At 40.6% G+C, this 72,089-nt stretch overlaps 1 protein-coding gene across 1 annotated transcript; it reads left to right on the top strand.

The window, feature by feature from the left end:
* Nucleotides 1-49,289: 49,289 nt before the first annotated feature.
* On the top strand, nt 49,290-56,532 carry YAE1 (YAE1 maturation factor of ABCE1). Its single transcript, XM_082473631.1, has 3 exons — nt 49,290-49,482; nt 51,681-51,802; nt 53,408-56,532. The coding sequence occupies exons 1-3, from the start codon at nt 49,354-49,356 to the stop codon at nt 53,835-53,837; spliced, it is 681 nt and encodes a 226-aa protein (XP_082329757.1). The 5' UTR covers nt 49,290-49,353; the 3' UTR covers nt 53,838-56,532.
* Nucleotides 56,533-72,089: the final 15,557 nt, after the last annotated feature.

Here is a 72,089-nt window from a genome sequence, read left to right as displayed (position 1 = left end):
GTTTGTTTTCTGTATCCGTGACTCTACTTCTGTTTTATTTTATTTATTTTTTAAAATTAATTAATTAATTTATTTTTGGCTGTGTTGGGTCTTCATTTCTGTGCCAGCGCTTTCTCTAGTTGCTGCAGGCGGGGGCCACTCTTCATCACGGTGCGCGGGCCTCTCACTGTCGCGGCCTCTCTTGTTGCGGAGCACAGGCTCCACACGCGCAGGCTCAGTAGTTGTGGCTCACAGGCTTAGTTGCTCCGCGGCATGTGGGATCTTCCCGGACCAGGGATCGAACCTGTGTCCCCTGCATTGGCAGGCAGATTCTTAACCACTGCGCTACCAGGGAAGCCCCAATCTACTTCTGTTTTATAAATAAGTTCATTTGTACCCTTTTGTTTTTAAACATTCCATATATAAGCAATATCATATGATATTTTTCTTTCTGTGTCTGACTTCACTCAGTATGACAATCTCTAGGTCCATCTATGTTGCTGCCATATTCTTTGTTTATATTCAGATAAGCTAACCAAACCAGCCTTGAAACCATGTTGAAAGAGAAAGAAGATAGTCAAGATATATCTGCAGCTAATTCAGAAGAGTCTCCTTAAAATTTTAAAAGGAAAGAATTCTTGTTTATTCTCCCTAAACTATGTAGTGAGAATGTGGAAGGTTTAGGGCCAGCAAGATGAAAAGATGTTTCTTGAGAAAGCCCCTGCCCACTCTTAAGTAATGTCCACATATACGTCCTCTGAAAAAGCCACTGATTACTTGAATCACATTTTCTGGTCTGAAATGTTTCATCGTAAGCATTGTTTTATGGGGGGTTACAGAGATGTAACCCCTAAAAGGTAAGCACAGGCAGAGAAACAGAGGGCCCAGAACTCCAGAGGATACCCCATCTACCTGCCCACATTTCCTTTGTCTTGACCACACTCAGATGGCTGGGGTCAGAAAACCCTCCAGAGCGCAATTCCAGGCTGTCCCACCACTGCCACAATCACTCCCACCTTTACTTTGGCTCATACAGTTCTACCTTTCCTAACTAACTCAGCTCCCAGCGTCCTTTCCCTTCTTTCCATCTCAGTAGTGTTTATCAGGCACACTGACATACGTTGTTCCTGAACAGTATTTTTTGGAGGTCTTTGCTCTAAGTAGAAGCATGAAGCACTAGGAGGGCATAAGATGTGGAATCAAACTGAAGTGAGATCAAAATCTGACTGGGAAGGGGGTACAAATGAACTTATTTACAAAGCAGAAGTAGAGTCACGGGTATAGAAGACAAACTTATGGTTACCAGGGGGTAAGAGGGGGAGGGATAAATTGGGAGATTGGGACTGATATATACACACTACTACATATAAAATAGATAACTAATAAGAACCTATTGTATAGCACAGGGAACTCTACTCAGTGCTCTGTAATGGCCTACATGGGAAAAGAATCTTAAAAAAAAAGAGTGGATATATGTATATATATAACTGATTCGCTCTGCTGTATACCTGAAACTAACACAACATTGTAAGTCAACTGTACCCCAATAAAAATTTTAAAATGAATAAATAAATAAAATAAAGATCTGATTGGGAGACCCTTAGGGAAATTAGTTAAGCTTGCTTAGCCTAACTTCCCAGGCCATTAGCCATCTGAGAGGTCTTGAGTCAAAAGAATGGACTTGAGCACTGGTTCGTGGTAGATGCTCAAAACATCTTTACCCCTCCCCTGCTCTTTGAGTTCTTCTGCACCTGCATATTCCTTGTCTTTCCAATTATACTGTGAGCTCCTCGAATGGAATGACCGCTTCTCTTTCTAGGCACTTCTAAGGTAGCATGCTGTGATTTGAAGTTAAAGACAATGGGTTCAAATCCAAGCTCCCCCCACCCACCATTCCCCTCCCTAATTGTGAAAGTTTGAACAAGTTATTGGGTCTCTTGAAATCCTAACTACCTCATCAGGTGGGGAGGAAATAATAATCACCTCATAGGGTTGATGTGAGAACCAATGACATAAGTACCTAGCACATCATGGGCACTTGGTAAGTGTTCCATTAAAGGATCATCTCTTTCCTAATTAATGTTCTTTCATCTTGACAGGCTGTATCTAGATAATTCATCTGCCTGGCACTCAACACCAAGAGGGATGGGATTCAGTCTTCCAGTTTTTGGTCAAAAATTCTCCCATAGCATCATGTCTCCTCATTCACTGAACACTGAAGGTCCCTGACCCGGAGGAGAGCAACTTGGCAAGGTGTGCAGTAGCCCCAGCCAAACTGCTAGAGCAACTCATTGAGTTAAAAGACAGTTAATTTCAGGATTTAGCATTAACCCAAGTTTCTCTCTTTCTCTTCTCCCCACACTCATCCTTCTTAGAGGATGCAGCAAGAAAGTCAACCTTAAGAAAAACTTCCCAAAAAGATCATTCATTCATTCCCTGTCCTAGGTATTGAGAGGGATATAGGGATAAATTGACAAAGGCAAAAAAAGATTGGCTGGATTATGAAATCCCATAAAGAAGAACTTGAGAGAGACCTTACCTCCAAACTAAATTTCTCTGCAGAAGTTTCAGTTTTGAAGTTCATTTACACATTTCTTAAAAGAATTTATTTGTGGGCTTTTCTACTTTGATAAAGGACAATGAACTTTACGTGTGACTTTCCATCAGAGTTTGCAGATGTAGTTCACGGGAGTTAATGACTTTTTTTCTCTTCTGTTTCACGTAGCAAGATAAAACCGAGCTGCGCTAGTGTTTTCGTATAGCAGGGTGACTAGTCAATACTTTGCTACTTGCTCTGTCAATGCCATCAGAATATTGTTTCATAATTTAGGAACAACCATGTAATTTTCTTCCCTAGCAAGAGCAAATTAGGCACTTACTAAATAATTGACAAAAATACTTAATTCTAGGGATGTCTTGAGGATGTGCTATTATTGTAAAATAATTTAAAGTAAATTTTCCTCCAAGTCTTCAACATGTTACTTTTATTTTCATGTTATTTTCTTGCCTAGTCATGAAAACTATCAGAGTTTGTCCCCTCCAATCCAGTTTCCCTTACTCACAAGTGGTCTACATGTGTCTGTACAGGCTGTGCATGTGCTGCCCCTGGCCAAAATCATTCGGAAAGGTGGGCTGGGGCTTGAGTGGGTTGGACAAAGCCCCTCTGGGTTAGGCCTGTCCCAACCAGGGACGCAGATGGGGGCACCAGAAAGGTTTGGTTTTTAGAGTTTTAATCTCAAATAATGAGATGCTGTGATCAAGGACACTCAGCCCTGGAACCCTTTCCACCTGGTCTTCTGCCTAAGCAAGTACTCCCTCATGGGCTGAGATCTATCTACTCTGTCAGGCCCTCTCTTAAATATCCCATGTGCAGGCCATCGAGGCATTTTCCTTAACACTTAACTTCTGAAATGCCCTGGGTAGACTCACAATTCGTGGGTCAGCATATTAACCCATGACTTTATGAGTTAAAAAGGTAAGGGGGGGGGGCGGTGGGCTTCCCTGGTGGCGCAGTGCTTGAGAATCTGCCTGCTAATGCAGGGGACACGGGTTCGAGCCCTGGTCTGGGAAGATCCCACATGCCGCGGAGCAACTAGGCCCGTGAGCCACAATTACTGAGCCTGCGCGTCTGGAGCCTGTGCTCCGCAACAAGAGAGGCCGCGACAGTGAGAGGCCCGCGCACCGCGATGAAGAGTGGCCCCCGCTTGCCGCAACTAGAGAAAGCCCTCGCACAGAGACGAAGACCCAACACAGCCATAAATAAATAAATTAATTAATTAATTAAAAAAAAAAAAAAGAAGTTAGTTTGTGAACTAGGTTCCCACTTCTCCATTCTTTGATCATTGAATAAAGCTTGTGCTGTTCCAGTCTCAGCATTGCTTTTAAAAAAAAAAAAAAAAAAAAGTAAGGGGGGTGGGGGGAGAGGGACTTCCCTGGTGGTGCAGTGGTTAAGAATCTGCCTGCCAATGCAGGGGACACGGGTTCGAGCCCTGGTCCGGGAAGATCCCACATGCCACGGAGCAACTAAGCCCGTGCGTCACAACCACTGAGCCTGCGCTCTAGAGCCCATGAGCCACAACTATTGAGCCCACGTGCCACAACTACGGAAGCCCACACGCCTAGAGCCGTGCTCTGCAACAAAGAGAAGCCACCTCAATGAGAAGCCTGCGCACCAACCAAGAGTAGCCCCCGCTCGCCGCAACTAGAGAAAGCCAGCACGCAGCAGCAAAGCCCCAACGCAGCCAAAAATAAATAAATAGAATAAATAAATTTATTAAAAAAAATAATTGATGACTGATTCCAATGTCCTCTACAACTGATAACAGGCATTTATATAAATAACTGAATATCATTTTTTTTTCTTCAGGCCAGAAAGGGAAACTATCTTTCTGGCTATTGGCTTGTTGGCTTGAAGAAAATCAATAGATGCAGATTTTGTTGACAAAATCCAACATCCATTCTCAATTTTAAAAAAAGAAGAAGAAAAAAAACCCTCAGCAAACCAGGACTGGAAAGGAACTTTCTCATCCTGGTAAAGGACATTTATGAAAATCCTACAGCTAGCACCATTCTTAATGTTGAAAGACTGAATGCTTTCCCCCAGCTCAGAAACAAGACAAGAATGTCTACTCTCACCACTTCTATTCAACATTGTACTGGAAGTTGTAGCCAGCCAAGGGAGAAAAAGGCATACAGTTTGGAAAAGAATAAGTAAAAGTTTTTTTTTATTTACAGATAGCATGATCATGTATGTAGAATAACCTATGAAATTACAAAAAAAAAAAGGTACTAGAATAAATAAATAAAATAGCAAGGTGGCAGGATACTATATCAATAAACAAAACTCAACTGTATTTCTACATATTAATCACAAATAATCAGAAATTGAAATTCAAAAAATTATAACATTTATAATAACATCAATAGACATGAAATAGGGGTAAATCTGACAAAAGTGAAAGACTAATACATTGAGAACTACAAAAGACTACTGAGAGAAATTAAAGAAGACCTAAATAAATGGAGAGTCATGATATGTTCATGGATCAGGAGACTAAATATTATTAAGATGTCAATTCCCCCAACTAGATCTATAATTCTATGCATTTCCAATGAAAATCTCAACAGTCTTTTTTTGTAGAAACAAACTAATTCTGACATCCATATAGAAGTGCAAAGTATTATCTAGAATTGCCAAAATAACTATGAAAGAGATGAACAATTTGGAAGACTAATACTAGCTGATTTCAAGACTTATTATAAAGCTATAAGTAATAAAGACAACGTGGCACTGGTATTAAGATCAATAAATAGATCAATGGTACAGAATAAAGAGTGAAGAAATAGACCCTCACATCCAGGGACAATTGAGTTTTTTACAAATGTGCAAAGGTAATTGGTGGAGAAACAATAGCTTTTCAAGAAATGGTCCTGAAACAACTGGATATCCATATGCCAAAAAGAAAAAGAAAAAATGAATCTGAATCCACACCTCACATTATATTTAAAAACTAACTCAAAATAGATCACAGACTTAAATGTATGTTTTAAAACAATAAAAGCTCTGGAAAGAAAATACAGGAGAAAGGCTTTGTGACATTGGGTTAAGGCAGAGCTTTTTTAGTAACAACACCAAAAGCACAAGACATAAAAAACAAATAACTAAAAAGGATCTCATCAAGATCTAAAACTTCTGCTCTTTGGAAGACACTGTTGAGAGAATGAAAAGACAAGCCACAAACTGAGAGAAAATATTTGCAAATCGTATATCTCATAAAGGACTTGTATCCAGAAAATACACCAACAGATAACAATAATACTTTTACACATAATACTTATTAAAACATTTTAGGGACATTGTGCTAAATCCTCTCTGGCATTTAATCCTCACCACCCTGTGAGTTAGGAAATATTTGCCACATTTTATAGAGGGGAAAATAAGTCTTGGAAAAGTTCACCTGGATTATCTCACTTAGTTTCACAATAACTCAGGATAGGCAGTAACAGAAACCCACAAAACTCATTGGTTTCACACAGCGGAAGTGTGTTTCCCATTCACACAGAGTCAGCTGTAGATCCAGGTGACTCTCCAAGGCTACTGTCATCCACACGGAGCCTATGTTCCAGGCATAGTCTGGGACATAAAGCCTCAAAAGACATCGCAGAAAAGAAAGAGAGCTGGAAGTTTTCACACCAGCAATTAAAACCTTTGGCTGGGAAATTACACGTCACTTCTACTGACAATGCATTAGCCAGAATTAGTCACATAGACCCACCTAACTGCAAGGAGAGAAATATCCACAGGAGTGCCCTGAAAGAAGATAACTGGATCTGGGTGAGTGTGAAGATCCCTGTTACAGACAGGTAACATTTAGATTGTATTTTATGTAATAGTTTAGAGAAATTGCTTTCTTCCCCAACTAAAATACTCCTCCTTGATGTATACAGTGGTCTTTATAATCTCTTCCCAATGCTCTTGTTTAGCATTTGCTAGTAAAGATCAGGTTTCCAGGATTTGGAATATTCTATTCATCTTCTTAATTCATCTTCTTACTTGGTCTTGGCAACGTGTTTACATCTTGGGAAATCCTAATACTTGGCAAAACACAGTTCAGGAAATGGTGCCCTGTAGAGATTAAAATGAGAAATTAGTTCTCCCACACAGTCTTCTCCCCACACTCTAATCAGCACCATTAGCACCACTGTGGACTAAGAGCTGAAACCCCAAGCTGGTTTCGTGAAGTTTAATCTCCCTCCCTGCAGCAGTCTTCTTCCTGGGTACCAGCATCTCTCTCCTCTTAGTTCCAGCTGACTGGCCCAGGCTGGACCATATCCATCTCCACCTAGGAACAACCGAGCTGCCGTGTTCCCCTCCACATCATCGAATACTCATTCCAAAAGAGCTCACACATTCTAGATAGTGCATGCCTCCGGGATGAACCCCAGCCAAGCTGATGGCAGTCTCCTCACAAGGAAACTCTTAAAGCTATTGGATAAATGTTCCAAGATCACTTAACACCAAATTTAAGGTTAAAAACAGGGTGTGCCTATAGATAAATGAACCATTTATAAGACTAATTAACAAATAGATTCAAACACTCCAAACTTGAGATCCACGCTCCAAAGCCAACTCACACTTTAAATATCCTATTAGCCTTCGTAGCCAGCTGATAATATATTTATTTCCAATGGCAACAGTTTGACAAGCCTGGAGCAAGGCTGACAAGGAGCCATTGTCAGAGAAGTTACTACAGAGACTACGTCTGCTAGATGAGTTGGATTTACAAGAACCCAAAACTTCTCAATATAGTTTATAATCTCTATTAACCACAGCTGATGGCTCTATAACTACTTGCCTTCAAATCACCACTGTTAAACAAATAAATTGTTAGGACACAATAAATACCTTTAAATTTGAATATAGATTTTCTAGACAAATTTCACTGTCAAAGAGAGTGATTATTAAGGACCCATAATTGCTTCAGAATGGAAATAGAATTCAGCTTCCCATGTCTGAGATTTCTTAAACCATAAATATCAGGCTAAGTGTTTCACCCCATATGTTTATTTGGGTGATAACCTGGTCTAAAGTGGCTGCATGTCTGCAGGCTGGCAGTGTGGACCAGAGTCCCCATCACTAACTTGAGAAGCTAAGTCCTCTGCACCGCCATTTCCTAATCTACAAAACAGAGAGCATCACAAGAATGCCAGTCACATTTCAGGGTCTACACATAAGGATCATATTCAATTTAGACCACTGTTTTACCTAAAGAAGGGCGAAGGGATCCTGGATGGTAAAAAATAGTAGATGTCCTCTACTTTGAACTAAAAAAAAAAAATCATACACATGTTTGACCAGTTTGTGTATGATTCCCCAGTCCCCAGGAGATGTCCCAAACACATTTTTATTTGTTTTTTTTTTGTTTTTTGGGTTTATTTATTTATTTATTTATTTATTTATTTATTTGGTTGTGTTGGGTCTTCGTTTCCGTGCGAGGGCTTTCTCTAGTTGTGGCAAGCGGGGGCCACTCCTCATCGCAGTGCGCGGGCCTCTTACTATCGCGGCCTCTTGTTGCGGAGCACAGGCTCCAGACGCGCAGGCTCAGTAGTTGTGGCTCACGGGCCTAGTTGCTCCGCGGCATGTGGGATCTTCCCAGACCAGGGCTCGAACCCGTGTCCCCTGCATTGGCAGGCAGATTCTCAACCACTGCACCACCAGGGAAGCCCTTTTATTTGTTTTTAAAGCTTTAGTAATGGGAGGAGGACAGTGAAAGGTAAAATGGAAAGAAGACACATAAGGTTTCTTTCTTCCCTACCTCCTATCTTATCCAGAAAAAAAAAAAAATTCAATTACTAGCCTAACACAGAGAATAAGACACGTGGCTCTGAAAAGGCAGCTGGGTCATGTAGAGTCTCATGTCTTAATGAAACAGAATCCAGCACAGGGGGCCACAGTGGGGTTGAAGTCTTGGAGACTCTTACCTTCTGGCTGGTGTCTGAGCTGCAGAAAAAAAAATCTGATCTGTGTATCTCCGAAAAGCCAAAAAAATTATAAAAATAAAGTTACCATTTCAAGAGGGCTGAACAAAAGATCCTAGCTAGGTAGGCTGCCTTTGGCTCTGAATAAAAGGATGCAATGTGTCTCCCAGAGGTATAAATGACTCCATGGTGCTACTCAGGCCCTCTGTCCCATCACACAAGATTATTACGACCCTCCACCTGGCCTGCCACACATGCACACTCATACACACACACCCTCACACACACGTGTATATTTCGTATTCCAATAGACCTGGGCAGGGCAGCCATTACACCAAGCAACATTCAAAATAACTTCAAAATCAACTTTCATATTTGTTTTCCTTGGAATCCCTTGGCATGGCGATGAAACTTCTTATGATATAGAAATGCCTGGAGAGAGCAGAGCCTTCGCATTTGGGCGATAGGTACAGTATTAAGTAAAACAACAACAACGAGATCCAGATGGTTCAGCTAATAGAGTCACAGCAGTAAGCCTATATTATACCAGGGGGGACTGAGATTACTAAGAGAGAAGTAAAATGCCTCAGGATTAAGCAAGGCTCTAGCTGTTTTCTACTAGAAAAGCCTTAATGGAGCTGAATATTCTTAACTTCAAAAATTACTCAACAAAAACAAGTGAAGATGAGGAGAGAGACAGGGAGCGGGGAGAATTTGGTCAAGAAAGAGTTGGAAAGCAATTGAAGATAGTTGACACAGACTTAGAGACACTGACTCCATCTTTCTACCCATTAAGGAGGCACTCTTGTTACCACACATATTGTGCAATGCAGCGGAATTTGCCGATATTTTGGATAAATCAAAAAGGGTGTTCCATCTTTCATACTCTCTATCATGGTGAAAATTGCAAAGCTTATGAGATGTTATAAATCTCCACTTAATTTTTAACTGAGGCATAGTCATAACACAAAGTTTATTCATAAGCTATATAGATGGGGTTTGATTCTCAGAAAGAGAAACAGGAAGTAATAGTCAAGTCTCTCTTGCCACATAGGTGTGAACTAATAGTGATGTATGCAGTTTGCATACCAACCTCACACCTCACTTTTCATGGTTTCTCCCACTCTCATTTCCTAAGCCCTGATCCTAATTGTTTTTCTGATATTGTATTTCATATCTATTATTGTTGACCATATTTAAATTATTTTTAAAGGCTTAAACCATACTGCTCATATTTATTTGTCTCTTAGAACAGTTAGGGACTTCCCTGGTGGTCCAGTGGTTAAGACTCCGTGCTTCCACTACAGGGGGTATAGGTTCGATCCCTGGTCAGGGAACTAAGATCCCTCATGCCGTGCAGCATGGCCAAAAAAACAAAGCAAAACACTGTTAAATCCCTTCTGGCTATCTCTGTTACAGTCCATTAGTGTACACATGAGCATCCACTCATGACATAATTAATCAATCAACTGCCAGGGGAAGCTGAATGATAACAGTGGTTCTCAAAGAGTGTCTCCTGGGGCCACTGGGCCATCACCTGACAATTGATGTAATCACCTGACATCACCTGACAATTGATGTAATCACCTGACAATTGATGTAATCACCTGACATCACCTGACAATTGATGTAATCACCTGACAATTGATGTAATCACCTGACAATTGATGTAATCACCTGACAATTGATGTAATCATCTGACATCACCTGACAATTGATGTGATCACCTGACAATTGATGTAATCACCTGACAATTTATGTAATCATCTGACATCACCTGACAATTGATGTGATCACCTGACAATTGATGTAATCACCTGACAATTGATGTAATCACCTGACATCACCTGACAATTGATGTAATCACCTGACAATTGATGTAATCACCTGACAATTGATTACAAACGAAAATTCTCAGCTGTCTCCCCTCCACTCTCCCGGAACTACTGTTTAAGTTTCCCAGCTCTGCATAACAAGTTACCACAAATTCAGCAGCTCAGAACGACACACGTGTATTTATCTCACAGTCTTCGTGGTCCAGGCGTCAAGGACAGGTAGTGGGGTCCTCTATTCACAGTGTCAGCGGGCTGAAAATCAAGGTGTTATCAGGGGCTGTGATCTCACCTGAAGCTTGGAGTCCTCTTCCAAGTTCACTAGTTGTTGGAAAAATTCAGTTCCTTAGAGTTGTAGGACTGTGTTTGCTTTTGTGCTGGCTGATGGGTGGGGGGGGCATTCCAGCTCCTAGAGGCTGCCCACTGTACCCTGCCACGTAGCCTTCTCCACAGTCTGACGATTTGCTTCTTTGAAGCCAGCAGGATATCTCTTGCTTTGAATCTCTCCAGTCTGCTAACACGAAGCCACAGATAACGTATTATAAAGTAATATAATGTAATGATGATTATCTCATCGCCTTTGCCATATAACATAAACTAGTCAAGGGAGTGAAATCCCATCATATCCAAAGCCCCTGCCCACACTCAAGGGCAGGGGATGCTACCAGGGGTAGGAATTTTGGGAGCCATCTCAGGATTCTATCTGCCACACCTGTTGAATCAGAATAAACAACCTGAGATCCCAGACTGTTTCCCCACACCTCCCAACTCTTCAGCATAAATTGAGAAATTTAAGAAGATGGAATAATTTCAGGATTCTGTTGAATGAATGCTTGCTTAGTCCTTCAAAAGAAGCTTTCCCCCACAAAAATATTCAGCTTCCTTGAGCCTCACAGGTACATCCTGCTCTATGTGGGAAATCAGACTTTCCCTGGCAGCCAAAAGACCAGATCAATCAAGGGGTTAATTACACAACTCATTTTCCTGGCCCCCATGAGCATAAAGGTTATAGATGGCAATATATTTATGCTGCCATTGTTAAAAATTCAACTGTAGCATTTATTTCAATGATCTCTTTTGACTACACGTTAAACAGAGGCACTAAGGGAATACATAAAACATTATCTCTATTAGTTCAAATTTTCTGACTCTTTAAAAGCTTCCAATGACTGAAGGAAAAATGCATCTGTAATATACCCCCCTGCCATTACAAATACATTCATTAAACTACAAGCAGCTTGACAATAAGTGGGCATTAAGCACGTACATGCACACACACACATACACACAGAGTGGCTTGAATGTGGAGATTTTCGTACAGCACATTATGTTTAAGACTTCACAGTTATTAATAGACCGGGATAGTACATACAAACTACCAAAGGGCTGCTTTAAATTGTAATGATCCCTTCAATGCCTTAGATGTTTTCTAAGTACCCTCTAGTCCTGAATGCACAGGGCCGCCTGGTACTGTCCTCCACGGACAGTGGGGCTTCTGCTCTGTTGGCCTCTGAGTGGACAGAAGGGAAGCTGACATTCCTGGGGGTCTTTGTTTTGTCTCTGCCCAATTTCCAGCCCCAAATCTCCTCCTGGGTAGAGGCGGTTTTGTAGTGCAATACTAACTCATATGGTGGGTCCTACATCTTGACCAAAATCTACCCAGGGAGAAGTCCCCCAAATCATCAAGCTTTTGTCAAAGTTTACTGATACGGAAGGCACTTACCTTTGAAAGGAGAATGAAAGACATTCCCTCCAATGCTGTCTGCAGTGGCTTTGCCCAGGCACCACACCGGTCTGAATCAAGTCACCTTTCCTGGTGGACAGCATGGCGTACCTAGGCCCACACCTTGCTTATGCGGCCAGGTACACTTAGAGGAGGCGGCGGATCGGAACCACCTCGGGATAACACACACTCGGTGCTTCTTCTGCCCTGCTCCCTAGTGGAATGGTGTCTCTTTGTAATCGCCAAACAATAAGTTGCACCAACAGAAACCACCGTGCGGAAGCATGATAGGACCAACTCTGCTAAAAATGACAACCTGAGGTGGCACGGCCACCATGAGAGAAGCGGCTTGGCCTATTGCCACAGCAGTTAGGGAAGGTTGCCTCTCCAGGTTCAGACCCCACCAGTGCCGAGAATTACTGTTTGTCCTTGAAAATTCACCCCAAGAGGAGACCCACGAGCTCCTCTCTGCAGGGCCTGGAGAGCCCCAGACACTCTTGTTGGAGAAACAGGGAATCTATTGTGGGGAGCAGAATAATTAGACAATACCAGCCCCAGTGAGTTAGGGTAACACATCCCGAATGGTGAGTGGAACGTCTCCTTGTCTTGGATTGAGGACAAGGAAATAAGGGGCTGTCATTAAGAAGGGAGTTACCCCTCATTCCCAGTACTGACTAGGGTACGGGGACACCTCCCTTGAATGACATGCATTTTGCAGATGAGAAATTGACACCTAAAGAGGTTGCACCGCAGCAAGTTATTGATGATGCCAAGACTCAGACTCTGGTCTACAAACACTGTGTTCGTTTTTCAATATGATTTTTCCATCTTAAACACATCATTAACGAAACTTAGTGCAGTCATCATTCGCAGCATATGCATACATCAAATCTTTACGTTGTAATACACCTTTTTTTCCACATCTTTATTGGAGTATAAATGTTTTACAGTGTGTTAATTTCTGCTGTATAACAAAGTGAATCAGCTATATGTATACATATATCCCCATATCCCCTCCCTCTTGAGCCTCCCTCCCACCCTCCCTATCCCATCCCTCTAGGTGGTCACAAACCACCGAGCTGATCTCCCTGTGCTATGCAGCAGCTTCCCACTAGCCAACCATTTTACATTTGGTAGTGTGTATACATCAGTGCTACTCTCTCACTTCATTCCAGCTTCCCCTTCCCACCACGTGCCCTCAAGTCTGTTCCCTACGTCTGCGTCTTTATTCCTGCCCTGCCACTAGGTTCATCAGTACCGCTTTTTTAAATTCCATATATATGCGTTAGCATACGGTATTTGTTTTCCTCTTTCTGACTTACTTCACTCTGTATGACAGATTCTAGGTCCATCCACCTTACTACAAATAACTCAATTTCGTTCCTTTTAATGGCTGAGTAATATTCCATTGTATATATGTGCCACATCTTCTTTATCCATTCATCTGTCAATGGACACTTAGGTTGCTTCCATGTCCTGGCTATTGTAAATAGAGCTGCAATGAACATTGGGGTACGTGTATCTTTTTGAATTACGGTTTTCTCAGGGTATATGCCCAGTAGTGGGATTGCTGGGTCATATGGTAGTTCTATTTTTAGTTTTTAAAGGAACCTCCATACTGTTCTCCATAGTGGCTGTATCAATTTACATTCCCACTAACAGTGCAGGAGGGTTCCCTTTTCTCCACATCCTCTCCAGCATTTATTGTTTGTAGATTTTTTGATGATGGCCACTCTGCTTGGTGTGAGATGATACCTCATTGTGGTTTTGATTTGCATTTCTCTAATGATTAGGGACATTGAGCATCTTTTCATGCATTTGTTGGCCATCTGTATGTCTTCTTCGGAGAAATGTCTATTTAGATCTTCTGCCCATTTTTGGACTGGGCTGTTTGTTTGTGATACTGAGCTGCATGAGCTGCTTGTATATTTTGGAGATTAATCCTTTGTCAGTTGCTTCATTTGCAAATATTTTCTCCCATTCTGAGGGTTGTCTTTTTGTCTTGTTTATGGTTTCCTCTGCTGTGCAAAAGCTTTTAAGTTTCATTAGGTCCCATTTGTTTATTTTTGTTTTTATTTCCATTTCTCTAGGAGGTGGGTCAAAAAGGATCTTGCTGTGATTTATATCATAGAGTGTTCTGCCTATGTTTTCCTCTAAGAGTTTTATAGTGTCTGGCCTTACATTTAGGTCTTTAATCCATTTTGAGTTTATTTTTGTGTATGGTGTTAGGGTGTGTTTGAAAATGACTATACTACCCAAAGCAATCTACGGGTTCAATGCAATCCCTATCAAATTACCAATGGCATTTTTCACAGCACTAGAACGAGAAATTTTGCAATTTGTATGGAAACACAAAAGACCCTGAATAGCCAAAGCAATCTTGAGAAAGAAAAACGGAGCTGAAGAATCAGGCTCCCTGGCTTCAGACTATACTACAAAGCTACAGTAATCAAGACAATATGGTACTGGCACAAAAACAGGAATATAGATCAATGGAACAAGATAGAAAGCCCAGAGATAAACCCACACATATATGGTCACCTTATCTTTGACAAAGGAGGCAAGAATATTCAATGGAGAAAAGACAGCCTCTTCAATAAGTGGTGCTGGGAAAAATGGACAGCTACATGGTATACCTTAAGCTTATACAATGTTATCTGTCGATTATATCTCAATAAAACTGGGGAGGAAAACCCTGTCTTATGCCTCAGCCAACAGAGCACATGTTTCTAGAATCCTTTGGGGGCCTTAAATGGAAGACATCGGAGAAGTGTGGAATAATGTATGTTTTCCTATAGAATCATTGGCTATCTGTGGTAAGAGAAGATTACCTTGATCACATTCTAACCTTAGATTCAACTCTTGAAAAAGCTAATAATATCCCTTCTTTGGTCCCACTGCTCTCAGGGGCTGAATGAGGGTAAATTAGCAGCAAAGTGTCGAAGTAACGGTTCCAAAAGAGAAAGTTGAAATAAATGGAACAAACACAGAAGACCTAGGAGAAAAGGTTGTTCCCTGTTGGCCAAGGAATGACCTGCTGTCCAGATTATGCCAAGCAAAAAGATTAGAACCGAGCTAAAGACAACAGGACAGTTAACCCTCCCCAACATGTCCTCCCCTCCCTCATGTTGGGCAGGACCTTGAAACAGAGAGGGGATGGAGTGGGGACTGAGGAATAAAGCATTTCACTTTACATCAGCAACCCGATTCCTGGCGCTGCTGTATTTGGGGTTGACCCCACTCGGGAGGCTCCAGGCTCAGCCTCCTCTGACAGCAGGAGAAAAATGTGAACAGGGAATGACAGTGACAACACACTTTGTGTGGATGCCAGGCTCAGATCAGGTTACACAAGATGGTGAAGTATCCATATAGAGGGATTTACTTGGTTCAAAACTTGTCCCCCGAATGTCCCTTGGCGATGTGCCCTGTTCCTCTAAAGGAGGGCTCACAACCAACCTGAGAGAGGTTCATGTAAATCAAGCCTAACTCTTGGCCTGCTTTTTCAGTGAACTTGACTTCAGAAAAGAAAAAAGCTGATGGTGGAAAATTTCAGACATTTTAAAAACATCCCTCTTTCCCTATCCCACCCCAAAAGTCACTCCCACAGCCCCTCCCTCTCAGTGTCCCGGCACCTGAGCCAGAGGAAGCGCCTTCCCCATGCCTGACTCCCTCCAGGAGTATCTGTCATTCTTTAATTTGGTAGCCTGCCTTCTTCAGGCTCCTTGTAGCAGACCTTTTCACTTCACCTCCCTCTCTTCCCCCTTCTGTCCTCTTGGAGGCCCAGTGGAAGGAGGTTTTTTTAATGTTTAAATCTACGATCTCTTTTTTTTTTGAGATTTTATTTTCCTGGCCCTAGAGAAAAACACTTCTGAGCACATCGGAGACTTCTAGGAAGGGGCGGATTGGGTTAAATAATAAAAGTGAGCTGGTGGGAATTCTGGCCCCATCACCCTACGGTGTTTGGGTCTGGAGTGATGAAAGCTGCTTTTGCACAACTACTCCTGGAGAAGGAATTTCAGGACATGTTATTTTCTTCTCTTGCTACCCTTGTCCAGTCTACATTCCTGGGTACCTACAATGGTGAGAGCAAGACACTCCACTCCTAAAAGCAACTTCATGTGAGATTTGTTTTCATTTTCCTTTAGAAAAACTGTGAGTATTTTTAGGCCACTTGAGACCTCGGTAAAGCTATGGTGTGATCCATACCTTTAAGAGCGTCACCACATATATACACTACTATGTATAAAATAGATAACTAATGAGAACCTACTGTATAGCACAGGGAACTCTACTCAGTGCTCTGTGGTGACCTAAATGGGAAGGAAATCCAAAAAAGAGGGGATCTATGTATACGTATAGCTGATTTGCTCTGCTGTACAGTAGAAACTAACACAACATTGTAAAGCAACTATACGCCAATAAAAATGAAGTTTAAAAAAAAAAAAAAAAAAAGAGTGTCACCTTTCCAGGGAAGTGACTTAGAGAATTCGACAGCGGCTATCCTTAGTGTCGGCTGGTAAAAGGGCACAGCAAGAGCAATGCTTGCCCTTCTTTCTTTTAACCCACCCAGTAAATAACGAGCATCGTCATGCCTGGCCCAGTCCGCAGGTAAGAGCACCAAATGGTCCATTTCCAAGTTCAGTCCTTTAGCGCCACCTGGTGGTAACTATTCTAATTACTCCTTTGGCCGATAAAATGAAAAATACCTTTACAAATTTCTTTTTGAAAGTCCCAACTACATATAAGTTTCAATTAACACAGTGCCAAGCTCACATAGGAAGGCAACGTTCGGATTAAAGGGCAGCGTTAGCATTGCCGTTCATTCAGTGACTCACAGGGCGTGGTTGTTTTTACTGTCCTTGCTGCTGTTGTCAACAGAATTCCGAAGAGGGGAATTTAACAGAATTTGGAGTGTCTGAGGTATGGTAGCTTTTTTCAAATTATCAATGAATTGCACTTTATGAGGCACAAATAATAGTTAATTGAAAATCTAACAAGTATAGTGTTCATCGTTAAAGAGATAATACCCTGAGTCATTAAAATGCTTAAGGAAAGGCAAGCTCGCCATAGCTGAACATTATCCATAACAAAGGGTTATATTTCTTTTTCGTTTATTTTCATATTTTAGAATATTCCTATAAAATAGGGATTTTTGTCTTATGGCTACCAGGGGATAAGGTGGGGAGGGATAAATTGGGAGATTGGGATTGACATATACATACTACTATAAAATAGATAACTAATAAGGACCTACTGTATAGCACAGGGAACTCTACTCAATATTCTGTAATGACCTATATGGGAAAAGAATCTACAAAAGAGTGGCTCTATGTATAACTGATTCACTTTACTGTACACCTGAAACTAACACAACATTGTAAATCAACTATACGCCAATAAAAATTTTTTTTAAAAATAGGGATGTTTGTGCCCATCCCTCCCTGAGAAAAGGAAAATACAAGAAATAATAGAAGCTTTGATGGTTTCAGAATTACCTCAGGGGCCTTGAGGTTACCATTCTGAAAATAAAAGTGTATATACAAAAGGCAAACACCTATTCAGAACTCGAGGTGAACCTCAAAAGTCGATGTATGTATTTTATTATTATACTTTTTCCTGAAATTGAGTTTAGCAAAACATTTCTATTAATTAAAGCCAGTCTACACTACACATGAATGCGCTTTATAAATGAATACATATTTGCAAATTCTCACAAATAACCTGTCCCGAGGACTCAAGGCCTGAAAGAAATTAGTGATGGCTCTGAGCTATTGGATGATGAGAATCATGTCACTCGAAAAATAAATTCGTCACTGGTGTATTGTTCTAAACAGAGCGTGGAGACTAAGAGGGAATTGGTTAAACAAATACAGATATAATCAAAATAGCTAACTTTTGAGCATTTACTATCTGCCCAGCACTGTTCTTAGTGTTTAATATTGCATCATCTCACGTAATCCACACAACGGGTACATGAATGATCTAGCAGATTTATTCATGTTAGCCAAAAAGCAAAAACAGTTCAATTGTTCACCAACTGATGTATGAATAAATAAAAGGTTATCCTTACAATAGAATATTATCAAGCAATAGAAAGGAAGTACTGATTGATATTACAACATGGAAAATCCTTGAAAAGATTATGCTAAATAAAAGAGGCCAGACACAAAAGGCCACAAATCGCATGAGTGCACTTATATGAAGTGTCCAGAATAGGCAAATTTATAGAAACATAAAGTATATTGGTGTTTGCCAGGAGGTGGAGGGAGGAGGGAATGGGGAGTGACCGCTTTTCATTTGGAGTAAAAGTTCTGGAACTAGATAGAGGGGATGGTTGCACAATCCAGTAAATATACTAAAGAAACACTGAGTTGTAGAGTTTAAATGGGTGAACGGTATGGTATGTGAATCATGTCTCAAAAAGCTGTCTAAAAAAAAAAAAAAGACAATGTGGCTTCTGCCTTGTCGTCCTCTGTCCTGGCCCACTCTCTCTCGGGGAGGCCAGCTGTCTTGTTAGAAGTGGCAGGGAACCGAGGCCTCCAGTCAACAGCCCTGTGAGTGAGTCACCTTGAAAGCAGATCCTTCCTTCCTGGCCAAGCCTTCAGATGACTGCAGCCCGGCCCACATCTTGACTGTAACCTCACGAGATGCCCAGCTAAGCCATTCCTGGGGTCTCCTGACCCTCAGACCATGTGAGGTGATAAATGTCTGTAGCTCTAAGCTGCTAAGTTTGGGGACAATTTGTTACACAGCAATAGACATATTCTTAAGTAAAAAAGCAAGTGGCAAAACATTATGCACACTCTGATTCCTTTTTTGTTTAAAATATATCAATACATAAGTAGAAAAAAAATCACAGTTACTGCTATCTCTAGGTGGAGAGACTATTTGTATTTTTTTCCTTCTAACTTCTCATTATTTTCCTACTTTTCTACAATGGATCTCTTTGTTTCTATAATCAAAAGCAATTACGTTACTTTTCATTTCTTTTATAGATGAAATGTAGGGCAAGGTAGGGAAAGGCTTTGATAATAACTCAGGCATGAGACGAAAGCTTGGGAAAGAACAGTAGTAGTGTCAAAAAAAAGAAAATACAAGCAATGTTTGAAAGAAGAAAGAAGAGGCAGAACTTGCTGAATGACCTAATGCAGGAGATGAAAGACCAGGACAGAAAACAGAGCCTACACAGATCTCAGTGACTGCGCATTTAGTCACCCTGCTCTGTGGTTTTAAAAGTCTGGCTGTGTGTCACCTACTACCCGAGCAGCACTGACCTCTCTCCACTACTGAGATGTTGATGCAACTACCTTCAGCGCCACTACAAGCCTCTTCAGCCACCAGGCATGAACCTTGGAGAAAGTTCTCTCATTCCTCAAGGAAGATAAAAGAGTACAGTCATAGGAACACTTGCCTTCTCTCATATTATTACAGCCCAGGGCTGGGTACAGGCTGTGGTTCAAATACATTCCATGTGTCGCATAGCTGCTATTTATTAAACATTTTCTAGGTGCCGGCACTGAGCTCCACACTTTTTTTTTCTTTCTTTTTTTAAATCGAAGTAGAGTTGATTTTCAATGTTGTGTTAGTTTCAGGTGTACTGCAAAGTGATTCAGTTATATAAATATATTCTTTTTTCAGATTCTTTTCCATTACAGGTTATTATAAGATATTGAATATAGCCCCCTGTGCTATACAATAGGACCTTATGTTTACCTTTTTTATATATAGTAGTGTGTATCTGTTAACCCCAAGCTCCCCCCCCCTTTCCCCTTGGGTAACCCTAAGATTGTTTTCTATGTCTGTGAGTCTGTTTCTGTTTTGTAAGTAAGTTCATTTGTATCATTTCTTACGTATGATGTCTCAGTTATTCCTCACAAGTTTTCCTGTTAGTAGTTTAAGTATTCTTTCCGTGTTTTAGAGAAGAGGGAACTCGGTGTTGAGAGGGGTTAAGTGACTTGCCCAAGGCGCCCCTGCTAGTTAATGGTGAAGCTCAGTGTGAACCCACTTCTGTCAAAAGAAACAGAGTAACCGTCTGGCAGCGTGTGTGTGGCTGACCCAGTGCCTCTCGCAGGAAAGACCCGTGTTGCAGGCAGCACGATGCTGCACACACACACACACACACACACACACACACACACACCACCTTCCCGACCCCCGGTGCCAGAAAGTTCTAGGATCTAGACCAAGCCAGCCTTGAGTTCCCCAGCTGCTTGCTACCAGGGCAGGTGAGGACTTTGTGTCAGCCGCTTGTAGCTATCACGGCATCAATCATTCAAAGCCACAGGCACAAACAGGCCATAAATAATTTTAAAGGTATAATACGTATCCATCCTTATTACTGGAATCACTCGAACTCTAATGCCTCTTGTATTTATTAAAATGGAGACATGAGTTTATACAAAGGCTAAGACTAACAAAAATAAAAATAATACCTCAGGTAGCATATTCTTTAAGTTTTAAAACCACCCTTGCACCGTGACCATTGAGGTATCAGCGCAAAGACAGGGGGCTGTGGGTTTGCCGTGGGTTTGTCGTGCTGGTATTCCCCGTTTTTGCTAAGTGAAGGAAGCTGGCAATTATTTGGTGATAGAAGGAAAGGAAACAACAGTGCCTCTGAACAGCAGGCTCTGAAATGCTGTCTGTGGGGATGTTCACAGAAGACCAGGAGCTTCATTAAGCCATAAAAAAAAAAGAAAGAAAAAAATTAAATAAATCATGGTTTCCAGAAGAAGGAGACCAAGAAACAGACGTTTCTCAGAGCTCGCGGGGATGTTGAGCAGGATTATGAGTAGAAGGAAAATAGAGGTGTGTTATCCCAGGCATCCCTCATTCTGGATGAAAAGCAAAGGAGGAAAACGGGAGGGAAGGAGAGAGAGGAGAAGGTCACTGAAAGGAAAAAGAAGCCAGAGAAGGGAGGTGCAAGGAGGCAATCAGGATGGGGGCGGGAGCGAGAGGCTGGAGAGAGGGAGAACGAAGATCAAGGGACTGAAGTAAAGAGAGGAAGGACCGAGGGGGGAGGGGCGAGGAGCGTCCCTGGGTTCCTGCCGGGACTCCCCGGGAGCCCCTTCACGAGGAAGAAAGAGGGCCTTTCTCAAAGAAGCCTTTACATGTTTTCTCGTATATTCTCATTCCCCAAAAGGGATTTCTGAGAGGGGAAAAGCCTACCGTCTTCGATGAACTCCAAAAGTTTAAGGACTCTCTTAATTAGTTTCTTAAACTCGAGTGGATAGCAAGTTTTGCGCCAGAGACAGACCTCTCCCTCGGATCTCGCGTGCGCGCACACACACACACACGCTCACAGGCACACCCACACAACGTGCAAACACTCACACTCAGGTATACACATGTATTCACAGCCACAGCGGCACACTCACACACATATACCCACACCAGTGCTCACTTATACACACAAACACACACACTCCTACCTCTCCATTGGGCACCCCCCAGCCCACCCCTTTTAGCATCTCTGGCCCTGTGCTTTGCCCTACAGTGGTCCACCTGGGGCCTTCTATTCCCTAGGAACTGTGCCCCGTGCCTTGGAATTCTAATACCGCTGCCATGCAAAAAGTATTTTTGTCGTGTATACTCCCCTAGGAAAGCAGTTTAAGATTTGACCAATTCTAAGAGAAAAATCAAATTGATTACATTACTTTTCAGAAAAAAAAAACTTGAGGAAAGGAAGATGGGAGGAAAAACAGAAGGAGGGAGGGAAGGAGGGAAATATATAACCCTCATTAAGAGCCTGCAAGGTGCAAGTGCTACATACACTAAGTGTCTAAGTCCATTCAGGCTGCTGTAACAGAGTTACCATGAGCTGATGACTTATAAACAACAGAAATTTGTTTCTCAGGGTTCTGGAGGCTGGGAAGGGGTGAGGGAGCTCTCTGGGGTCCCTATCATAAGGGCACTAAGCCCATTAGTAAGCGCTCCACCCTCGTGACATAATCACCTCCCAAAGGCTCCTGCTTCCTAACGCCATCACCTTGGGGGTTAGGGATTCAGTCTATGAATCGTGGGGGAACACGAACATTCAGTCCCCTGCACTGTGTTCTACATGTGTCCTCCCCTTTATTTCTCAAAACAATTTCAGGAGGTGGATTTATTATCCTCTTTTGAAGATAAGGAAACAGAGGCTCGGAAATGTTAGATCACTTGTCCAAAGGCACACAGTTAACTCCAAACCAGATTGGAACCCTACCTGCCTGGCTCTGAGTATGGAATTGAGAAATCTGTGTGTGTTGCGGGGAGAGGGAAGGGAGTGGGTCATAAATGCAGAGGTTGCTTGAGCACAGGTAGAGGAGTGGGGGGTCACTCCGGCATCTCCCCACCTCACCCGTGTTTGGTTTTGCCTCATTGCAGACTCCTTTTGTTCCCTACTCTTGTTTCACTTCTTTCTTATGCTCCTAAGTTATCCAGTCATATTTTGAGTATTCTTTGAAGTCTCTGTAAATCTGTTAAAAAAAAAAAAAAACTCTTAAAGAAACAAACAACATATAAACCAATTAGTTTTTTTAAAAAACGTGCAGACAGCATAGATTCCAAATCCCCTAGGACCGCGGTGGCCCAGTGGCGATGACATTGATGGAGGACTGGTTTGGGTCTGGGCTGTGAGAGGAGCCTAAGCCTGGATCCATTTCTCCAAATCAGACCTGCCCTGCCGTTTCCTGAATGAGTCTGGTCAGTTGTTACTCTGCAACGTGTGATAACAGAATTTCCCACGAAGTGTTTTAGAAAGGTTTTGAAGTGCTTGGGTGAAAAGAATCATAATACAGTCTCTCTCTCTCTCTCTTTTTTTTTTTTTTTTTTTGAATGTCAATACCTCACACCTACTTTTCAGTTACCTTTTAAAAGAGCAGCTGAAGTGGTCACTGAAAGTACTTGAAGGCTCTTTTTAAAGCAGTGAAAGGAGCCCGTGCAGGAGCTCACTCAGCCCCAGTGGCGCCCCAGATTTTCTTGTACGGGATGTATCTTCCTCACCCCACAATAGCAGCAAGGCCCTCGGGTCACAAACAGGCCCAAGCAGGCAGACAGACCTGGGTTCAAACCCTGCCCTCACCACTAACTAGCTCTGTGATCACTGGCAAATTATTTCACCTCTCTGGCCTCTGTTTCCTTGTCTATGAAATGCAAATAATAACAGTACCCACCTCAAGCTTTGTCATTGGGATTAAACCAGATGCTGGATATAACGTGGCCCGTCAGTATGAGTTGCTACTCTCAACATAATTAGCAGCAGCTGTGGCACCATCCCTCCAAGGGGTGTTCATCCTCTTTTTCCCATGTGCCCTTTCTTAGGGCTGACACAACAGGTTTTGGGTGGTGGAGGGGTTCATTTTGCACCTAGCAGAATGCGTTGGGAACTCCATTTTATTGACAGAAAACCTTTTCAAGTCCCTCGTCCCCTAGCCACTGCGAGGGATCTGACATGATCCTCCTTAACGCCCCTACCAGTTGCCCTCCAATACTGTTGACGTCTCCCCCATCCCCCGTCTGTAGGATTCACCCAGGCCAGCATCCCACATGGAAACAGAAGGCAAGGCTCCGTGCAGCTAGGAAGTCAGGAAGCCACACCATCTAAGTCAAGGAAGGCAGAGGAATTGAACACTTAGGACTTCCCCTCCACCTCTCTGTTTCTGCTCTTTAAAGAATTGGGGTCTTTGTTATGGGATTTAGGAGACAGCAGAGTTCGGAGGAAAACTGAGGGAAGAGATTGACATTTGCACAAGCACTTAAATAGCACTGCTCCTAGGGTGTGTGGAGCCCAGACAAATATTTTTTTTCAGGGCCTCTGTCTGTATAAACCATTTGAGTCACCAGAATCTGTGTATTAGCACAGCTAGTTGCCCAATTTCTTATGATCCCATGAAAGTCAACAGGAGCTATCCTCTCCCCAGGCAGCCCTCCTGGAACCAGGGTCCCGGTTCCGGGATGACACCACAGGCATGAGTCTCAGGTCTCCTGGGGAATCTGGTCAACCCCACAGAGCAGTAGAGGGTGGGAGAATGCCCTAAAACGGAGGAAGGAGCGCCAGGGCCAACATGGGTCCTGGTACAGGGTCAAGGAGTCCCATCTGGATGGCACGGCTAACTCTGGCCTGTCCCCAGTGCCAGGGTGGAAATGAGAAAAGTTCAAGGCAGGCACTCCAAAAGGCAGAGTCCCCTGAGGGGCAGGGCTGGGCCAAGGGTCCCGTCTGTCCAGGTCTCAGGACAGGTCTGCATTTGATTCCAAAGCCTCTGTGAAAATTTCCCTCTCTGAGTGAGGCCCAGAGGGCACACTGCCTCCCTCCTCTCATAGAGAGTGGACATCATGACGTTCCCCTAAACTCTAGGACAGACAGTCTTCTCCTTTTTAAGTTACTCCAGTATCACAAGGACCACAGCTATGCGTTAGGAGGTCCTAATGCTGTGACCATGCACTATTTGCCGAATAAGTGACATGGCAGATCGAGGTAAATACAGGGCTGAATCTAGGACAAGCCAGTTTAATTCTATCAGGAACTATTTGCAAATTCAGTGTTTTTGCTTGAAAAGTTATAAACCTGGACTCCAGTGCAGGCCTGCCACCAACATTTGCAGACCTAGGGTAATAATACGAATGGAGGCCCCTGGCCCACAGCCCGCTCCTTTCTCTCATTCCTCCTTTGGTTCTGCCCAGATCATGAAAGACCTTTTCCATGTGCACACAAGCAACCCAGCTCACCCAGCCAACTTCTATCTCCCCAACCCCTGCCAAACAGCCACTCCTTGGCCACTCTTTGGGTACATAGATGGCAGGCACCATTAGGCCTCAAAAGGACAGACCTGAGAAAGAAACTCATGCAAGCCTTGGTGTTCAGGCAGGGAATTCCGGTGTCCCTGGTATTTAGAGGATAGTCTAGAAGTAGGGGGGCATGGGCTCTGGGTGGGCACATCCCTTAGCCTCCATCTCGTCCCATAGGAAAGTCACAGCTGGAGGAGGGCCAGAGCTGGTAAGCATGGGACCAGAGCAGAGGCCCGTCTGCCTGGGCCTAAAGGTAATACACCCAGCCATATGATTTCCAAACCCATATGCCAACCCCTACTTCTCTTTTCAGTTTCTACTTCCTCAATCCCCTTCAGCCTACTCCCCAACTGCTCCTTTTCGCTCCTGTATAAGAATTCCTAGTTCCTATTTTTGAGTCATCCCAAATCTGACCTTGAAGCTAGTGTTACACAGAAAAGGAGATAGTATATTTTTTTTGAAGTCTACAGAACCTGAATATTTATATGCCACATCAAGATGTCCTGGTAAATAAATGTGATTCTTGTCACCTATGGCTACAGAAAAATGACTTTCTGGATACACTAGTGGCACTTTTTATCTTTCATAGGCTGGCAGATAATAGGACTGCAAGTTTCAAGCAGTAATCTCCCCATCTTATTGTGGCTTCTTGGAAAAAAAAAAAAGCAACACAGCTCTGTAGAGGACTGAACAGACAAGCAAACAATATAACACTCTAGGCAAGAAGTCCCTGTCCTATAAGAGATCTGAGGTTACTCACGCTCTTGCCAGGGGAATTGACATTGCTCAATTTTGTGATGAAGAGGTAGAAGAGTAGCTATGAGATTTGCCCCAGAAGTCAAACCCAGGGCTGGCAGACTCCAGAATCCAAGTTCTTTCATATTACGTGACATCCTGATATCACAACATGAGGCCTTAAAAGTAGATCTGATCTTTATTGTAAGTCATGAAACACTTTACTTGTAATTTCCTTATAGTGGTTGTGAAGTAATAAAAAATAAATATTTGGTTTTGTTCCCAGTTCCTGGGCATAAATTTCCTAAAACTCTTGGAATCTCCAGAGTGATTAGAGTGTCTTTGGTATGCTAATGACATGTGGGGTGCTGGTCTCTAGAAAAACCAGGCCTGGATTAGAAGCTTGGAACTTTCAGTCCCACCCTCCAACCTCCTGGAAGAGGACAGGGGCTGGAGACGGAGTCCAGTCAGCAAGGGCCAATGATTTAATCAATCATTCATGTGTGATGAAATCCCTAAACAGCAGGGTTCAGAGATCTTCTGGGTTGGTGAATGTATCCATGTGCTGGGAGGGTGGTGATCCCCAACTCAACGGGACAGAAGCCCCTGTGCTTGAGACCTCTCCAGACCTCATCATGTGCACCTCTTCAGCTGGTATTCATTTGTATCCTTCATAATATCCTTCATAATAAACTGGTAAATATAAGTAAAGTGGGTTCCTGAGTTCTGTGAGCCATTCTAGCAAATTACCAAACCTAAAGGGGAAGTCATGGGAACACCCAATTTATAGCCGGTAGGTCAGAAGTATGGGAGGCCCAGGATTTGTGACTGGCATCTGAAGCGGGGGATAGTCTTGTGAGACTGAACCCTTAAACTGGGAGGCCTGCGCGAACTCCAAGTAGTGTCAGAATTGAATTGAATCATTGAACACCAAGATGATGTCTGAAGAATCAGAGAATTGGTTGTTGGTGTGAAAAACACCCCAGAGCGGTTATCTGGCACTGCCCTATATTACGGTCATTTGTGCTGTTTTTTTCCTCCTATTGGTTGTATTTTCTTTGAGGGCACAACCTAGGTCATATTCATCTTTGTAACTCTTATGACACCTAACACAGGGCCTGGCCCACAGCAAAAAATGAATAAGTAGTGTTGAACAGGTTCAGATTTGTTCTGTTGACAGCTCCTTGGGTCTTCTTTACGATTGTGCCTGTTGAGGAAGGCTGGGCTGGGCCAGGCTGGGCTATGGCTTGTAATCACAAGGCATTTAAGAATCACAGCATTCACCAAGGATGTCTCCAAACCTTCTCACACAGAACAACGAAGAAAATGGAAACGGCTGCCGTAAGAGGTAGAGACTGGGCAATGAGCTGGATCCAGTCACTAGGTAACTCTCAGCCACAGCTACTTTGCAGTTCGGTGACTGAAATTCACGCCTCAGCAAAACTTTGCACTCTGCCTTACAGAATGGACTTCCGGATCACGCTGAAGTGGCTTAAACTGTAAATGTTACGTCCATAAATGGCCAGAGTCTACTGTGTGGAAAAAATTGCTACACATTCCAATCAACTGAGAAAGTGTGGAATAAACTGAGTTGGAAAACACCCCAAGAACTGACTTACAAGTCCTTCTCAGTCTCTTCTTTTTTTAATTTAGATATAATTGACATATAACATTATACTAGTTTCAGGTATACAACATAATGATTTGATATTCATATATATTGTAAAATGATCATGACAATAAGTTAGTTACCCATCACTACACAGTTACAAATTTCTTTCCTTGTGATGAAAAATTTTAATATCTAAACTTAGCAACTTTCAAATATACAATACAGTATTAACTATAGTCTCCATGCTGTACATTACATCAATATGACATTTATTTTACAGCTGGAAGTTTGTACTTTTTAGCCCCCTTCACCCATGTGCCCACCCCCTGACCTCTGGCGACCACCAACCTGTTCTCTGTATCCATAAGCTTAGGGTTTTTGTTTGTTTGGTTGGTTGGTTGGGTTTTTGTGGGGTTTTTTTTTAAGATTTCACAAATAAGCAAGATCATAAAATATTTGTCTTTATCTGACTTACTTCACTCAGCATAATGTCCTCAAGTCCATCTATGTTGTTGCAAATGGCAAGATTTCATTCTTTTTCATGGCTGAATAATATTCCATTGTGTGTGTATGTGTATCATACTTCATATATATCATATATATATATAAAATATATACATATCACATTTTCTTTATCCATTCATCCATCCATGGACACTTAGGTTGCTTCCATATCTTGGCTATTGTAAATAATGCTGCAATGAACATGGAGTTGCATATATCTTTTTGAATTAGTGTTTTCATTTTCTTCAGATAAATATCCAGAAATGGAATTCCTGGTTATTTCATATGGTAGCTCTACTTTTAATTTTGGGGGGAACCTCATACTGTTTTCCGTACTGGCTGCACCAATTTACATTCCCAATAAGAGTGAACAAGGGTTCCCTTTTCTCCACATTCTTGCCAACACTTGTTATTTTGAGTCTTGTTGATAATAGCCGTTCTGACAGGTGTGAGGTAATATCTCATTGTGGTTTTGATTTGCATTTCCCTGATGATTAGTGATGTTGAGCACCTTTTCAGGTACCTGTTGGCCATCTATATATCTTCTTTGGAAAAATATCTATTCAAATCTTTTGTCCATTTTTTAATCAGATTACTTGTTTTTTCTACTGAGTTGTATGAGTTGTTTATATATTTTGTATGTTAATCAGATATATGATTTACAAATGTTTTCTCCCATTCAGTAGGTTGCCTTTTCATTTTGTTGCTGGTTTCCTTTGCTGTGCAGAAGCTTTTGAGTTTTATGTAGTCCCACTTGATTTTTGCTTTTGTTGCCTTTGCGTATGGTGTCAAATTCAATAATCATTGCCAAGACCAGTGTCAAGGAAGTTTACAGCCTATGTTTTCTTCTAGGAGTTTTATGGTTTCAGGTCTTACGTTCAAGTCGTTGATCCATTTTGAGTTAACTTTTGTGTGTGGTGTAAGATAGTGGTCCAGTTTCATTCTTTTACATGTGGCTGTCCTGTTTTCCCAACATCGTTTATTGAAGAGACTATCTTTCCTCACTGTGTATTCTTGACCACTTTGTTGTAAATTAATTGATGATATGTGCATGGGCTCTCTATTCTGTTTCAGTGATCTATGTGTCTGTTTTTATGACAATTCCATACTGCTTTGATTACTATAATATAGTTTTTTGTAATATAGTCTGAAATCAGGGACCATAATGTCTCCATCTTTGTTCTTCTTTCTCAAGAGTGCCTTGGCTATTCAAGGTCTTTCATGGTTCCATACAAATTTTAAGATTGTTCTACCTTTGTGAAAAATGCCTTCTCCGCCTTTTGACTTGCCTAGGCTCCTGTGCTTGCCTCAGATCCAGTTCTGTGACCATATCAGCAACTTGATCCAGCTCCAGCTTCAGAGACTTCCCCCAAATATAAGTATTTTGGGATCAGTTGCAATTAATTAGGAGAGGAAAGAAGAATGAGTAGCTGGCCTTCAACATTTTCACTCTGGAGTCTCTTAGAGCTGAACTTGACTACAGGTTTGGTCTATCCTCAGGGAATTAAAACTTTCCTCCTCTCCCTTCTGCCCCCCTACCCCACCCCCCGCATCAAATCATTAACAATAGCTGTAAAACAGAAAAGACCCAGAACCCCGAGCAGATCTCTGGGGCAGGAGCAGGGAGAAGATTTTAATGGCAACTCTACAGGATTTGCAGGCCTTGTCCACTGCGGAATGGCCAGCAGACCTCAGCAGTTCCCGTGTCTCACGTTGGCTCTGGTGAGACCCACATTTTCCTCCAAATGCCAAACCGCAGTGCATTGAGCAGCAGAGAGCAGGCATCCAACAGGCATACCAGGATGCCTCATCGCAGAGGAGTGGTTTCCAAGCTTTTGCCACCCCACATCTGTTTCCTTTATTGAGGAGAAGAGAGGAAGGGAAGGGAGGGAAGGGGGTGGGAACCACACCACCAATCAGTGCAACATGTAAGACAGATGCCACACGGAATAGGCTCTTAACTGGCCAGGCCATGGGCACAAGTGCCTGCCAAGGCTCAAGTTCTAAGATGCTTCAATTCTTCAATTCAGCCTGGGGAAATTCATACTGGTTGTAGCAAAGGATTCAATAAAGCAAGACCTGACTGGATTCCCAGAATCTTAACCACAAAAGACGATTTTGTGGGGTTTGTGGCTATTTTAGTTCACTCCCTGGACCAGAGGACATTTGACTCCCTGCAGGATAATCTCCAGTACATCACCCCATCTATTCTCAAATGCCTCAGGTAGTGGGATTTTCACAGCTTCCCTTGGGAAGTTATTTTTAAAGTTGAACGGCCAGGGTATTTTTCCTGATATTGAACATCGATCTTTCCTTTTCTTAACTTCATCCCCGTTATCCTGTGGAATAAGCTCCTGCCCTCGGCACTGTCTTCTCTTTTAGTGTTTACCGATGCATTTCCCAGGCGTACTTACTGTACCACTTCAGCATCTCTGCACTCGAGCCTCAGAGATCAAGAAACGGCTGAGAAATGCAATAACAAATAAAGGCTCTTCCATCTGGCAGGCATAAGCATAAACGAGATGTGAGCCCAGAGTCTCAATAAAGAAGGGATCATCATCAATCCACACTCCACGCAGAGCCCCAAGACAACAGCGGAACTGCTCTGCGGTGAGTGATCCTCTGCCAGTGGGACCTTGTTCTCACCGTGATTCATTTTCACAACCTAATGAGTTCTACCTCCCCCAAAATGATTTTATGAAACACCAAATTTATCTTTGCATATGTATCTTTAATTGCATTCACCCCGCTTGTTATACTTTTTAGCTTACTGTACTATCGTGCAGAAACAGGTGCCTGGTGCATAAACTCTCACTATACAAAGTTTTGAGAGTTAAGAGCTTCTCAGCTCCCTTCCTGTAGGTAGAGGAGTGGGCTCTAAGAGTGGGCTCTAAGAGGGGGCTGCCCAAGTGGACATTAGCCTTGTTTTCATTCTGATCAATGTGGGGGACTTGGCTGCTTTCTCCCTGCATTTAGAATCGTATTTCACAATCCAGAAAAACACCAGTAATTTAAAATGGCTGTTGAACCACCTCCCTTGGTCAAGCGAGTCTCCCTTTGCCTCCCATTCACATGGCGTCTCCGGCACATACACGTCCTGTTCATCCCACTCGCCTTCAGACCTCTTACCGCGATGCCTCATCAAAAGTGCCCCTTCTCCAGGGGCTTCCCTGGTGGCCCCAGTCAGAAAGCCTGAGAATCATGGGGCTGATGGGGTTAGTCCAATCTAAGTCAGAAAGACCGAGAACCAGGAGCACCAGTGTCCAAGGACAGGAGAAGATGGATGTCCCAGCTCAAGCTGAGAGAGAGAATTCCTCCACCTTTTTGTTCTACTCAGGCCCTCAACAGATTGAAGGATGCCCGCCCACCCACATTGGGGAGGATGATCTTTTTGACTCAGTCTACTGATTCAAATGCTAATCTCCTCCTGAGACACCCTCACAGGCACACCCAAAAACAATGTTTCACCAGCTATCTGGACATTCCTTAAGCCCAGTCAAGTCGGCACATAAAATTAACCATCACAGTGCTCATGGGGAAATCAAACCTGTTTGGCGGTGTTTATGACTCAATTTATTTTCTGTACAGCATCCTGGTTTACGGAACCATAGAAACTTTTGAATCTGAATCATCCTACAAAGAATAAAAGAAACAGCTGAAGTCTGTCCTCCTAAAAAGATGACTATTGCTTAATTCTGTTTTTCTGTCATTTGCTCCCAAACCTCAAAAGCTTCTGAGAGCAGTTATGAAGTGCTTTTTTGAACCTGCAGACCACAAACCAACTTCTGTGGCTAGGCAACCTCCACTATCCATTATCTGATGATTTGGGAAGAAGTGAAAACTTTGCCAATATTTGGTGATTTATACTTTCCAAGAGGAGTTGAAAATAGAAAATGTAGACATTTTCAAACCATAGAACTTGGCAAATTCCACTCACACTGATCATCCCTGAAGATTGAACTTGATCCCTGCCCCTCTCCACGTGGAGAACTGTCACAGCTCCAGGGCAACGATTTTCACCTGAACTCAACAGCTTTGAGAAGCTCTAGAGAAGAGAAACAAGAAAGGAACCAAAAGGAAGACCTGAACACTGATCTACATTAAGCTGACTCAACGAAATAAATAGCAAGACTCAACTGCTACACTTCACGATGTAGGGGGATGCTTCCGTTTTATTGCTATGATAAATTCCGACCAGAAAGTGACAGAATATTGGCATTTCAATCAAGGCAGCTTCATATAGACACACACGTACACACGCACACACATGCAGGCACACACTCTCACATACACGTTTCCTGCCCAGCCCACTCAGCTCTGTGTGTTGAAAGCTTTATGATAGGAAAGCCTGGAGGATGTCCACAGACCGCTGACAAGATTCAAAGGGTTGGAATTTTACAAATCTTTATAAAAGAACCAGGAGCCCTTGCCAATGGGAATTTGAAATATGTCCCTCCACTCCTCTGGCTGTACAGAAGAAAAAAGTCATAAACAACTTGCAGAGAATATAATTCCCACAGAACACACCACCCTCAAGCTAAATGCTCACTGTCCTTTCTTATTCTTTAAGAACTAGGAATCAGTGACATTACTGGGGTAATACAGATCTGCCTGGCACCTTCAATCACTTGGTAAGTTATAAAACAGGGCTTTGTCACTTCAACTGCTGAAATAAGGAGGCAAGCCAGCATTACCAAATAAGCACGTGCAGTGCAGGGGTATAAGAAATGGGGCAATATTTCAAGTGCTTGGGAAGTGACATATTTTATGTTGAGCCACATCCACTGCAGGGCACTATATGATATTTCTTCAGGTGCAGACATTGCATGAGGGTAAACCGTTCTGTGCACATTTGTAAAGTATTTCTATTCCGTCAGCTTTCCTGCCTGTAGGAAAATAATAGTGGTTCTATGCACTTATGCCAGATGAGTTTTATAATGGAAGCCACAGCCTGTTTCTAAGTAAATTATTAAATCACCAGCTCTTTAATGAAATGGAATTGTCTGCACTGATCTTCCAGATAAAAAAATGCTCTTTTGTAGAAAAGGACTGTCCCAGAATAGAAGAATTAATTCATCCACATGCTTCAGAAGATTGTGGAAAGTGAAGTAAAAACCAGCATTTATTGAGCAAAATGCCAGACACTGAGGCACTTGTTATGTGATTTCACTAAATTCTAATATAAACTTACAAGGAAAGAAAAACCACCTCCATACCAGACATGAGATAGTCAAAGAGGCTAAAACATTTGCCCAGAAACACAATGCTCAGAAGTGGTAGAAATGAGATTTGAAAAGCTAGGTCTTACCAAAACCTAACCTCATTCAAATGCTGCATGCTAATTCCCAACCTGGACAAAGGTGGCCTAGATAATCTTGCCCTGGCTTTTCAAACCAAAATTAAATATAGTCTTAATAAGTAAGTCACCGGTCAACTAATGTGTGCTACTGCCAATATGTATTCGTGCATATAGACTATCTGCTCTCATATAATTGCTGTTAGTGATCACAAGTATGGTCAGAACAAATTTTTTAAAAGAGTCGAGTAGAGTGGGAAGCTAAGGATCTCTAATTCATCCTTCCATTTGTTCATTTATTCATTCAACAAACACTTATTGAGTGCCTATGAGTCATGTACTGTTCTAGACATTGAGGATATAGCAGTAAACAAAACATACAGCATCTCTAGTCTCATAGATCTTGTATTTTAATCGTATTAAATAACATATTTACCATGGTGAAACCTGCAAAACACTACGTTAAACAACTGATGATGGTTAACATTACCAGTATGTCATGTGGATGTCATTTACCCCCTGAAATGATGTGATAAAAAGGGTACTTCACCTCTCTGGTATTCTTTCTAAAACAACATAACTCCAGTCTAATTACAGGAAAAATAGCAGGCAAACTCATATTGGGGACATTCTACAGGAGAGCTTGCCAGTACTCCACAGGGCTGTCAAGGTCATGAAAAACAAGTAAATTTATAAACACGTGGAAACTAAACAACATACTCCTTAACAACCAAAAGGTAAAAGAATAAATCAAAAGGGAAATTTTAAAATATCTCAAACTGATGAAGATAGAAATACAACATACCAAAACCTATGGGATGCTGCAAAAGTAATTCTTAGAGGGAAGTTTATAGCAATAAATGCACATCTTAAGAAAAAAGACAATTCAAAAACAACCTAGCTTTACACCTCAAGGAACTAGAAAAAGAAGAACTAAGCCCAAGGTAACCAGAAAAAGGAAATAATAAAAATCAAAGTAGAAATAAGTGAAATAGAGACAGGAAAACAACAGAAAAACATCTAAAAGTTGGGTTTTTTTGCAAAGATTAAAAAATTGACAAATCTTTGCCTAAACTAACTAAGAAAAAAAGAGAATACTCAAATAAATAAAATAAGATGAAAGAGGAGAAAGTATAACTGATACTATAGAAATACATAGAATCATAAGAGACTACTATGAGCAATTATATGCCAACAAGTTGGGTAACCTAGAAGAAATGGATAAATTCCCAGAAACACATGACTTATCAAGACTGAATCATAAAGAAACTGAAAATCTAAACAGACCAGTGATGAGTAAGGAGATTGAATCAGCAATCAAAAACCTCTCAACAGATGTAAATAAATAAATAAAATTTTTAAATTAAATTAAATTTAAAAAAATTTTTTAAAAACCTCCCAACACAGAAAAGCCCAGAACCACATCTGTTCACTGGCAAATTCAACCAAACATTTTAAAAAGAACTAATGCCAATCCGTCTCAAACTTTCCCCAAAAAATTGAAAAGGAGGAAACACTGCAAACTCATTTTACAAAGCCAGCATTACCCTGATACCAAAACTAGATAAGGACACTACAAGAAAAGAAAATCATAGATGAATATCCCTGATGAATATAGATACAAAATATTCTCAACAAGATATTAGCAAACCAGATGCAACAGCACACTAAAAGGATCATACGCCAGACTCCCCTTGTGGCGCAGTGGTTAAGAATCCACCTGCCAATGCAGGTGACATGGGTTCGAGCCCTGGTCTGGGAAGATCCCACGTGCTGTGGAGCAACTAAGCCCGTGCACCACAACTACTGAGCCTGCGCTCTAAAGCCCTCAAGCTACAACTACTGAGCCCGTGTGCCACAACTACTGAGCCCGTGTGCCACAACTACTGAAGCCCACGCACCCAGAGCCTGTACTCCGCAACAAGAGAAGTCACCACAATGAGAAGCCCATGCACGCAACAAAGAACAGCCCCCACTCGCCGCAACTAGAGAAAGCCCACGCATAGCAATCAAGACCCAATGCAGCCAAAAATAAATAGTAAATAAATAAAAAATTTTTTAAAATTTATATTAGAAAAAAGGATCATACGCCATGATCAAGAGGGATTTATCTCTGGGATGCAAGAATAGATCAACATATGAAATCAACAAATATGATACACCACATTAATAGAATAAAAGGTAAAAATTGTATGAGCATCTAAATAGATGCAAAAAAAGCATTTGACAAAATACAACATTCTTTCATAATAAAAATCCTCAACAAAGTGTGTATAGAAGCGACATACCTTGACATAATAGAGACCGTATACAACAAACTCACAACTAACATCATACTCAGTGATGAAAGGTTGAAAGCTTTTCCTCTCAGATCAGGAACAAAACATGGGTGCCTGCTATGACCACTCTTATTCAACACAGTATTGGACTTAGTCCTAAATATTTGATTATTTGATCCTATCATAAATAGTTTTTATTTTATTTTTTCTATTTGTTACTAGATATGCACATTTTTGAAGTGTACAATTTGATAAACTTTGACATATATGCCGGTGAAGCCATCACCACAATCGAGATAATGAACATATCCATATAACCCTTTCATCCTGCCTCTCCTCACCCCTCCACCTGCCCATCCCTAGGCAACCATTGATCTGCTTGCTGTCACTAGAGGTTAATTTTCATTTCCTAGAGTTTTATAGAAATTGATTCATTGAGTATATATTCTTTTTTGTATGGCTTCTTTCACTCCACATAATTATCTTGAAATTAATCTATGTCGTTGGATGTATCAATAGCCATTCTTTTTTATTGCTGAGTAGTGGTATCCATGGGATAGATAAACTACAATTTGACTATTACAAAAAAAGCAACAACAACTAAACAAAAAAACCTGCTATGACCATTCATGTACAAGTCTTTGTATGGACATGGGTTTTAATTTCTCTTGGGCAAATACCTAAGAATGGAATAGCTGGGTTGCATGGTAGTTTTTTAAGAAACTGCCAGACTGTTTTACTAGGTGGCTGTAGCCTTTTTTAGCATGTAATATCATGAGGGCAGTATTTGAGAGTCCCAGTTCCTTCATATCCTCAGGAGCAATTGTTATGGTCAGTGTTTTTAATACTGGTCATTCCAATAGGTGTGTAGTGGTGTCTTATTGTGGTTTTGTTTTGCATTTCCCTAATGACTAATGATGTTGAATTTCTTGTCACCTGTATATCTTCTTTGATGAAACGTCTGTTCTGATCTTCTGCACCGCCTGTTTTTATAAGGGCCAGCAAAAGTTGAGGCATAGGGTCATATCAGGAGCAAAAGTTTCTACCTCTTTTTTTCTCCCTGCAGCCTCCCTTCCCACTCTCTTACAAAATTCAACCTTTTTATAAGAAGTTGCTCAGTATTTTTTTAAATAATACTTTACTTTTTAGAGCAGCTTTAGGTTCACACCAAAATTGAACAGAAGGTAGATATTTCCCATATAACTCCTGCCCCTCCCTGGCCTCCTTGATCTGTAGTAGTACATTTCTTACAACTGAGGAACCTCAAGGACACATCATTATCAGGGTCCATAGTTTACTTTAGGGTTCACTCTTGGTGTTGTACATTCTGTGGTTTGGACAAATTTATCCATGTTGTGTAATCACCATGACAAAATATCATACAGGGTAGTTTCACTGCCCTAAAAATCCTCTCTGTTTCACTTATTCTTACCTCTCCTCCCACTAAACCCTTGCAGCCACTGATCTTTTTACTGTCTCCTCATTTTGTCTTCCTAGAATGTCATATAGCTGAAATCATACAGTAATGTAGCCTTTTCAGACTGGCTTCTTTCACTTAATAATATGCATTTAAGTTCCCTCCATGTCCTTTCATGGCTTGATAATTCATTTCTTTTTGTTGCTGTATATTATTCCATTGTTTGGATGCACCACAGTTTATTTACCAATTCACCTACTGAAGGACACCTTGGTTGCTTCTAAGTGGGGGTCCTCTTATTACTGGGTCCCCCTGGGCCTCCAGGAATTTGTCAATTGCAGTTCAGATCTTCCTACCCTGGCACTGGTGTCCACAGAGGTTTCTGCTTTTGATTTTGTGCTCTAGTAAGTTGTGATTCTCTGTATCAACTTTCTGTCTCTCCAGTTTGGGAGAGAGCAGCTTGACCTGTGACTTCACTTCTCTAATGGATCTAAGAAGAATTGTTGATTTTTCCATTTGTTCAGTGTTTTAATTGTTATTGGGATAGAGTGGCAACTTCTAAACTCCAATGAGCCAGTCCAAAAATCAAAGTCTCTCAGTTACTTTTTGTTTAAAGACATCTAGTGAGTATGAAGTGGTATCTCACTGTGGTTCTGATTGCAGCATTTGTTTTTAAAGGTACATAATATAATGGTACATCTTACAATTTACGGTGTGATCTCCATTTTATAGGTGAGAAAACCAAAGCATAGGAAAATTAAGCCCAAAGCCACGTAGCTAGAAAGTGGAAGGACTAAATTTTGACTGAATTCAGTCTAACACCAGGGCCTATACTTGTTTTTGTTTTTTGACCAACTAGACTTTAATTACATGATAAATAACTACACAAGTGAATATAACTTTAACTGACATTCCACAAAACAATTATGATTTCCAGATTTGTATGATGTAGTTTTTAATCTTACACTTGCAGATGCTTCAACCTAACACTTTTTCCTCTTTCTCCATTGTCATTCTGCTAGCCATCTTGAAGTAACATTGTTTAGTATAAATTGTACCACTGAGTTTGGCTTTACAGTGTAAAACTGATGTTATATCATTAATAGAGACACCATGTTCTCCAAACACTGATGGTGCATTGTATTCTTTAAATGAAATCTGTGCAGTAAAATAACAGACTGTCTTCGAAACTAGTCTTCAGTCTTCTGTTCTGTCCAGAAGTATAAGCTATTGATTTTTTTAAATTTCATTCTTCTCTACTGGTAATTTTTAAAAACTGAGATATAATTCTCATGCCATAAAACTCACCTTTTAAAGTATATAATTCAGCAGTTTTTAGGATATTCACAAAGTTGTGTGACTATCAACATTATCTAATTCCAGAATATTTTCGATATTCCATAAAAAAAAACCTTGTACCCATTAGCAGTCAGCCACTCTCCACTTCACCTCCTCCTAACCCTCGACAAATAATGTATTTTCTGCTCTGTGGATCTGCCTATTGTGGACATTTCATATAATGGAATCACACAATACGTAGCCTTTTGTGACCGGCGTCTTTCACTTAGCATAACATTTTCGAGGTTCACCCATGTTGTAGCAGGTATCAGTCTTCATTCTTTTCGTGGCTGAATGATATTCCATTGTAGAGATGTATGCAACCTATTTTGTTTGAGTATAGGTATACAACCCACACTCAATCAACTTCTCCGCTACACTACCTGTCAAAACACGGAGGGCACAGTCGTTCTATTATCTGATATTGAAAATACAGGAAGAAGACCAGGTTTGGGACAGAAAGACAATGAGTTCAGTTTTACACATATTAAGTCTGAGGTTCCTATGGTAGCTCTTTGTGCAGATGTCCAATTTATAGCTAAATATGCAAGTCTAAAGCAGAGGTAAGGTCTGGCGTGAAGATACTGATGACGAGAGGGAGACCTGAATTACCTGGGTGCTAATCTGAAACCATGCGAGTAGAAGCAAACACCCAGAAAGATCAGACAGATCACAGACAGTGCTTATATTTGTAGGGCTCTGCTAGATAACACATTTACTCTACGAGTTTAACAAATTAAAAGTTCACTTCTACCTTAGACTTCGGCCCCCCAGGGAAATTTCCTCCTAGTGGTAACTCAGAAATCCAGGCTGGCTACGTCTTGGGGCCCTACTATCCCAATTCATGACCACTATGATTGCTGGGAAGTGGGAAGAGAGAGCTGGAGCTCAAGCAGGAGTTTTAAGGGACTAAGCTGGGGAGTGAAGGGTATCAGTGCTACTTACTAGCCACTGGCCAGAATAAGCCATGTTTGCACCCACCTATGCGCTAACAGGTTAGAAAACCTAGTACTGTGGGTAACCGGAAACAGGAGAAGGACCGGGTAATGGTGAGTACTAGCAATGTCTACCACATTTCCAGTGGGGAGCAGTCTTCAACTCTCATTCCAAATGCAGTCTTTCCACTACCATCAAAGGTGATGGAGGACTTCCCTGGTGGCGCAGTGGTAAAGAATCCGCCTGCCAGTGCAGGGGACACGGGTTCAAGCCCTGGTCTGGGAAGATCCCACATGCCGCGGAGCAACTAAGCCCGTGCGCCACAACTACTGAGCCTGCGCTCTAGAGCCCGCGAGCCACAGCTACTGACCCTGCGTGCCTAGAGCCCATGCTCCACAACAAGAGAAACCACCGCAATGAGAAGCCCGCGCACCACAACAAAGAGTAGCCCCCGCTCACCGCAACTAGAGAAAGCTGCACGCAGCCACAAAGACCCAACGCAGCCAAAAATAAATAAATGAATAAATAAATTTATTTTAAAAAGGGGGGGGGGGCGGGATGGACAGTGGGAAAGACCAAGAAGTATAAGATTCACTGTACATGCTAAGATCAATTAAATATTTATACCTTGGCATAAATAAATACTGAAAACATAGTTACAAAATTGAAAGGAAAAGTTTTTTAAAATCCATGAAATGTGATTTTTTTTATTATAACTTTCTGTGTCTTGCCTAGAGTACTTTACCTTCCCCTGTAACATCCTAATGTTAGTAAATTCTTACTTAATTTAATCTGGATTTATAGACACAGTTTATTACTACATAATTATAACTGGAACATGGAATTGCTTAGAATACAGTGTTCAAAGAAGTTTTAATGAAATTCATTCACTTATTTAATAAATATTTATTGAGGATTATACTAGGCAATAAGGATAAAGTAGTTAACTAGGACACACAGTTCCTGCCTCAAAGAGCTTATAGTCTAGCAGGGAATGAAGACAATTAGGTATTTATAATATAAGGGTGGTAAAGACTATAACACACATAAAAGGGACAACTCATTCAGACTTGGGAGATCAGAGAAAGCTTCCAAATGAAAGTGACATCTAAGTTAAGACCTGACATATAAGTAGCCTTTGGTAGAGGGAGAGGCTACATTACTAGGCAGAAGAAAAATTATGCGGCAAAGGCCTGAAAATGGACGTAGCGAGTAAAAGGTAGCAAGAAGTGAGGCCAGAAAGCTGATCAGGAGCCAGACCGCACATGGCATTTTGGGCCATGTAAAGGAATTTGGAATTTATCTTGAGAACCATCAGAAAGGATTGAAGAAAATTAAGCTAGGGAAGGCCCTATCAGATTTTGCTTTAGGAATCACGTTCCAGCTGAGCAGGGGAAATGGACTGGAAGGGAGACCAGACGTGAGGCAGGGGGACCAGTTAGGAAGCTGTTATAACATCCAGGTAAAGCAGGATGGTAGCCTGAACCAGGGAAGGGGCAGTGGGAATGGAGAAAATACTGGAAAACGTGAGACATACTTACAGCACGGAGAATGAGCTGATGTGGTGACCATTCAATGAATTGCAGTGCTTCTCAAACTTGACTGTGCGTATGAGTCACCTGAGGATGCGGATTCTGATTCAATAGGTCTGGGATGGGACCAGGAACTCTGCATTTCTAACAAGCTCCCACGTGATGCTGATGCTACAAGTGCCTGCCCCACAGTTTGAGCCTCGAGGAGCTAGAGAACATAAGAGGAGGAAGAGCATTGAAAGTAAGAAGACAAATTCAGATGCGATGCATTAAAATCCATATGGTAAATCTAAGCGGTGACATCCTGTAGACAGTTGGATACATGAGTCTGATGTGCAGAGAAGACCTGGGCTGGAGGGAGAGATTTGAGAGTCATCGGCGAAAATCTTGTGGAACTTGCCCCCCCCACAACTCCCATTTCAAATGGAATAGTGGAGTTGGAAGCCGGATTGCAGTGGGTTGAAAAGTGAGAGGTGGAGAAGTGGAGACACTGACTCTTCCGAGAAGTTCAGCTGCAAAGAGAAGGAGAGGCAGAGAGCAATAGCTAGAGGAGAGCTTGGGGTTGAGGAAGGATTTTGTTTTAAGATTAGACAGACTTGAACATGCTTAAATGCTATTAGACACAGCCGTCCATCCATAGGCCATTAGAAAGATCAATCAGGCTTCCTGTCTGAAATGGCTACCTCATCCTTTCATTAGAAACATTCTATATTGGACTAATACTTTTCCTCTTAGCTTTGACAGCTATATTATAACTAGGACCTTCTATAGACACAATACTTTAAAATAAAGGAGGCAAAACTGCCCAAGATCTACCTATTATCTACTGCCTTTACTCTAAGGCCCTCTCTTTAGAAGCCATATTTTTAATGCTCTCCTATCATTTTCACCAATAACAACAATTTTATTATTCCAATACATATTTTACAGTCTTAGAGAAAATCTGATATAAGCAATTAAAAGACAGCGCCCAAAGACTTAGTCACTGGATACCACAGATGTTCAGAGAACATATGAAAGTTTAGAAGGGACAAGGAAAAGTCCCTTCCCTTGACCTACAGAAATCCGGAGTTCTGTTGGCTGGTTGCTACAGACTTAATGATTAAAGCCAGTATGCTAGAAACTGAAGAGGAATCGAGAAAAGGTCTGTGCCCTCTTAAGAGTTTATTATACCAACTACAAAATAGCAGTTTGCAAAAGGCACAAATAAAGTGTGGAAGACTGAGATAAAGGATGAAACTTAGCGGGAGACGGGAAATAGAAGGACATAAAAAAGAATTGTTGAGGCTTTGAAAGAAAAGACAAGGATGATCGATAAGCAGAAGAACACGAAAAGAACAGAGTGAATCCTAAAGGTTGACCTCATCATAGAGTATTTATATGAGATATTGAACTGCAAGATAAGTTTACTAAATACTTTGAGTAAGTTCACACTGTGACACCAAAATGTATGCAGGAGATGTCATTATTATTTACAGCTCATTTAAAAAAAAAAAAGGAAAGCTCTTTTGGAAAAAATAGAATCATAAACTCAAAAGGACCTTGAAAGATCATCAGGCTCTTGACAAAGAAGTATAGCTGTCAGCCTCCGTCTGTAAGCACCTACAGGATGCCCCTCAGATTTCTAGCCAAGGCCATACTCTTTCAGGGCATCCCCTGAGCATGGCCATGTATGCCTAACGCAGGACACCTCTTTGCCCTTTGTTTCAGAGCCCCCTTTTATGTTGGTCAAGACTTTGCCAGATCTACACACCAATCTGAAGCCCCCTCTGCCCTACCCCACTCCCTCCTCCCTTCCTACCCTATCACAGGGATCAGATCAGTACCCTTTACATAGGCTTTCCGTGTCTAATCACGCTCCCTCCTCTTTTTACCTTCTGCAGGCAATATGCTCCCTCTCTACCCAAAAACTTCATGAACTCCTAACCCTATCTCCACAACTGTCTGATGAATACAACTAATGCAAAGAACCTACTTGTAATTCATGTATCTGACAAAAGACCTATACCCAGAATATATAAAGAAAATTTAAAATACAATAATAAGACAACCCAATTTTATTTTATTTTATTTATTTGTTTATTTATTTTGGCTGCACTGCACGGCATGTGAGATCTTAATTCCCCAACCAAGGGTTAAACCCGTACCCCCTGCCGTGGAAGTGCAGAGTCTTAACCACTCGACCACCACGGAAGTTGCAACCCAATTTTTTTAATGGGCGAAAACTTCATTTTTTAAAATATGCAAATGACAAATAAGCACATGAAAAGATTTTCAATATCATAAATCATCTGGAAAATGAACATTAAAACCACAGTAAGATATCACCACACAAGTATCAGAATAGCTAATATTAAAAAGACTGACATGGTATATGTATGTCTATACACACACACACACACACACACACACACACATATATACACAATGGAATACTACTCAGCCATGAAAAGGAATGAAAGAATGCCATTTGCAGCAACATGGATGGATATAGAGATTATCACACTAAGTGAAGTAAGCCAGACAGAGAAAGACAAGTATCATATGATATTGCTTATATGTGGAATCAAAAAAAAAAAGATACAAAAGAACTTATATACAAAACAGAAATAGACCCACATAGAAAACAAACTAATGGTTACCAAAGGGGAAAATGGGGAGAGGGATAAATTAGGAGTTTGGGATTAACATATACACACTACTATACGTAAAATAGGTAAACAACAAGGACCTACTGTATAGCACAGGGAACTCTACTCAATAGAGTGTCTAGCAGGAGTCTTTTGGGGTTTTTTTTCTTTATTGTTTGGGTTAACCCCTTGTCTTCCTGTATCCAGAAAAGCCCCCTTTTTTCTAGGGGCTTTGTTTGTATGTGTGAGGCTGAGAGAAAGCTACAGCCCCCTAGGATGGGCCACAGCCATACTCCTCCCTGCCCTAGGAGTCAGCACTGTACCCCAGGCCCTCGACAGCACTCCTGAGTGTGTGCGCCATGTTCCCCTTTCTCTTTCCCTCTTTCCTGTCCCTCCATATGAACACCTCCAGCACAGACATGAACTCTTACTCTTTCCTGTTTCAGTGTTATCTGTATGCTTGATTTGTCTTTTTTTTTTTTTGCCCATCTCAGGATAGTCACAGGCTAAGATTTAGGTTCCCCCATCCAGTTGGGGTTAAAGACTCAAACTTTCATAACCCACTTGGCCCTGGCTTCTGTTGCCTCAGAAAGGGATGTTATTATCTGCGGAGGCCCTAGGGTGAGGGCTAAGGCCTGCATCCTGAGCCCACTGGAAGCCCAGCCCTCACTGCTGTGAACCCTGGGGCCTGAACCATGTCAGAACTTGCTGCTGTCTTGTCATGGATGGACAGATGGACGAATGGAAGAGTGGATGGATGGATGGATGGCCATGGACGCAAAATGCCTTGTCCACAAACAGCTGAGCTGAAAGTGTCTCAGTGTGCATGACAGCCTGCAGCAGGAGCATACGTGTGTCTGTGTGGACAAAATCTTTACACTTTAAGGTTTGGAGATATTCAAAAGGAAATGTCATGGAAGCAGCTAAACCAAGGCCAGCCACCTCTGGATTCTGAATCTCAGGAAATGGGCAGGGCTTCTTGAAGGCCCTGATGAGTCATCTGCTAGGGTCTTGGTTCAGTAAAGCACTGAGCAAGTTTGTACACCAACCAGGGGGTTCATATAAATACAACCAGCATAGAAAAACTCAAAACTACGCATACACCAAAACCAGAATGCCAAGTGGTGTGGGCAAAGCCAGATTTCTGACCCTTTGGCTCAGCCCGCCCCCAAATAAAAACATCAACAAAGACAAATCAAGAAAATAAGAAGCAAAGATTCATGCTAAGCTGTGGGAGGAGGAGCGAGGTGCGCGCGCGTGTGTGTGTGTGTGTGTGTGTGTGTGTGTGTGTGTGTGTGTGTGTGTGTGTGTGTGTGTGTGTGAGTGTGTGAGTGTGTGTCAGAGAACAACCCTGGGGTCGGGTTAAACCCCAGGCTGGGAGGGGGAAAGGAAGCTCCCTCACCACAACTTAGCCAAACCTGAGCTGCCCCGAGGTGCTGTGGGCCCTGCCCCAGCTGGGAGGCTGTGTCACGCCTAGGGCAGGGCCCATGCTCCTCCCCTTCTTGGGATCAGATAGCAGCTGCCCAGGCCTGCTGGGCCAGGGACTGACACAGTCTCCGCCTACTCATTCAGGCTGCCTGTGGAATTAGGTCACTGCTGAACCATGGTACCTCCTGCCTCAGCCCCAGCAGACCTCAGGAGGCTGGCCCCAGACTCACTCAGTGCCTCCAGCAGCCGTGCAGACACGGTGTCCTTGGCCACCCACCTCATGCCCATCCTGCCCACTGGGGGCCAGCACAGCCCAGATGAGGCTACTGAAGGGCACTGGAGGGGTTTATAATTTAAATAAATTGCTGAGGTATAAGCCGCAAGTCTGGTCACGGATGCAAGTAGAGTGCCATTCTTCAGTGATGAGTCCAGAGCAATACTGGCACACGGTTCCCACGACGAGATTCCACAAGTCAGCAAGCACCTGAGCTCACCTGCTGATTAACCTGCCGATTATGCGGATAGTTGCTGTTGGGGCATCGAGCTGCCTTCTGTGAAAAAAGTTATGTGCCAAGGATGACGTAGGCAACGTGGAGAGGCCTTTCACAGAATGCAAACACCATTCAGGTAACTTAAGGATGAAAGCTTGGTGAAAGCAAATCTGTTATTTACACTGCTGGGTATCGTGGCCCCGTCTCACTGGGCACTCAATAAATATCTATTCACTGAAAGTAAGGATATAAGAATAAGCTGTAGCAATTGCCTTGGTGCCCATCTGTTGTCAGGATGGGGCTTTAAGTTATGAGCTTTATGGACACACTTATAATACCCTATAATGGAAAAGAATTTAAAAAACAATATATATATACATACATACATATATATATATAACGGAATCACTTTGAGGTACACCTAAAACTAACACAACATTGTAAATCAACTATACTTTAATTTTTTTTAATTTTACAGTTTTTTTAGGTTAATTTTTTAAAAGATTAAAAAAAAAAAAAAAAAGACTGACAATTCTTTCCAAGTGAGGAACCACAGGATGTGGAGCAACTGACACTCGTATACGATGCTGGTGGGGGTGTAAGTGGTACAATCACTTTGGAAAACAGTTTGGCAGTTTCTCATGAAGTTAAATTTATACTTACCACCTGACTCAACAATTCCACTTCTAGATATTTACCCTAGAGAAAACATGTGTACACAAAATGACCTGTACAAGAATGTTCATAGCAGCTTTATTCACGACAGCCAGTCCAAATGTCCAACAACAAGTGAATGGACAAACCATGCTATATCCATACAATGAAAAGAGTACTTAGCAATAACAAAGAACAACCTACTGGTACATGCAACCACATGAATGAATCTCAAAAACATTATGTTGACTCAAAGAAGCCAAATACATAAAAGGACATATGTGATCCCATTTTTATGAAGTTCTAAAACTGGCAAAACCAATCTTGAGTGATAGAAATTAGATTGGGGTTGCCTCTGTGAGGCATTGATGATTGACTGCAAAGAAGTATGAGGGAATTTTCTAGGGTGATGGAAATTTCTATATCTTGATTGGGTGATGGTTACACAGGTATATATATTTGTCAAAACTCATCAAACTGCACACTCAAAATGTATGCATATTGCCACATGTAAATTATACCTCAATAAAGTTGAGTTTTTAAAATGTATTCCCAACATTTATAAATGCTATACTAAATAAATACCAAATACTGAATATATAAAGACTATATCTAATAGTATTTGTTGGTATTGCAAGTGGAATATTTATCTCATCTACATTTCTAAATGGTTACTGTTAGAAAATAAAGAGGCTATTGGTCTGTTTATATTTCTTATATACAGAGACCTTATCAAATTCCCTTATTCAGTTGTTTTTAACCAAAATCCTTTGGATTTTCTAGGCATACAATCACATAAACAGCAAATAAATAACTTCATCTCTTATTATCCAACATTTATACAGATTACTTCTCTCTTGCATTCACTAGTCTCCAAAAGAATCTTGAATAATCATGGTGATCACCAGATGTCTTCTCTTTTCCCTACTTTAAAGGAAATAGCATAATATCTCAGTGTTTAGAATAGTACTTGCTGTTGGACTTTTTTATAAAGTCCTTATCAATTTGTAATTTCTTTCTATTCTTTCTATTTTGTTTTGCTAATAATGATTTTTAAAATTTTTCAAATGACGTTTCCACTTTTATTAGTACAACATATAGTTTTTCTCCTTTAAATTGATGCAATGAAATATACTTACAGATTTCCTAATATTGCACAGTTTGTTTTCATGAAATAAAACCTCTTGAATTATTCCTTTGATAAGGTACTGGATTCTCTTTTGAATACATATTCATAAGCTAACTTGAACTTTGGGGTTTTTTCATATTAGCTTTAGCAGGTGACAGTAAATCTGGTTTCATGAAATGGTTTAGGGAGTTTCTATCTTTTTCTGTGCCCTAGAAGAGTAGAAAATAACATTTAATTATCCATCATTCTTTAAAGATTAAAAAGGATTTCAAGCATTTAACTGTGAAATTGTCGTCTCCATGCTATTTTTTATAGTAGATATTTAATCTCCAATTTTTCTATGGTAATTAGTTTCTTCAGGTTTTCTACTTGTTGGATCAATTTTATTAGGAAGTTATTCATATCAACTAAGTTTTCAGATGTGTTACTCTTGAGTTTTAGTTAGTGATTTATAATATTTGAATTTTCTCCTCTATCATTACCTTCTTTCTCATTTCTATCTTGTATAATTTTGTTCTCTTGTCTTTAATCAGGGTCAAAAAAGGATTGTCTGTTTTATTGGTATTTCCAAAGAACCAGCTTTTGGATTTACTAATGAGGTTTGGGGTTTTTTTCTATTTTATTCATTTCAATTGTTTTCTTTATTGCTTCCCTTACTACCATTTTGTTTCTAATTAAGATGTATAATAATTTTGTCTTTTTTTTCTTTCTTCTTTAATAATAAAGACATTAAAGCCTACAGAATTGCCTCATAGGATAGCTTTCATTTGTTCCCAAGTTTTTTTGGTAGGAAGTATCTGATTTCAATTGTTTATTGAATATGTTGTTTTAATTTTTATTTCCTTTTTGATCCAAATGTTATTTAGGAAGGTGCTTATAATGTCCAATATTATATTTAAATTATAGTTAAAATTATTGGGGTCATTTTTATTATTCATTACCAATTTTGTTGGATTATGATCAGAGAATATAACCTGTAAAAATCTCTATTCTTTTTAGTTTATTAAGGTATTTTTTGTGGCAAAGTATACAATGTTTTTATACATATTCCATGAACCTACCAAATATATCATATGTTTTTTCATATATTAAAAATATATATACAAAAAAATTCTCTGTGAACACTTAAAATTATAACCTGTACCACCTGACCGCTCTCACTCACACATACTCATATAGCTCTCTTTACTTTGCTTGCTTTTAAATTTTTTTCATAGCATTATTATGATCTTGTAAAAAACTGTATAATTTACTTATATAGTGCTTATTGTTTATCCTCTGTCAACTCTACATGAATGTCAAGTCCACCAGAACTGGGACTTTTGTCTGTGTTGTTCACTGATGTATCCCAAAAACCTATAACGGTGCCTGGCACAAGGTAGTTCTTCAAGAAAATATGTTAGCTAAATAAGTCATCATTACCACATGAGCACGCAAACAAAGGGCAAAACAGGAATACTGCTGGTGTCCAATCATTCACTAACATCTGTTTCTACATCTACTATGGGTCAGAACGGTGCTGGTGCTGAGCACATACAGATAAACAAGTCCCCGTCCTCACCAATAGTCTTTTCTGGCATTTGAGAAGGAACTGGAGTCAGCACAAGAGAAATACAATTCGTTTTATAAATGCACTCTTTATTTATTGATCTCAAAATGGCCGCAGTATCTAATTTTTTGATCTTATTGTACTTCATTCCAGACTCCTACAATTAAAAAAGTTGGGCTGTCCAACCCTTTAAATGCACTGAGGGGGGTTTTATTTTTATTTATTTATTTATTAAAATAAATTTATTTATTTATTTATTTTTGGCTGAGTTGGGTCTTTGTTGCTGCACGCAGGCTTTCTCTAGTTGCAGCTCTTCATTGCTGGGCGTGGGCTTCTCATTGCAGTGGCTTCTCTTGTTGCGGAGCACAGGCTCTAGGCGCACAGGCTTCAGTAGTTGTGGCACGCAGGCTCAGTAGTTGTGGCTCATGGCCTCTAGAGCGCAGGCTCAGTAGTTGTGACACGTGGGCTTACTTGCGCTGAGGCATGTGGGATCTTCCCGGACCAGGGCTCGAACCCATGTCCCCTGCATTGGCAGGCGGATTCTTAACCACTGTGCCACCAGGGAAGCCCTGAGGGGGATTTTAAGACAGACGGAATCCCTCAAAAGAACTACCTTGAAAGGTTTTGTCAACGCGCGCGTCTCCAAAACCCGACCCCTGTAGAGACCTTGATGGGAAGGGACAGGGTTTCACTGAGGGTCGGCGCCGCCTTCTGCAGAGGTCAAGGTCGGACAGGCCCCACTTCGGAGGAATTCGCCTCGCCCACAATAACTGCACGCCCACACTTCGAGTCAAGCGAGGGAGCTCCCACAACACCAGGTAGCAAAAAGGCTCGGGCGGGAGCCAACATCCTCCCCAGATCCAGAACCCTCCTGGGACGCCCTCCCAATGTCGAAACACCGCGCACACCCACGCGCACTTCAACGCGCACGCGCAGCCATCCCGCGAGGCACACCGCCCCCCGCCCACGCTAAGTCTTCGCCCCCGCCCCTCGGACCGGAAGGAGTTGCCGGCGTTTCCGGCGCCGGCGCCTCTGAGGAATCCTCAGTGATGTCGTGGTTTCGAGCCGCTCCTTTGGCCCAGGGTCCTGGAGAGGAGGGGGACGTTTTTGACGAGGAAGCTGACGAGTCGGTCCTGGTGCATCGGGAATGGCGGAGCCACATGCAGAGACGAGTCAAAGTAAAGCTGCGTGGAGGGGGCGGGCGTCCCTTGCTGTACCGGGTTGTGAGGAGAGGCGCACGGCGTTGTGAAGAGGCGGGGACCCGAGAGGAAAGGGCCGAATGGTCCGGGCCCGGCCCGGCGCTGCCCACCCTACCCCCTCATCATGCAGTGCTGCCCGCGTCCCGCTAGGGTTTCCCAGTGGGTTACTTGAAAGCGCGCGACACCACAGGACGCGTTCCTCGAGCGCCCGCGGGGCGCGTTGGACTCTGGGGGGCGGCGAACAAAATAAACTTTGTCTTAGGCTTTGAAGAGATTTCAGTTTGATGAGGATCAGAGGGAAGGGGATGGGGGAGAAACGTATACACTGACTGTATGTGTCTAATTATGGCTGTCAGAGGACATGTACGCCGTTGACATGGGTTGCTTGAAGGGCTCGGGAGCCTAAAGTTAGGAGTGGTGGTAATCAGGACAGCTGGAAAAAGTGCACTTAAGAATGTTGTCGAAGGGCATAAGACGAAGCTAACGTGGAACCCTGGTGGCTAGGTAAGGGAGTATTCATGTTGGGTTTGGTTTTGTTTTTTTAATTTGTCGGGTGTCAATTATCCATCTCTCAGTTGTCTCACTTTTGAGAGTCGGCTTAATACCACACCCCCAGTTTCCAGGTGGAGCCTTCAGCGCCTAGTTCAGGGGGAGGACCGAAGGGTGAGGTCCATTCCAACTAGTATCCTTGCCAACCATTAAGTTGCCGCTAAATCTGCGCTTGTTTAATGCTTCAGTAAAATAGTACTTGTTTAGCATAACAACCATGTTGTCAGTGTCAGAAATGCTTTACGTAAGGCTGAGGCGAGGCCAGTCCGTACCGAGCATCTTTTGAGTGCTGGGGCGGGACAAGAAAATCCCTGCCCACAGAGGATTTGCAGTTTACTTGAATTTAGGTATCAAGCAAAATTTCTCAAGCCAGACCTCTCATGGTCCTTTTGCTAAACCAGTTTCCTCTTTCCCTACTTCAGTTCCAAGACCTTACTGCCCTGCGTCACCCGCCCACACCCGTCCAGTTGCTAAGGGGACCAAACACGTAATTCCCCATGTTTCCTCTCTGTGGAGCTACTGCTAACACAGGGTTTTGTAAAACTGTATAGAGTCAGTATTTTATTTTATTTTATTTTATTTTATTTTATATATTTTTTTTTTATAAAGGTTGATGTGGGTTTTGTACAGTCTGGTCCTTGATAATTATGTAATGTTTCAAAGTTAAGTTGCTTCATTTATTGATTGATTGATTGATTGATTGCTGTGTTGGGTCTTCGTTTCTGTGCGAGGGCTTTCTCTAGTTGCGGCAAGCGGGGGCCACTCTTCATCGCGGTGTGCGGGCCTCTCACCATCGCGGCCTCTCTTGTTGCGGAGCACAGGCTCCAGACGCGCAGGCTCAGCAACTGTGGCTCACGGGCCCAGTCGCTCCGCGGCATATGGGATCCTCCCAGACCAGGGCTCGAACCCGTGTCCCCTGCATTGGCAGGCGGATTCTCAACCACTGCGCCACCAGGGAAGCCCTAGAGTCAGTATTTTTAAATGTGCCCAACACAGTGGTTGAGAATCCACCTGCCAACGTAGGGGACACGGGTTCCATCTCTGGTCCCGGGAAGATCCCACATGCCGCGGAGCAACTAAGCCCGTGCGCCACAACTACTGAGCCTGCACTCTAGAGCCTGTGAGCTACAACTACTGAGCCCACGAGCCACAACTACTGAGCCTGTGTGCCACAACTGCTGAAGCCTGTGTGCCTAGAGCCCGTACTCCGCAACAAGGGAAGCCACTACAATGAGAAGCCTGCTCACCGCAACGAAGAGTGTCCTCTGCTCGCCGCAACTAGAGAAAGCCCATGTGCAGCAACGAAGACCCAATGCAGCCAAAAATAAATTAATTAATAAATAAATTAATTAATTTAAAAAAAATGTGCCCAGTAAGTCCAGACTTCAAAAATGGGATAAACCAATAATAAATTTTTATGAGAAGCGTAGTCTACTTTGGTTGTATGGTTATGCCATATGTTCTAGAACCGTGTTGTTAAATAACCCAGTAGAGGCCTGTTTCATCAGTCTTCCAAATTGGTTCTATGACTTTCTAGAAAAACCTACCAAAAAAAAAAAAAAAAAACCTACAGTGGTTTACTTGGTGTTAGTTACAACTGTAATTCTTCATTACTTTCTTATTTTTAGGAAGGCTATAGAGATGGAATAGATGCTGGCAAAGCAGTTACTCTTCAACAAGGTTTCAATCAAGGTTATAAGGAAGGTGCAGAAGTCATTATAAACTATGGACAACTCAGAGGAACATTGAGGTAATTTTTAAAACTTAAATGCTGAATTATTTTAACCTCAGTACTCCTGGAGGATTTTTATTAAAGTAATATCTAAAAATAAAGCATTTAAAGTGAAGTGCTTTTCCTAGTGTTAAATCCACAAAAGAGTGCTGCAGAGCATAGAATAAAATCGCCTTAAAAAGGCAAAAGTTCATCCACTTTAATATGTGAGCCAGGTGTTGTCTTTTATTGTAAAGAAATGATAGGAAGGTGTGTATTTTTTGCTACCTGAACTACCACCAATCTGTATCTCAAAGTAATTAAAAAGAACTTCAGGTTTTGAATAAAGCTTTTAGTCTTCCACATGTAGCAGAACACAATAAAACAGACGTCTAGACTAGAAGTACATGATGAAAATTATAGCTGGTAACAGAAAAATGATTCCATTTACTTTAGTCCTAAATTTCGAACACCTGTCAAGATTCCATAGCAATAATGGCATGTATCAGAACCAAGTGATCAAATGGCACATGGAGCTAGGAGCATGGCAGGCTTGTCCTCTCTGATGCTTTATACCTTTTAAACTGCCCTCTATAGAGAAAAACAAAATGCTTCAAGGAATCACTGATTTTTAAAAGGTATAAAACAAAAGTTGTGAAAACAAAAGAAAAATTCATTACATTGAGGTTTTCTAAAATTCAGCTGTCGGGAATCAGCATTTATACTATACTAAAGTAGGAAAATGATCACATGTTTATCATCACATCAAGTTAATCTTCTATAAGCTTAGAAAGCTTACTGCTAAATCTTACATCAATTGATTCCATTTTTTAAAACATCATTATTTTTCACAACAACCATTATTTCATGACGTGAATGATCTGAAATGTCAAAAAATAAAACTGTCTATACTAAAAAATTAAAGAAAAATAATTATTAGGACTAGAAGAATTCTAACCTTCTTCAATAAAATTGTTAGTTAGCTCAGCAAAGTGTCTACTCTGTAACAAAGTTGGAAAGGTGAAGTTGTCTCAAAACTTTTTTTTTTCCCCTAACCTTCGGTTTTGATGGCAAGCAGCTGTATGGTTAGAACAGTGGTTTTCAACCTTGGTTGCACCTTGTTACAGCTGGGAAGCTTTAAAATAATACCCCCAGAGATTCTGATTTAATTGGTCTCAGGTGTGACCTGAGTCTTGCTAAGTTTAAAAGTTTCCCAGGTGATCCTAATGTGCATCCAAGATTGAGAGTCACTAGTTTAGAAGGTGGTTGATGTCCTTAAAGGAGAAACTAATTTTTCACATCTTTCTGTTAGTTGTATCCTTCTTCAACAGAAGCTACACAGTCATAAGGGGAAAAATCTAAAATCAGGAAGAGTGGATGTAGAGCTGTGAAGGAGGGGTTATGAATTATAAACAGTTTATATGATTAAGTCCAATTGTTTAATTCCTATTGAAAGATACTGTCCTTATATTTTTAATCCTATTTTACCATCATTACTTTCCTGATTTTGACTTGCATTACTGTTATTAATAATTTTTGCATGGTGTTATCTGGAAAAGAAACGTGTAAGCCTTAGCATCAAAAATTCTAAAAGTCTTTGTTTAATTTTTTTTCTATTTAACTCTTGCTTATATTTTTGTTCAGTGCTTTGCTCTCCTGGTGTCACCTTCATGATAATAGTGCGGCTTTGATCAGTAAAATAAATAATCTTCTGGATGCAGTTGGCCAGTGTGAAGAGTATGTGCTCAGACATCTGAAATCAATCACTCCACAGCCCCATGTTGTAGATTTATTGGACTCCATTCAGGATATGGACCTTTGTCATATAGCTCCAGCTGAGGAAAAGATTGATGAAGCTAAAGATGAAAGATTCTATGAAAATAATGCCGAGTTTAACAAAAACTGTAGCAAGAATCTTAGTGGGGTAGATTGTTCATCTTTAAAATGTTGTAGGACACAGGAGCGTGCACATTCCGAAAACCCAAGCCTCACTTGGATTTTAGAACAGACAGCCAGTTTGGTAAAACAGCTGGGAGTATCAATAGACATATTACAGCACCTCAAACAACTATAAAAATTATCTTCACTTTAATAATGAAAATAATATTCAGAACATTCTTAGAACATTTTGTTTCTGAACAAGCTAACCAAAATTTGTACTGGTTTCTACACTGAACTCTTCACTTGTAAGGTTATCCTTCATGGAAGTTTAAAATGTCTTCAAAATTAACACTATTTAATATAAGCCTATTTTCTTTGTCACTGGTAATTTTTATGTGGTTTAAGATATGCTCGGGAATTCCAGTTGTCATCATTTTCAAATTTCTGATCAAAATCAAGCATTTTTGGACTCATTATTAGCAGAAATGAACAAGAATCAGACTACAGTTAACCCTTGAACAGCATAGGTGTTAGGGGTACCCACCCACCATGCAGTCAAAAATCTGCATATTACTTATAGCTGGCCCTCCATTCCTGCAGTTGCGAGTCTCAGATTCACCCAACCTCAGATGGTACGGTACTGTAGTATTTACTACTGAAAAAAAATCCAAGTATAAGTGGACCCTCAGAGTTCAAACTCTTGTGGTTCAAGCATCAAATGTTATTTTGTAAGGACTTAGCCCTACCTTCTGCTCTTAGCACATTGTCTTGTGATTAGGACCTCACCTTATAATCAGACCAAAGTTACAAAAAATTACCTAATGGCTAAAGTTGTAAATAGACACACATAGATGTATATAGATATGTAGACATATATATATTGAAATTAAGAGGCTAATAAGTGTAAAGCTGAAAAAATGTTTATACTGATAATTAAAATACTAAAGTTTGTTTTAGTTTTTTTATTGAGGTATAATTGATTTATAATGTTTCAGGTATACAGCAAAGTGATTCAGTTATACATTTTTTTTTCAGATTTTTTTCCATTATAGGTTATTACAAAATATTGAATAGAGTTCCCTGTGCTATATAGTAGGTCCTTTTTGTTTATTTTATATATAGTAATGTGTATATGTTAATCCCAAACTTCTAATTTATGCCCACCTCCTTTCCCTTTTGGTAACCGTAAGTTTGTTTTCTATGTCTGTGAGTCTATTTCTGTTTTGTAAATAAGTTCATTTGTATCATTTTTTTAGATTCCACATATAAGTGATATCATACCATATTTGTTAAAGTTTGTTTCAGTTTTGTGTTTATTAAAAGTAAGGACACAATTCCATGAAAAATATAGAAAATACATTTCATGCTAAAGTACTTATTTAGCGTATCCAAGTTTTAATGAGTTAGTAGTGTTACCTGACAGTGTGTCAGATTACTCCTAAACTGCAGTTTTGCTTCATATCTATTTAGGAATAAAACATTGAAGCCACTGACTTCTGTATTATCTTGTAGCAATATTCTTAGTCTAGCACAGACAAAATGAGATTCAAACTTATGCTCCAGGACCTAAACATATAAAATCAGGAAAGGATTTTTCATCACTTTTTTGCCTGAAACACAAATTTATGTAACATGCCTGACTTCAGAGGCACCCAAATAATTGCCCCTCATTGATAGCCATAATTTATATCTGCCATCTACTGTTAAAGACTGATACCCTGAGAAAATCTTGTCTGATAAAAGAGGTGTTTCAAGAGATTAAGAAAATGTACTGCTGTGATCTTACAACCTCCTCAGAGTTCACAGGACATTACGAAATTGAAGCAACAAATTTGAAATCAGAAGACCATAAAGTATGTCAGGATTTACTAAAACGTGCTGAAGATATCAAGTGACATTTGACAGATGGTTTTTAAAAAAAAAAGTGATTGTACCTCTCTAGATGTAAACACTATTTCAGAGATTTACTGATTTGTCTTGTTATGTAGATACTTTTTTCCATATTTATGAATGCAGCAAAAATGTCAGATCCACATGGAATATTATAAGCAGTCTCTGAAGTCTTCATGTTGCTCTGCCCTGCATATTAGATATGAAATATACACATCTTTCATAATACAGCTCAAGGAAGTCACCCTGAGTAAAAATTTCATGAGTGCAGCAAATCTGGAGATTTTATCTGGGCTCACCCTGACAGAATTTCCTGAAGATAACACCCTTTGCCACCATTGAAAATAGGTTGTTTTTGTGTAGATGTTCATAGAAAAGGAACTCAAGAGAATTAGCTGAGTTGAATGAAGCTGTTGGGTTGAAAACATCTCTTAAGCTTACATTGCCCTTTAAAAAAGCACAGAAGTTCCTGGACTGCAGAGGAAAATTAATGGAATGCTCATTATACCTGTGTTTCATGAGCCTCTGTATTAGAACTAACAAGAGCGAAGGAAAGAAACCTTGCCTTGTGTCTTTTACCTTGCCTCGTATGTTCTAGGCCTGCCAAGTGTTGCCATGAAAAGACCCTAGATGGAGATAAATGTAAAGCAAGACTGCCCCAGAGCAGACACAGCAGAGTTTGAAGACCCAGGACCTAGACATTAGGCTTAGATGATGTGGCTTCCTTACAAACAGAATTTTCACCTTGAATAAATTACTTCTAGATACTGAACATATGTGGGGGTTTTTTATTTGTTGTTGTTTTTTAAACCCACAATACTATGCTTTTCTGGCATTTCAGTTGCTAGAGGTATTGAGGCCACCAAAATTTTTGTGGTACACAAACAAGCAGAAGTGGGCAGCTGAATTCACCTACCTGCATCCTTACCTCATTTATATCCTTAGCACTGCTTATTAACTGCTTTTGTGGTACACCAAAATAAAAGCCTTGAACCAAGTCCAAGATGTGCTTTTCATCTGTCTTCAAACTAAAGTTTTGTGTTCCAGTCTAAGACACAGAGAAATAAATATAGAAAGACATTCTTTTTTTTTATTCTTTTTTTTATATTCTTTTAAATTATGGTTTATCACAGGATACTGAATAGAGTTCCCTGGGCTATACGGTAGGACCTTGTTGTTTATCCATTCTATATATAATAGTTTGCATCTGCTAATCCCAAACTCCCAATCCCTCCCCCTTGGCAACCACAAGTCTGTTCTCATGTCTTTGAGACTGTTTCTGTTTCATAGATAAGTTCATTTGTATCATCATATTTTAGATTCCACATGCAAGTGATATCAGATGGTGTTTGTCTTTCTCTTTCTGACTTACTTCACTTAGTATGATAATCTCTAGGTCTATCCATGTTGCTTCAAATGGCATTTCATTCTTTTTTATTATGGCTGAGTAGTAGTCCATTATATATATATATATATATATATATATATATGCCACATCTTTATCCATTCATCTGTCAATGGACATTTAGGTTGTTTCCATGTCTTGGCTATTGTAAATAGTGCTGCTGTGAACATAGGGGTGAATGTATCTTTTTGAATTACAGTTTTGCCCAGATACATGCCCAGGAGTGGGATTGTTGGATCATATCGCAACTCTATTTTTAGTTTTTTGAGGAACCTTCATCTGTTTTCCATAGTGGCTGCACTAATTTACATTCCCCCTCTAGGAGGGTTCCCTTTTCTCCACACCCTCTCCAGCATTGTGTGTAGGAGGGTTCCCTTTTCTCCACACCCTCTCCAGCATTTGTTATTTGTAGACATTTTAATGATGGCCATCCTGACCAGTGTGAGTTTTGATTTGCATTTTAGAGATTCTTAATTTCAGACCAGTAGATGAAGTAAATATCACATGCCATCTTAAAGTACCAATCAAAATTCTTGCTCTACAGAAATTCTCAAATCTCCCATCATGAAGATACTTCACGCCCCATAGTTGCTTTTCTTGCTTTTGCTCTCATTTACTACCTTTTCCCAACAAACCTACTGGAAGAAGAGTCCGCAGTCAGTGTCTCAAATTGCTTTCTCCCCATTCACTCCTGAACTTCAAACTGCTTTTCGCTAAGGTCACTGGTGGCTGCTAAATCACACGACTGCCCTGGTTGTATGATTTTCACTCACACACTTGTCCTCTCACTTGTCTGGTTTTCAGTCCTCCCACCTGTCTCCTCCATCACTGGACACGAGGAGCCATCTACTTTTACAGTCCTTCTGCCTGCCTTCTGCAGCGGCACTTTTTCTTGTTCTGCTCATTACTACTTACTTCAACTGGGTAAACGATAAACTTGAGTTTCATTTCCAGGCCCGAGCAGCACTGTCAGTCTGATTTCCCATCCTGCCTCCTCTCCACCGCACGCGCGCGCACACACACACACACATACACACACAGTACACTTCTTTATGGACACTACTCCAATGCTTTGTGGACAATCCACAACTCCTAAAGTTATTCACTCTGACTCTTCTGCCTGGAATACTTTTATTCCATATCCTTCCTTCCCAGCAAATTCCTATTTATCTGTCAATACGAGCTCAAATTTCAGTTTTCTCAGGCAGAGGTAGTTGCCCTTCCCAGTGTTCCCTCTGCATCACTTTGAGTACCTCAGACTTCAAATTTATTCAGGAAAGTACCTTATTCATCATTATATCCCCAGCACTTACCACACCCTGTATATAGATGCATATGTGGTGCTCGATGAGAGAAAAAAATAACTATATTTACTAGCCAAAATGAAAATGAAATCAGAAATTTAGGATTCCAAAATACATCATGTTAGGAGCTTCCCTGGTGGCGCAGTGGTTAAGAATCCGCCTGCCAGTGCAGGGGACATGGGTTCGAGCCCTGGTCCGGGAAGATCCCACATGCCGCGGAGCAGCTAAGCCCATGCGCCACGACTACTGAGCCTGCGCTCTAGAGCCCACGAGCCACAACTACTGAGCCCACGTGCTGCAACTACTGAAGCCCAGGCACCTAGAGCACGTGCTCTGCAACAAGAGAAGCCACCACAATGAGAAGCCCGTGCACTGCAACGGAGTGGCCCCTGCTCACTGCAACTAGAGAAAGCCCACGCACAGCAATGAAGACCCAACACAGCCAAAAATAAATTAATTTTTAAAAAATACATCATGTTATATACTTTCATTTTTAGAAGAGAAAACCTTTATGTTTGCCTCTTAAATTTTTTCCTTTTAATTTTGCATGTTAATAAAAATGCAGATATACATATTCTGTCTTCATTGTACTAGGCTAAATAGTAACACTAAGACAATAGTATTTACCAATCATTAAAAATCACACTTATGAATGAATAATAATACAATATAATTTTTAATGATATAAAATTTTATTTATACAGTTTTAGCTATTAAAGACAGAAACTACAAAAGAAAACAATCTAATAACAGTAAGAAGGAGTTGGAGGAAATAGAGAAATGGGAAAGTAACAGCTAACACGGTGTTTATGATATACAGGCACTATTCTGAAAGCTTCACGGGTATTAGTTGCTTAATCCTCATAACAGCCCTATGCAGCCGAACTATTCATTATCCCCATCCTAGAGATGAGGAAACCAGGGCACCAAGGAAACTGAGTAACTTGTCCAAATCACAGCTACTAAATGGCCCAGTTGAGATTTAAAGCAAGGCAAATCTACCTCCAGAGTTGGTGCTAAGGGTAGATGTGTACGAAATAACATGGTAGCAGTGATTGTGTTTAGTGAAGGGACTACGAACTATATTTTCCCCTTGCTGTTAATTTCTACTTCTCTGCATTTTTCCAATCTTCCCCAGTCAGCAAGTATTATTTCTATAATGTGTATAATAATCAGCAACTACAAGGAACAAAAAATTTGTTTGCTATACATCTAGAAAAAGGGAAATTCCATTCCCTACTGGGAGGAAAGAATATCATCCAGGAAGTAGTACAGAAAGGTGTGTTTAGCATATACAGAAACTAAATTCTGCATGGACTCCTTAGACTCTACACTCCTGTTAGAATAATTTGTGTCACTCATTGCAATAACGTTTCTTTAGCTTTTATAAATTCCTACTTAACCTTCAAAAACAGGATGTTAGTTCACTACTGACAAGTACATGTATTGCTACAGATTTGCCAAAAAGAGCCAAGGGTCCTTAACATTCCAAACTCCATTTTCTTGCCCTATAAATAGCCTGATCTTTCATAAAGAAGTTTAACAAAGTATAATCAGAACTACTTACAACAGATTAAATTCTGTGGGAAGTTGAATCCTGATGCTTTCATGCATGTGTGTACAATTCACAATTGAGAGAGAGGCCCTGAACTTCTGGATCTATTTCCAAGGAACTGTTGAATTAGTTCAAGGCCACTGGGTGGTGCTGGTGCATCCTGATATGTATTGTGCTCACAAGAACAGGAAGCCAGTGATTATCCTTAAAGCTATCTATGCCAAACAGATTGAGTCATTTATAATATTGGGAGGATGGGGAGAAGTTTCTGGGGTATGTCAAGAAAACTCTCAAAACGTAGGGTGCACTCCCTTTTTTAAAATTCTAGGCTGAGAATTTTTCTAAATCAAAATAACCAATCATAAGGAAACCTGTTCACAGAAAAAGGCACCATTTACTCTCCAAATTCCTGAGGCCTAAAAATAAACACCCAGAACCCAAAGCATACAGCCTGCAATCAAATATGTTATAAAATTATAACTTTACATGCACGAAGCATTTCTACTTTGTCAGTCAGGACTGTGCCTAAACTGTTTCAAACATCGATCTCTCTCACACACACACACTCAACAACTTACTTTGTTAACCTATCAAATATGTCACAACCCTTCTTTTTTTAGTCAACAAATATACAACTAGGTAAGTTTTCCTCTACAACTCATTCAAGCTAATATTTAAGCCTATTTCCTTATGAATTGCAGAATCACCATAATGTAATATTGCTTTGTTATTTATAAAATAAGTATAAGGTTTTATAAAGAATTTTTAACATAAAGGATAAGTAATTTGTCAAATCCCTGTAATACTAATATGAGGGATTTGACAATAATAGTACTGACAGTCCTTGCCAATAAAGTAAAGCTGAACTGGAATGAGGATATAATGTAAATAACCTGGAAATAAAATCTTTCTTTTTCTTATTTGGAGACATTGCAAAACACATTTCTTCAAATATCAGATCCTAACAGCCCAAGATTCTAATTTGTGATGATAAACTACAGTGAAACATCAAATAGTACTTTGAGAACCTTCAATGATGAAGTCATTACTTGTTAAAAAACTAACCATAAATTTTTAATCTATCACCTGTGCTAGAAATTACTGCCATGGAGTTGATTATGAACCAAAACTCATTTATTTCATTTAGACATTTAAATCCCAGGTGGGAGCCAATTAAACTATTTTCATTTGAAATCACATTGTTTTGCTATTCAGGATGCCAAATAATATATTGTTAGTCTGTACTTTAATCTTATAGGCCTGTATGAGGTTCGTATGATGTCTAGAATCTGGCATAGTATTCATTGGGACCCCATTTGTCAGCTCAGAGACCATTTTTATTTCTGTTCGTGTGCTAGAATAAAGGACTGCCTTCATGAATGTAGCAGCGGCACTGGGGTCAGGGATGTGATCCATGTTCACTCAGCTGCTCACAAGCCCCACCTCTTTGGTAAACATGAGACTTCTGACCTCATCACAGGACACTGCTATCGCCAAGGAAGTAACCAAGGGACAACTTGAGAAAGTCAAACAGAGTAAGTGGCCATTGACAGATGTTGTTTAGTTAATGGAAAGAATGAGCAGAGAGGCAGACAAGCATGCTGAAGGTCAGTATAGCTTCTGGTGTGATATAGCAGAGTATGAATCAAAACGATACTCCACGTCTAGGAATTTGATCTAAGAAAATAATTAAACAGGCGATGAGAACCTTCAGCACAAAGAAACTTATTGCCTCTGTAGAGTAGAGAATAATGAGAAACAACCTAAATGACCAACAATAAAAGAATTGCTAAGCAAATTTTGATACATCCACTCAGAGAAATGTTGCATACCCATTACAGATTATCATTGTGAGATCTATAGAAACAGAAAATAATTATGGTATTTTTTAAGTGAAAGTCACTGTAAAATGTTACATACATATGTGTACAAATTATGTAAAAAATGTTTTTGCAGATAAAAACTAGGTTATTTTCAGATATAGTAATGTATTAATGTAATAGGATTAGAGGTTTTTTTTCTTTTTCAGAACTTTCTTTTATGTCATTGTGCTGTTTTAGAATAAGAAAAGTAAAATATTTGGAGAAGTATTAGCTTTTAAGAAAAAGAGCAATGTGTACTTTATCCTGAAAATCAAAATCTGGAAAAAAGGCAAATACACTTAATTCAAAACAGTAGATCAGAAAAAGATCCCCAGACTATCTGGTAAGGGGGAATACAACAAGAAATCAGGAAAAGTTTATTAAGTTCATAATTTTTTCCAAGTATATCAAAAAAGCCATTCCTATTTGCCTTTAGTGCATCTTCTGACAGCCTTTGTAAGGTTTTACTTCAGCTGATACTAGCAATCACACCAACTGTAATTGGAGTGGTGCCCCAAAATGTGGGTACATTCTTGGTAACATGAGTAAGCTGGCTTCCTTAAAAATCTCTGGGACTGCCTTCTCTTAACAAAATAAAATAAAACAAATAAAAATAAAGTCTACTGAATTTGTTACAGTATTGCTTCTATCAATCAGTTCATAAAATTGGGACTACTATTAGCCCAATTGAGTTATTTTGCGCTCACTCCTAGGGGAAACCAATACCATACATATAAATCACTTCTACACAATATACAATATCCAATAATAAGACACTCAGAGCCTCAGAAAATTCAATGAGAAGTGACTGCTAAATTAAATAGATTTGAAAGGGAATATATATTCATATAATTTCTTTGTTTCTCAATATTGATTTGATTGTGGCAATAACTTTGGATAAGTTTGCCATTATTTTGTACATGTTAATAAACTGTATGCATATAAGCTGTCTACTTTGCAAAACAGATTTGAGCCTCTTAGTTTCCAAGTCTGTAAAATGGAGGTAGATTGTTTCTGTAAGGATCACATGCCATAATGTATGAAAGTACAGTGCTTACTAGGTTTTGAGCACCTGGTAGGCACTCGATAAAGGAAGGTTAGTACCCTATGGTGGCTAAGCATGGCAGCCCTGAAGCCAGATTGTCTCTTTGAAGCACAGCTCCATCATTTGCAAGTCACTGCCCCTTACTGTGCCCGTTTCTTCATCTATCAAATATTAGTGCCTGTCATAGGATTATTGTAAAGAATAAATGAATTTGTACATGTACAGCATTTAGGACAGTGCCTGGCACATATTCAGTGCTCACGACACATTAGCTATTATTATATTTTCTCCTGAGCGTCATGCCTGCAATTTACATAAACTGCAGCAAGAGGTTCAACTGTCTTTGGGCAACTTTAGTTATCATGATACTCCGCCATGACTCAGACACAGCCAAGCTTCCCACTGACATAGCTAGAGGTCATTAGCATGATTTCTCCCTATGTTATTTTAAAAGAAAAAGGGAGACAGAGAGAAAGAAGAAAGCACTTCTAAACATTTTCAAGTATTAGTATAAAATTATACTTTATAGTGGTGATGATCAATGAAGTTTTTGGAAATTGGGGGGTGGGTGGAGCACTTTTTTAGTTGCCAGAGTGATGAAGGAAGGGCGCTCCTGGCAATAGTTATGGGGAGGAGATGCTGTACATCCTGCGCTGCCCAGGTCAGTCCTGCAACAAAGAATTGTCCTTCAGGGACTTCCCTGGTGGCGCAGTGGTTAAGAATCCACCTGCCAGTGCAGGGAACGTGGGTTCAATCCCTGGTCCAGCAAGATCCCACATGCCACAGAGCAGCTGAGCCCATGTGCCACAACTACTGAGCCTGCTCTCTAGAGCCCGAGAACCACAACTACTGAGCCCGCGTGCCGCAAATACTGAAGTCCATGCGCCTAGAGCCCTTGCTCCGCAACAAGAAAAGCCACCGCAATGAGAGGCCCGCGCACTGCACGAAGAGTAGCCCCCGCTCGCCGCAACTAGAGAAAGCCTGCGTGCAGCAATGAAGACCCAATGCAGCCAAAAATTAAAATTAATTAATTAATTTTAAGAAAGTCCTTCATCCCTCAACTTTCAAATGCCCCAGGAGACATTCATGTAAATGAAGACTCTGTTTGTAATGATCTAAGCCTAGAATCTAACTATATTTTAACTATAAACACAAAGTATTTTTTGTTTTGTTCTGAAATTATTGTTTTTCCAAATTATAAAATAATTAGGCTCCTTGTAAAATATCTGAACATTACAGAAACATTGTAGAAAATATTATTTAGGAAAAGTAAATCTTCCATATTGCCACCAGTTATGGGCTGAATTGTGTCCCCCAAAAATTCATGTTGAAACCTTAGCCCCAAGTACCTCAGAATGTGACTGTATTTGGAGACAGGGCCTTTTAAGAGATGATGAAGTTAAAATGAGGCTGTTAAGATGGGCCCTAATCCAATCTGACCAGTACCCTTACAAGACGAAGAAATTTGGACACACAAAGAGACATCAGACATGTAAGTGCATGCACAGAGGAAAGACCATGTGAATACACAGCAAGAAGGCAGCCCATCTGCAAGCCAAGGAGTGAGGCCTCAGAAAGAACCACACCTGCTGACATCAGATATCTAATCTCCAGAACTATGAGAAAATAAATTTCTATTCTTTAACATCCAGTCTGTGGTATCTTGTTATGGCAGCCCTAGCAAACTAATAAACCACCCCTCCAGATTCTTCCAGAATCTTTCTATGCACATCTTAGCAAATGGCACAATTTTATTTTATAGAAATTCATTGTTTCAACAGATCTTTATTGAGTACCTACTATATTCAGAGAGGATTCACTGGTGTGCAAAACAAATCCCTACTGAAATGAGATCATACCAAATATACTAAAAGCAGCTTTATTTTTTCAATTAAATTACATCTGTGTCAGTAATGATAACTATAATTTATTAAGTGCTTTGTAATCTCCAGGCACTGGGGTAAACACTTTGCTCACCACGTGTCAGAGTACCCCTTGTCCCTCCAAGCCAAATGAGATGATAGACTTGAAAGCCCTTTGGAAATTCTGAAGCTCAAGCTACATATAAAGGATTTACCCGCATCTGCGGCCTTCAGAGATTCACTGACTAGTAGCCATCAAGCCTGGAAAGAGCCTTAATAAGCCAGGGATTCTAATCACTGTGCATGTGAGGAAACTGAGGCCCAGTGAAAATGGCACCTGTCGGGGCTCTTGGCTGTGATCAACAAATTGACTCTGGACAGCAGAAGCCAAAAGAATAATTTCTTGCAGGATCTTGGGGAGCCAAGGGAGAGCCAAGCTGGGAAAGTTAAGGCAGGGGGCAGCAGCTCCCTCAGCTACTACTGTCCACTTGGACTCTCGGCAACACGGCTGCAGCTGCCGATAATCTATAACTACTCCAAGGTTTTGTCTAGTCCCTTCTAAGTCCCAGGCAAGAGTGTCCAATTAATTGTTCTGCCAGGGACAGGGAGAGGGAATATCCGGTACCTTACACTAGGAGGAAAAGTCATGTCTCCCAGCAAGCCTCACATTGCGGGGGGACCCCCAAATCAAGGAAGGAGACTCAAACGCTGGGCACCCAAAGGGCCAGGATCCACTACAGAGGGGAAAATTCAGGACTTGAAGTCAGCTGTCCTAACTTTTAGTTCAGTCTTTTTTCTACAACGCTTTTCTTTACCTTCCTTGTACCCTGGTTTCTTTAAAAACATGAAATATCTGTATTTGGGGCCAGGGAGGTGTACAGTTTAATACACACTGATCTTCTGGGGATACAACTACTGCCTTATAGAGGGAATGTTGTACTATGTTGTGTTTGGAACTCTGCCAATTGATAACACTGTTCCTGGTATCAAGTCACCAATGTAACTCACCTGCCAGGCTGCCCCTTGCCTGCGTCAGACTCCTCTGTTATGTCTTAGTGCAGTTGTGCCCAAGCATTTACATATCAAAATACAGATTCTTTTGCTGTTAATATTCTTCCTTTTATTTCTCCTTTATATTATAATTAGGGCCCTATCATAATTTTTTAAATTACGTGAGTAGGTAAGTTATCTATAAATTTCACTTCAAGGTAATAAAGGAAGTATTACAACATATTAGTTCTGGAAAAGGCTGTTGTGTCTAAAAAACACTGCTTTAAGGATAAAAACTTAGAATAAAATTTTTAAAACACTAACTTCTGTATGTATCTTCCTCACTATTTTTTTAATCACTGTTAGTTTCGTTATTTCATTTTCTTGGCTAATTGGCTCCAATTTATCTCAGTCTCTGCTGGTTTCCAAGACTTTTAAAAGCTCCAAAATGCTCTACTTGTTCCTTAGAGATGTTAAAATTTCTCCAACCTTTCTTTTACTCCAGCCTAGATTTAATTAACACATTACTGTGGACTTCTTGGTTTTGAATAGCTGGTGTCTCTTAGTCCTTTGTACATGTAAGGAGTTCGTAAGCTTGGCAAAGCTTGGAAGAAGGAAAAATTATAGCTACCCCACCTACTATACAGCAGTGGCAGGAATTTCCACAGTGTTTTTTTTTCTGATAATAATAGTCTCCTCTGAAAGGAGAAAGCTTCCCCACTTATATCAAGTATGTGGCTATTTGGTTAGAAGTTGTTCACTTATTACATCCATTTACTTGATCTTATTAACAGATTAAACAAGGCTTCCTATCTGTTCCCTTGCCAGCTTCTGACATTTAAAGAAATCACACTGTGTTTCTAGAATTTACTTTAAAAATTTAAACATTACACAATGTTAGTTTTAGTTTAAAATAAAGGGCTTTTATTACAAAAATAAGTCACTTGTAATTTTAGAAGCAATAGAAACAAATTTACCTTTTAAATTGATGAACACTGAAAAGAGATAGCAGTAGATGAGTTCCTATTTAGCTTTCTATATAGCTAGTTCAGTAACCTCAAGAGCACATGTAGTTTAGAATCTGAAATCTAAAATTTAAGCTGTTTATTGATTGTTGGTTTTGTTTTTTTAAATATAAATTTATTTATTTATTTTTGGCTGCGTTGGGTCTTTGTTGCTGCACGTGGGCTTTCTCTAGTTGTGGCGAGCAGCGGCTGCTCTTTGTTGCGATGCACGGGCTTCTCATTGCAGTGGCTTCTCTTGTTGCGGAGCACAGGCTCTAGGCGTGTGGTCTTCAGTAGTTGTGGCACGCAGGCTCAGTAGTTGTGGCATGCAGGCTCAGTAGCTGTGGCACACGGGCTCAGTAGTTGTGGTTCATGGGCTCAGTAGTTGCGGCTCACGGGCTTAGTTGCTCCGTGGCATGTGGGATCATCCCGGAACAGGGCTCGAACCCGTGTCCCCTGCATTGGCAGGCGGATTCTTAACCACTGCACCACCAGGGAAGCCCTGCTTATTGATTGTTGACTGAACATTCTTTTTTTTTTTTTTCTTTGATTTATTTTTGGGTGTGTTGGGTCTTCGTTTCTGTGCGAGGACTTTCTCTAGTTGTGGCGAGCGGGGGCCACTCTTCATCGCGGTGCGCGAGCCTCTCACTTTCGTGGCCTCTCTTGTTGCGGAACACAGGCTCCAGATGCGCAGGCTCAGTAGTTGTGGCTCACGGGCCCATTTGCTCCGCGGCATGTGGGATCTTCCCAGACCAGGGCTCGAACCCGTGTCCCCTGCATTGGCAGGCAGATTCTCAACCACTGCACCACCAGGGAAGCCCCTGATTGAACATTCTTAAACAAACAAACAAAGGAGTGCTGGTGTTCCAAATCTGAAATGTGTCCTTCAGCTGTGACATCAGTTTTGCAGTACCTGGGTTGCTTAATTAGAATCAGCAGTATTCTAACTTATTGATGTATATAAAAGTATTTACAGATAAATTATCTGTTTTATGTAATTGGGGATCCCAAATCCTATTGGGTCTTAGTAAAAAAAAATCCCCATATCCGTCAGGGTATATAGCTCAAACCCAGTCCTTAGCTGTATGAGAAATCCTATTTTCTCCTCCACAGCTGTTAACCACCTTGGTTCAAATGCCCCACTCCTCCCCAACCCATCCCACACCCCCTACTCCACCCCCAGCCCTGGAGTAATCTCTGTGACTCCCAGACTCCTGAGGAATGCTGGTGTAACAAAAGGTCTGTTTCCGACCTATCCAGTCAGGTGACTGTTAGACTTAAATACATAATAGGTAGTAGTATTATTACGGCCTACTCTCTCTTAAAATCTTGTCAGTGATTTAGGTTATTTCCTGAGCTCCATGGAGAGACAGAAATCTAATGTCTAATAAAAGATAAACATATGGAGTTAATCATTTGCTTATTGTTTGGATGGATTTTCCAAAAAGAATCAGTGCTGATATATTTGTTGGTGTGTATCCAACACTGTCCTAGTGGGGGGAAAGTTTCCTTTAGCTGAACCCTCAATCATGCTCAAAGAAGCTGTAAAATCCATGGATTTTAACTTCCACTGCCTTAAAATTTTTGCCTGGGCTATTGGAATACCCTCTTAACTTCCCTCCTTACTTCCCGTAGCTCCCCTGTCCTCCACAACATTGCCAGAAGGATCTTTCTAAAACACAAGTTTGATCTCATTGTTCTCTTCCATGTCTACTCACGACTGAAACAACGGTCCCAGCCTTCATTTCCAATGTCATCATCCGTCAGATGACCTCACACATCAGTGATAGTAACATATGCTGTTTCCTAAATACTCCATATCCTTGTGTTTGTTGCTGTGGCTGGGATGAAGTTTTTCCACTGTCTCCTCCTTTAAATTCAACTAAAGTATCATCTCCGGGAAACCATTACTCATTCTCCCAAGGCTAAGGTAATAACTTTTTCCTCTGTGTTTCCCTAGTACCTCCTACATACCACAGAGTGTGTTACAGTTATTCCTCAGTGTTGCCCCATTAGCTTGTGAGCTCTTTGAAGGATTGAACAGATTTTATTAAAATCTGGCTCCACAGCATTTAGTACAGTGCTGGACACATAGTAAATGCTCAATAGACATGTGTTGAATGAACAGCATTCCACAGGATAATTCATTTAGTTCTCCTACAGTCTAAATGAGACTTCCTTAAATTCATCCAAGTGCCTTTTTTTCTGGGGAAGGGTGTCTTGAATGTCTATGAGGATTTTGTCCTCTGTAAATGTATTAACAAATAAAGTGACACAATCAGTCTGGTTTGTTTAGGTCTCTTGAATTTAGTTTATATGACTCAGTTTGCCAGAACCTGGTTACTCTGATTAAACAGAAGAAAGAGAATTCCTGAACACACAGTAGGGGCCTAACAAGTACCCAAGGGAACCCACAAAGACATAGGCCTTGTGGGAACATTCGGATGACTGTTATATTTTTCTCTTACCTTAACTTTCATTTTATTCTATCCCTGGAATCTTATCTGTTTGGAACTGATAGGTATATAGATACATCTGGGATTGCTTATTGGTACATGGTTTTATTTTTATTTTTTTAATAAATGTATTTATTTTATTTATTTATTTTTGGCTGCATTGGGTCTTCGTTGCTGTTTATGGGCTTTCTCTAGTTGTGGCGAGCGGAGGCTACTCTTTGTTGCGGAGCATGGGCTTCTCATTGCAGTGGCTTCTCTTGTTGCAGAGCAGGAGCTCTAGGTGCGCGGGCTTCAGTAGTTGTGGCACGTGGGCTCAATAGTTGTGGCTCGTGGGCTCTAGAGCGCAGGCTCAGTAGTTGTGGTGCACGGGCTTAGTTGCTCCACGGCATGTGGGATCTTCCCAGACCAGGGCTCGAACCCGTGTCCCCTGCATTGGCAGGCGGATTCTTAACCACTGTGCCCCCAGGGAAGCCCCAGTGCATGGTTTTAAGTGGCCGCCATTCTTTGACTATTCTGTTCTATTATGGCCTTAGCTGTTTTCTTAGTTATTTGTAGTGTGTGATTGTTTCTATTTTTATTTTTGTTTTGTTTTTGGTAAATCATATTCCAAATTGGAAACAATTTAGCTATCACTGACTCGTCATCTGGGGTTTAAATGATTGTTTCTTTGACATTTGCTGATGTAAGGAACTGTTTTTGGTCATTATTCTTTCATAATTTTTCTGGATGTGTTGTTTAAGTATTTCTTTCAAATGTAAAGGTAGTAATTTTTTCTATCTTTCTTTTGTTTCAGTGTATTTTATTCATACCTATGACCATAGTACCTAGACTAGTGTTTGGTAATGTTTACTGCTTAATAAATATCTGTTCAATGAATGAGTGAACATTTTAAATCAAATCCTTTTCTTTTTTTTTTAATCTCCTAGTTCCTAGTACTGGTTGTAATACACACATAAACTGATTTTTTTTTTTACTGAAATCAATAAAATGCTTATCATGCTTTTAATAAAAATAAAACTATTAAAAATGTGTTCTCAACAGTCTCTTAAAGACTAAAATTTTGAAGTAAATTGTCTCTTTCGGTCTCAGTTACATGATCTGAAATTTTTTTTAATGTGAAGATAGAACTCTGTCTTTAAATTTTTATTTCTTAACTACTGCTAATAAAAAATACTCTATTTTGATCACTAATTCTGTTATGAGCCTTTGTGTTTTTCATAATTAAAGGTAATTTACTTATTAAGTACCTGACATCTCTGTTACAATATACTCTCCTGTTTGCCAGGAGGCCCCAGGAGACCTATCAAGGGTAATTCCAGGAATGCCATGGCAGTGTCTACAGCAATGACAAAACCGCTGCAACCAGTCAGCGTTTAGGGAACTGCAGCCTTATTTCAGGAAGCCACGCTCAGAGGCAGTAGGCAGACGATAAGGTCACACATCACCACAAGACACCAAGATGATGACTCACCAAAAGTCCCCTTCCAAATCTTGGGTCTTAGAGGAAGAAAACACCTGACATGCCTCACTAATAAAATATGTATGTATTATACTTTACAGAATATGATTGTAGAAGCAGGAAACTCAGAACACAGAGGAATATAATTTCAGTACAGGTTGAGCTCCACCAACATGAAAATCATGTGTATATAAATGAATTATTATTGAATATATACTATATATTTAAGTATTTAATATATTAAGTATTTACTAACATGCTGTACCAAACACTATAAATCACAATAATACTGTTAAGATTTCCAACATAACTTAAATTTTAATTATTTTCCTTACTGGAAATACTTTAAAAGAAATTATCATCATGTACACTAATCTCATAGCGCTGTCATGGAATCAGATGATAAAATAATGATACTAATTGAACACTTAAAATATGTCAAACACTGGCTAAGGGTTTTACGTGGACTGTGTTATTTTATTCTCATTACGTGAGATATTATCCCTATTTTACAGATAAATAAAGAGCTAGGAAGATTGAATCCATATCTGCTGGACTCCAAAGTCTGTCCCCTTAATTACTCTGATCTTTAGCACCATTCCCTCAGGGCTTTACAAGGGAGTGCCCACAGAGCTTAACAATACACGTTTTATTGGCTGCCTTTCCTTCCCTCTCTTCCATCCCAACTTCTCTACCATGTTCCCTGGTATCACCTAAATGTATTTGTTTGCTAGGGCTGCCATAGTAAAATACAACAGTCTGGATAGATTAAACAACAGAAATTTATTTTTCACTTTCTGGAGATTAGAAATCTGAGATCAAGGTGTCAGCAGATTTAATTCCTTCTGAGGCCTCTCTCCTTGGCTTGTAGACGGCCACCTTCTTGCTGTGTCCTCACATGGTCATCTCTCTATGCATACACATTCCTGCTATCTCTCCACATGTCCAGATTTTCTCTTCTTATAAAGACATTCATCATACTGGATTAGAGCCCACCATAAAGACCTCATTTTAACTTAACCAACACTTTAAAGCCCTTATCTCCACGCAGATTACATTCTGAGGTGCTGGGGATTAGGACTTCAACATACAAATTTGTCAGGGGACACACAATTCAGCACAGAACATTACCAAATAAACTACTTCAACTGAAACTTCTTTCCAAGTTCAGCTTTTTGGCAAGCACAAGCTACTGCATAAAACATGAAGGCTACTGTTTGCTACATAGTACTAAATATTTCTTTAGCATTTTTTGTAGTCCTGGTCTGCTGGCAATGAATTCTCTTAGTTTTCATTTATATTAAAATGCCTTTATTTCACTTTCATTCTTGAAGGGTATTTTTGCTCGATGTAAAATTTTAGATACTTTTCCTAGGTATAAAATAGGTATAAAGTTCTAGTGTTTTCTTTCTTTCAGCCCTTTAAATATGCCATTCAGTTGCCTCCTGGCTTCTGATAAGAAGTCAGCTGTCAATTATGTATCATCGCTGCCCCATTCACAATGTACTGTTTTTCTCTGGCTGCTTTAAATACGTTGTCTTTAATTTTGAATTTCAGTAGTTTGAGTATGATGTGCCTACATGCGGTTCTCTTCGTACTTACCCTTCTTGGTG

The sequence above is a fragment of the Balaenoptera physalus genome (assembly GCF_965194825.1).
Source record: "Balaenoptera physalus genome assembly, chromosome: 8".
NCBI lineage: Eukaryota > Metazoa > Chordata > Mammalia > Artiodactyla > Balaenopteridae > Balaenoptera > Balaenoptera physalus.
The sequence above is the reverse complement of the archived record's forward strand: the minus strand, read 5'-3'. Positions and strand labels throughout refer to the sequence as shown.

Bases quoted from the DNA above. Each gene is read 5' to 3' on its own strand.
- YAE1 (XM_082473631.1), top strand. From the start codon at position 49,354: ATGTCGTGGTTTCGAGCCGCTCCTTTGGCCCAGGGTCCTGGAGAGGAG. The intron at 49,483-51,680 runs GTAAAGCTGCGT...TCTTATTTTTAG, and splicing joins ACATGCAGAGACGAGTCAAA to GAAGGCTATAGAGATGGAAT. The intron at 51,803-53,407 runs GTAATTTTTAAA...ATTTTTGTTCAG, and splicing joins CAACTCAGAGGAACATTGAG to TGCTTTGCTCTCCTGGTGTC.